The sequence below is a fragment of the Cyrtonyx montezumae genome, unplaced genomic scaffold, assembly GCF_038088225.1.
Source record: "Cyrtonyx montezumae isolate F1298 unplaced genomic scaffold, pur_monq_1.0 scaffold_3, whole genome shotgun sequence".
NCBI classification, from domain to species: domain Eukaryota; kingdom Metazoa; phylum Chordata; class Aves; order Galliformes; family Odontophoridae; genus Cyrtonyx; species Cyrtonyx montezumae.
In genome coordinates this window covers 46959716-47021578 of record NW_027072034.1, presented here as the reverse complement: position 1 = coordinate 47021578, position 61863 = coordinate 46959716, and the positions used below count along the sequence as shown (strand labels likewise).

Genomic DNA, 61863 nt, shown 5'->3' with positions numbered 1-61863 from the left:
CCCTTTATTCTGCTCCTTTACTGCTACTTCTCTCACTTGCTCCTTCAGCATTTCAAAGATTCCAAATACTCCTTTTTCTCCCTGTGGGCTTTATCGACTTTCTCCTATTGCCCTCAGGCAACATCATCTGCAATCTCCTATTTCTATATTAAAATAAGAAACCAAGCACTCTTCCCCCTCTCACATCTCCCACCGCCTTATTCCTTCCAGCAAGTTGTCAACACCTCAAACCCCAAATGGTAGAAATAAAAATGCAAGACACCTAACCATCTTCCCTGTTATGCTGGTAGGTATCTACAATGACTCTCTATCCTACCCTCCGTGTCTGTACACAAGACACTTTAAGAAGTTACAACCTTCCCCTTTCTTTTCTCCACCTATCAAGTCATTTGCTACCGCTGTACTTAAGGGAAATGTACTTGTATTTCCTCCCAGTTAGCTAGAATTTATGTAAATCTCTAGTCTTTCTCTGAAGTCACATCCTTACATTGTAGCATGACATTACTAATCTTTCTGAATTGCAGCCCACACTAATGACTTCAATTTGCCCATCCTGTTAAAGCTCTTCTTTCCCTTTCTAAACTTGTTCCAAATTTTGCATCATTCATAATGTCTCATTTCTGTATTTTCTCTGTACCACCCAATGTCAACTTGCCACTTCAGCAGAAAAACTAAGAAACAGATTACAGACTTCCAAAAAATTAACTTCTAAAGAATTCCCCAGTAAATTAGTTTTTTCCTACAAAAAAAAAACAAAACAACACTGAAGTCTGAATTGATCCCCTGCACTGCAAACATCATTGCTGTTCCACACCACGCAGCATTTTATCCAAGCATGTACTATGTGGAAAATTATTGAGCTGAATAATCAGTGAGAGACAGAAAGCTTTAACATGTTAGGCAGGAATTCTTTCCCCAGAGGGCATTAAGGCTCTGGCACAGTTGCCCAGAGAAGCTGTGGTGCCCCATCCCTGGAGGTGCTCAAGGCCAGGTTGGATGGGCCCTGGGCAGCCTGAGCTGGTGGGGGCAGCTCTGCCCACAGCAGGGGTTGGGGCTTGGGGTGGCTCTGAGGTCTCTTTTAACCCAAACCACTCTATGATTCTATGAAAAGATACTCTGTAAAAGGACCATTCTGTGTCTTTAGGTTTGTTACATAGCCATTAACTTTAGCACTGAATCTACATGCATTTAAAAACCCACACACCAGCAGTAATAGCGTACCTTTATTTTAACACGTGCACTGCATTGATGCAGTAGATACAAAGCCAGAAGTCTTCTCTTTGCACACATTATCATCAATCAAGTTTTTAAGTATCTAAGTCACATTTCTAGGTGGAAGCAGCATTTAGTGCAAAGAATAATTCAGAAAATCCTAATGTCAACTGCATCTCAGGAACTCTTTGCATACATAGTGCAGCAATGATAGCTACTCCTAACTGGCCTTAAAAAATGGAAAACCAAACAGCTGTTGCAGTTTGCTTTTGAAAATTCTAACACACAAAGCAGTTTATTTTCCTTCTCTTAACAAAACAAAACAAAAACAAAAAAAACCCAATCCTCTACTACAGCAACAAATAAATAAAAACTGACAGTGTGTATATACTTGCTCAGAATCAATTCAGCAACTAAAAAATAAAAGGTAATATTCAGTGTTTGCCGAACTGCTTTATACTACAACTATCACTTAAAAAATCCTACATTAGAAAGATTAAAAATAAAAAAATCCCCCAAATCTCTTTACTGTTATCAGTTGAAAGCACTGCTGACTCTCACCTACAAAAACCTAATTCAAGTCCCTTGGTCATGACAGGGGACTACAGAACACCCCTGCACACCCAGCATCTCTGTTCAGGAAATATCTCTGCTAAACACAGTGCTAGCCTTGGTACAGCAAGTCAGCAAGCATAGTAAGTCATCTTCCAGTTCACAAGTGCCTTAGCTAAAAAGCAATCCACACCTACTTGTTGTGACTGACTTCTAGACCTACCAAACTCACTCTGGAACAAACATGCAGTAAGCCCTGTCTTAGTGAATGCCTGTGTGCTTAATACCACCTACATGGTAATCACACTTAAGAATCAGTGAGAATATTCATGCTTGCCAAGTTAAGGGTACACGTAACTGCTAATAAGACATCTGCATTTGTTTGTACCTACACAATATACTGATCATGGTCCTGTATCATAAATGAAGAGTTACTACTAGGTCACAGGCAATAACAGGGGACGGATAAAATAGAGATAAAGCATTCAGCACTCATCTCTCCTCCTTTCTTTGGTGGTACTTCAGAATACACAGATTGTAGGCCAAGAACTGTGACCCATGTGTACCTAAGAATCAGCATTACCTATAATCACTTGAAACAATAAGAGGAGAACACTTCTTAGCTCTCCAAACTGAAAGCAGTTTAACAGTACAGCTGTAGATATGAAATAAAGGGCACATTTTTACAAGTTTTTCCAGTTTCATTCACATTCCACACGGGTCACTCCAATTTCATCAACAGTTTATGCATATGGGAAGCAGCAAAACTCCTCTTTATGTATTGTTTAAGAATACAGATCCTAGGAGTGTAATTTTTCTTCATGAACAGTATCGTTTTGGTTAAGTGGGGGAAAAGGAAAAAGATAACTCCCTCCAACAAAACTAAGAAAATATGAATACTAAGTGTTGCTTAGGATAAACATAGCTATGTTTTGGGATAGCGTACTTTTTATTCTATCTTGGCAATGTACAGAAATGCACAGAATGGTTATATCCTTCCTATCTCCTCTGAAGTGGAGTCTTTTGAACACTGAAAGCAAACTTTTAGTACATAAGAACATTCTTATAAAAATATAACTTTTATGACAACATGATAAACAATTTAAGAAAAATGTTTTCTCTCTCAGAACAAAACTACAACGCAACCTAATTTCCAGATTTTTAAATCGCAAGTGAATAAATCAGCAAGAGCCCCACACAATGTGGTCAGGCTAAAGAAATACAAGCTGAACTTATCCTACTGAAGTCTATCTATTTGCTCCAAAACTTTCAAGAAATACTGGTGCACATGAATCTAGATCACAACCATATTTCTTTTCCCTGTTAAGCAATCTTTCCTTCTTCAAGAACCTAGTGTTTCCCATAAGCCTGAGGAATGTATCACAAGAACCTTAATACACTTAATTTCTTGCATTGTAGTGAGATATCAGCCTTAAATTTCATGCTGATAGACTTCCAAGTACATCTATAAACTACTATTACATCCATATCAAAATCTAAATAATCAATTAGGGTGGCAGCTAAAGATGTCCATGAGGTGAAAGGTCAAGGACTCTTTTCTCCTGCAGAAGAGATGACAGCAATCTGATAAATGAAGGAAACTACAGTAAATAAGGTTTAAAAATAACTTTCTAGCTTTATTCCCTTTGCAATTAAGGATTTGGGGGTATTCTTTCAGAAGGTCCCATTCCACTCTCCCTCCCTTGTTTTTTTTTTATTGTTGTTATGCCTGTCTTCTCTAAAAGGAAACACCGCAGTATAAAATTTCAACTATCAAAGAAAAAAAGCCCTCCATCATTGAAAAGCATTACAGATTGAAGAAAATAATCTGGTAGAAAACAAACAAAAAACCAAGCTCCATGGACCACCTTCAGGGATGAAATGCTCAAGATGTCTTTTTTAATCAGTAAGTTTCTGAAGATCTACAAAAACTAAAAACGATCACATTCTAAAGGTTCAGTGCATTCAGCAGCTACATAGTTTTGCTGCTTACTCATCTTTAAGTTGACTTTCAAAAATAACACCCTAGCTCATCAAAATATACATTTTTCATTTGCTTTTAAATTAAAATAACAATAAAAAGAACATTTAAAGAATTCACAATCAATAGCGTGACTAAGTTTCAGGATCATCTACAGCATATAATTTAAAGTTTCCAGATGCCAATATGTGCCACGTGGCAGGCCTATATGCTTCATGTAGCATGTACATTTAGAATAAGCTTGATGTTCAGACTTCAGTTTGTTTCTTCCAAATAGTGTAGAACACCCACCTGGAGAAAATAAGCAGTCAAGGAAAAAAACAAAACTATATAGTACAAAAGTTAAAATGGAAATAGCTCTTTTCATTTATCTTTCAATTCTGAAAACTCACAGCTCATAGAGATGGGGCAGATAACTTCAAAAGCAAAATCTCTCTGGATTCTCTTTTTTAGTCAACAGTTCAAAAGAGAACACCAGTCCCACTGAAACTGAAGTCCTCTGCAAAGCCATTTTCTAATCCTTGCTGCAGATTTTCAGTATGTGCACTATGCACTGCAACCACTGAACAAACTACAGAAATACTTCATGAAGAGCAACTGAAACTCCAAGTCTCTGATCACCAAATTGGAATCCCCCCCTCACTCACCTTCTGGATAGCCAAGTAGGAAGCTCCAATAAGAACTTAACATCCAGATAAATAATCTATGAATTCCTATAACAGACATGACCACACAATAAATAACGAAATGCTCAGCAACTGAACACTGAGGTGCCCAAATATCTTACTAGGCAAACGTTATACTATCTACTACATCTCAAAGGCCCCAACAAGAGCTATGCTGAATGCTCACTTGAGTAGACACATCCTAATTTTGCCTAGGCTTTTTTGTGCAGTCTTCTGTGATGCTGGCCTCAGGTGTACAAACACTTCAAAAAGCAGAACTTCATATAACCAATCTAGGTTATAGTCAATCTAGAGCTAGAAGAAACTACAAACTATGAGCTGTGTCAGTAATCTCTGCTCCTCCCCTGCTGGGAGAAGGACCCAGCTTCAACACAGTCATGCAGTAGCTATGCCCAAGCCACGATTCTCTGAGGATGCTCCTGTCAGCAAGAACAACTGATCTCAAGAACATTCTTGCCATGCTGAGCACATGAGAGGTCAGAGTTATGTAATTCCAGCAGCTTTCAAATGAGCAGATGAGAGAGTGAGACATGGACATAGCCTTTTTTTTTTTTAAATTACAGGAACAGCAGGTGAGTAAGTCACAGATTTCTGGAATACAAAACTTAATATAACCTAAGTAAACTCATGTAAAGATACATGTTCTCCTGTTCACACAGTGAGATCACACACTCCAGATAGGAGCCAGCATGTTCAGTACAGGGTCATAGTAGAGACCTCATGGACACAAACCCTTTTAAAGTTCTTTTTTGTGTCAATAGATCCTTGAATTTCAAATGAGCCCCACAGCAACACTGGAAAACCAATATTTCAAGCAGCAATTACACACAACTATTCTGGAAGTAGGCAAAGAAAATATAACTATAAAATGTGACAAGCTTGCTTAGCATTTTGGCTGCATTCAGGTACACATACAACTTATTTTTTGTCAGATTATGAAAATAAATATTTGCATTAAGTTATAAGATTCATTCAACTGCTCAAGAGGTTTCAAGAATCTAAATGAACACTGTAAGTCATTTTCTGAAATAAGAATTAAAAACTGCAGGTTTTATATATTGTCACAACGCAAATTTCCACATCTCAGTCATCTATGAAGTACCTTGTAGGTATAATTTTCCAGCTGGATAAATACCACCTTCTAATTGGAAATCTAAGTTTCAAGAAAGATGATAAAAGTCCAAGGTACAGATAAAGGGATATCTGAAGTACAAAACCAAATTAAAAGTCAGAATTGAAAATATTTTTAATATGCATCTTTCTTTGGGCTAATCTGAAGTCATCAAGATAAATTATTCTTGCACCATCATGTTCTTAATTCAGTCAGAAAAAGTAAACTAAAAAAATCCTTCCTCATTTTTCTTTAAGTACTATTCACTTTCAAGCTCAGCTCTATCTATTTAAAGACCATTTTAAATAATATTTTTGTTAAAAATGTCGTGCCTGTATGCTTACTAGAAATATATTTATATGTATTATTCAAAAGAAAAAAAGCACCTTGCATACTATAGCCACGTCATTTTTCACTGCATAAATAATACACCTGACAATGCTTGAAAACATGAAGAAAAACATAGCCTAATCTTGAAAGGTGCTGATGATTTTCCCACCTGTGAATTTATGGCACCTTTAAAAAATAATTCCTGAAATTACATGCAAAATTGCAGGTTTTTCACAGTGAATGAATTATATTAATATATTTTTGAAGGTAGAACTGCCTTCTTGCATTCAAGTTCATTACCTCTAAGCCATCTAGGCTTGCTTGATTTATTAGTACACATTCTCTACATTTTCTCAGTCTTTAAGGATACAATTCCATATAGGAGGGAACACACACAATTTCTTTCGAAAACTCCACAGGACAATAAAGCCTACTAAGTTGTTCTTCATACAGAGTCAAGGCATCAGTCAGATTGATACAGTTTCCCTGAAGAAAAAAAGAAAAGTCTTGGTTATAATCAAGTAAAGAAGCAAAACTACAGATGAATATATATATATATATGTATTGACATTAATGAAAGGCTCCCGTATACTTTAAAACCAGACAGAAGCAATTCTTAACATTTAACATTTACTGAACAGCTTGCCTTCATTCTGCCTACAGCAAAAAGAATTTTTGTATTTTCAAGAAAGAATAAGTACAGAGGAATTATCTATCTTCTCATTAGAAGAAGTAACTATTACATTATGGCTTCCAGTTAGAACAGATCATTGAGTGTGGTTTAGCTGTAACATTTACACAATAACCATTTACTTTATGACTGCTTGAATATATCAGTAAATAGCATTACAATATCCAGATTTTCTCTATTACTTAACACTGCCTAGGTCTTAAAACATTAAATGCAGTATTAAAAAAAAAAAAAAAACAATCTGTTCATTTTGAATCAATTCTTCCATAAAACAATATGACAAAACAAATCACACAAGTTCCATGGCTGTAGGCCACAGTATTAAGCTGTTGTATGTACTTCTTACTTAGCTTTTTTCTTAAAAAACAAAAACACCTCCTAAGAAAAGTTAACCTATTAACAGACAAAGTAAGCAGGGCATCAATAACAAAGATCCCAAATAACCCAGATAGACTGTAACAAATTAAATTAAAGTCTGAGATGATGTTCTACATGCACTGATATGAAGTCTAGCAAGAACATGTTTAACTCTGTGTTCTTCATACTTGCACACACTACTTCCGATTTTTATTTAAAAAAGAAACAACAACAACAAAAACATGTACATAACAATCCACAATATCTGTTATATTGTACTAAAATGACATTTCACACTTGTCATTTGGCTATGAACTCTCCCTAGATGAGGCACTTATTACAGGTTTAAAACTGAAAGAAAACACACCTAAATCATTTGACTGGTTCAAAGAATCTCCAGGAGGATCTAAGCCATTCAGCAAGAAAAACTTCACTGTACAATTTTCAGTTACAACTGAAGAGAAAAAAGTTGACAGCTTCACTTCAGCTGTGAGTTTCTGTTATCTTCCTTTCTTCTCTCACCTTCACTCCTTTCTACACTTTCTTCTTTTCCATGTTCTAGGGACAACGTACAGCTCACACAGAAAGTATTCCCTCCTCTTTCCTCAGAGGTTCAAGGTAAATGTTTCACCTGGCTCTGAACATCTGTTCTTCTGGGCTTTTAGTTCCTGTGTTGAATCTGCTACTTTGGTCATTGAGACCCACTGAAAAGTGTGAACGGAACTACCATCCCCCAAAAAACAGAGTGCAGCTTCTTGCCTCTTCTACAAAACTAAGTGGACTACATGTGACTTTAACCAATGACTTAAGAGGCACATGAAAACACAAGTTATCTGAACAATAATTTATAATGAAATAGTTAAATACAGTCTGCACAGACTACACATGACTCAGTGTCTCAGGCATGAGGTGCTGAATAAAGACCTGCCCAGTGTGAATGAACTACTGCTGCAGCACAGCACAAAGATGAGACACTCTCCAATTCTGCTAAAGGGGAAGAAAGTGTTAGCAGTCCTTGACCTACAGTCACATTTGTGGACTTTCCCCTCCATCTCCCTCATGAGGAATCCGCAGCTCAACCAGCAGGCTCCAAATACTAAGTCTAACCATGCAGCACACTGCACACAAACAGCCATACATGAGTTCTACCTATTATGTTAACACTGATGTGGGTCAGAATGAGACATCTTCAGGAAACACGAGTCCCCATCCCTCCCAAATGGTTAGGTTCACCAGCTTATGGTATGAATGCCTGCTACCTTTGCTTAGTCACAAAGTCTACTTTCTTCCTCAGATTTCTTAGCTGTCAAAACAGAAGCACTAAATAGCATTTCATTTTTTCACCAGCCAGTGGTCAGTTGAGGTGACGTACTGTCACCACTGGTGAAACACACCACTCACTGCCTCGCTGTGCTCACAACCACTGGTTGGATGTATCAGCAAACAGTATCAGTAAAAAATACTGCCAGCTTCTTAATTCCAGAATGACCCTTTCTCTTCTTGACTGGACAAGCCAAAAGCCTTCCAGCAAAAGTACTCTGTAAGAAAGTACTGCTTCTGATCTTCTCTTTTTCTTGTGAAGTTCAGAGCATGTACAAAGAAAGCCCAAAGCAACGGATTCAGCCCATGGCACAGCAGTATTGCTCTCAACAACTTCTGGAAATGTTTGTGCCTTTTTTTTTTTTCTACTATAGAAAAAGATATCTTGCCTCCTCCTGCCCTCAATAACATGAGTAACTTGCATGAGGCTGAGAGAATGCATACAGTTCAGCTAAGAAGGAACTAGATTAATTAAAAGACTATAGGTCTCTCATAGGCACACCTAATTCAGTACTTCAGAACTGCTAATTCAGAATGAAGGACAAGTTCCATTAGGACTCCAGGAACAAAGGATTCATTCAACATTTTTCAAAATACCCACTTTACCTGTACTTCACATTTATAAGTCCCTCTGCTAATATGCTGCAAAGGGTGACTCCCAGAGAACAGTTTTTATTCAAGAAATCAGCACTTCACTTTTTAACTTCTGTTTCATAGTGCTCCCAGATGTTTAAAAATGGCCTTAAAATAATTAAGTGCACACAAACGTCATTGAAAGTTAATTCTCACAGAGTGAGGAACTCAGATGAGTTCAATGAATAGACGCACAGATGCTCTTAGAAACGGGGCAGAAGCTGAAACAACCTGAGCTCTTATGAAAACCAATATGCCTACTACACATCTTCCATCAACATCATTTTTTACATAATACATCAGGCAATAAACAGAAATAAAGCTTTTAATGCACACTCTGACTTTGGGATTTGAACATTTTTTTTCTACTTCTCAATACCGGTAGAAATTTTTTTCACTATGAGGTACTTATACATTTATGCTTCCAGAGGAAATGAAGAGATTTTATCTTAACAGTTCTTCCTGATATTTTTTCATCATGCTCAAATTTTCACAATTGGAAAAGGAAAACTTTGGATTAGAATAAATCTTATGCACTGCATCTTTTAAAAACCTGTATTCTCAAAAATTCTTCTGAGAGAACTCGCATAAAATATGGATTTAATTGCTATTTTGATTATATTCCATGGACAAACTCAGTGTACGTGGTTATTTTGCAAAGGAAGATGGCACACCTTATGCTTAATAATCATACTTGATTTCAGATGGTTTTAACAATCTCTGTAGTCTTCAGAAAACAGAAAGAGATGGGTAAAAAGTTAAGATACAGTACTAATGCAGCACAGCTGCACAAAGCACAACAGACTAGTGCAGCACTTGTTTAGTAACCTATTATTATCCAGGGCACTGCAGTAGTTACTTGGTTCAGCTGCCCTCTACCAAACATATAATTTTGTTTCAACATCAGACTGAATGCAGAAGAAAAAAATACCTAAAAAACAACCTGTGCGCATAATTTGAGTCATAAATAGAAAACACTGCTAGGTAATTTACAAAACGTACAAGTACTATGAAGGAAGTTTAACAGGATACACTATGAGATCTAAGGGTCTTATAGACAGTTTCCCAGTCTGCTGTTTCAGTATTTATCCTTCCTCCCTTTTTCAGCAACTGAAATCATTGCAAACAGCGTGACAAACACATTTCTGGAACAATGAAATGTGGCAATAAACAATTTTACTTTTCAAACCCACGGCTCTGCAGTCTACACATACCTAGATCTTACTTAAAGGCTACATACTTCAACCTCTCCTTCAGGACACACACAGCAGGTTTTTATAGCACCACAGTTACAATTTTTTTTTCTAATTATTCAGCTTTACTCAAGAAAATGCTGAAAATTAAGCCTACAAAATTTTTTATGAACTCACCTCAGTAATAAGGTATTAAAAAAAATTCACCATTATTCACACCTTTCTTTAAGACATGAATGGTTGTACTACGACTACTGTGCTAATAACGATGCATTTAAATAATCTCACATCACTGAAATATGACAAAGGGAACTATGTCTGGAATGCAATACAGGGATCAATGAGATAACACGTTAAGTCTTCCACATAACAAAAACAGTTGAATGGTAGAGCAACTCATTTCGTCTTCTAAACATCCACTATTTACTCAACTAGTACTGACCTGAGTGTTTAATAAAATTTAAACTTATGACTAAGCACTTTCTTTTTTGTTTAGGAGAAATGGCAAAATCAGATTTTTACCACTCTCGTGGCTTATTTTCAGAATACACAGAAACCTTACCAAATCCTCTTCCTGCAGTCCTGACTATTTCAAACAATTTGACAGAGAACAAATAGGGGAATGCTGATTTTTCTCTTTTTACCCTTAACAAGCATCCCTTTGACACAGAAAGGTAGTTTTAAACTTTCAGATTACCCAGTCTCATTACCTTGCTCATGACTGACAATTCTTGAACTACTTCGCTCTTTCTGAGTTCAGAGTCTGTTCAATGCTTGTAAACATTTTGACAGCTCATGCCCATTTCCAAACAACAATTACTCCTAGCACTCGCAAGACATAAATTCTGTGGAAGAATCATAGAATATGCTGAGTCGGAAGAGACCCTTAAGGATCACTGAGTCCAGTTCCTAAAAACTGCCCACCTGTTTTTTTTTTTCTCTGCCATTTTTTCCACACAATCCTATGCCAAACCAGGAACTGCACTCAATGACCCTGTGGGTCCCTTCTGTCTCAGGATGGAAATCTATGATTCCTGCGTACAATGCAAGCAACATCTCATGAGATGTGTCATGCACAGGATGTTAGTTTCTAGGTTTTTACAAAGTATGGCACAATGATTTCAGTAAGAAATACAGTGCTGGGCAGATGATAAAAATCAACTCCCTAAAATAAAAATAGTAAAAAATATGAAGATTTCTTAAATTAGTGCTGGTAGTTCCAGTTAATTTTGCCTCAACTACGAAGAGGATGTGTTCTTCAAGTAGTCTGGTTAAACTGAAGTCACTATATTTCCTCTGATTTTAGAAAGAGGACCAGTAATTTGGAAGAAGAAGGAAGGGACCCACTCCATACTTGCCCATTCCCTACGTATTGCTTTTACACAACTTACTCTACATGTCATAGCTACTGGATATTATCTGTCACAGTATACTAGAGAAGTTTAATTTTTGCTTTTAACAGTCTTCTGTTTTATTTTTTGATAACAAGGGAAGGAGTTGAACACAGCCAAAGTTTCTTTCCTTTGTTATCTCAGAGTGACTAACAAGCAAGGAGATGAACAGCATGGAAGTCCTGACATCAAACACAAGTCTGAGTTTTGGATGACATAAACAGCTTTTAAGAAAGTTAAGAAAGTAAGAGAAGCAAATCCAACTGCATGCATCTCCGCTGGCCAAACAATTGATTAATTTAAAACTAAGCTCTCAGTAACTCAAGGAAATGCCTGCCCCTGAAAAACTGCCTAGAAATCACAGAGACGCACAAACATCTTCCAGCCTTCTCCCACGTTGCAGACAAGGAGAACACTGCTCCATCTTTGGGAGTGACAATTAGAAAGCCCACACAACAGCCAGAAAAGGATTTCAACGTTGAAGCAACATCAGAGGTCTAGACACTTTGAGAGCATGGCCACGTTGTATGAGTAAGTGGTCAGGATGGGATGGCCTGGTGAATGGCCTCGTGTGTGGGAGAAATCTGATCCTCATACCAGTGGTTACTGCTGTTTACCAGAATTAAACCTGTGTGAGCAGTCTGAGAATGATTCCATCTCGCCTGGGTTAGGCTAGGAAGCAGTACATTCCTGCAGGGAGGTATTTTTAAAGGTTCCACTCCTTCAACAGGCTGAAAATGACAGCCTGTTCAACCTCAAAGGATTAGATCAGCAGAGTAAGAGCTTAGCACTGAAAAAGGGTTATTTCCATGGTCCCTCAATGAGAAGAGGAAGAAAACTAGGAAAAAAAATAGAACTGGTGGGTTGAGATAAAAAAATATTTACTAAGACAAAAAGAGAAAAACAGAAATAAAAACGATAAAAATGTTGGCTCTGCACCAAAAGTAATGCCTCCTATTTTTATGTTGACTCGTGATGACAGAGGCAGATGGTTGTATGGCAGTAGAGGTTGAACATTCCCACCAATACTCTGTTGAAGTTTTGTTGCCATGCAACAAATGGCAGCAAAGGCACGGTCAGACAAAACAGCATGTGACATGAAATTATGGATGAAGCAAAGGGGCATCACTGAATTCCTCCATGCAAAAAAAAAATGGCACCCACTGACAATTCATTGACACTGCGTATTCATGAAGACTGAACAGTGGATGTGAGCACAGTGAGGTGGTGAGTGGCTAAAGGTGACAGTTTCCCAAATCATGTAATTTCCAGTGATGAGATGTGGTGCCATCACTGCAAGCAAGAGTCAAAAAGGCAGTCTGTGGAATGGCATCATGTGAATTCTCCATCAAAGGAGAAGTTCAAGACACACCGCTCAGCTGGTAAAGTGATGTATTTTAGGATAGGAAAAGAGGAGACACTTCTGGATTTCCTGAAACCAGGACAACCCATTAACTACAACCTCTACATCATGATGCTGACAAAGCTGAAGGCTCCAACTTCCAGAGTCAGACTAGAGAAGAAAACAGCCTTTCTCGTGCAACAGTAACGCCAGATTTCACACCTGTTTAAAGACTATGGAGCACACTGCCAATCTTGGCTGGACTGGCCTATCACATCCACCATACAGTCCAGATTTAGTGCTTGTTGATTTCCATCTGTTCAGGATGATAAAAGATGGGACCGTACAGGGAACATTTTCCTAGCAACAATGCCATCGTAGCATCTGGGAACACTGGGTCACTTCTACTGGTGCAGATTTTTACGAAGATTTTTATGTGAGGCATGCAGGGTCCTGTTCATTGCTGGTGAAAAAACATAGTTAATGGCGTCGACTCCTGAAAAAAATAGTGTTTTGTAGCTGAGAATTTGCTCTCTCAGATAGTATTATTGCTCTCATTGTACTGTTGTGGTTTCCATGTAAACAAATAAGAGGCATTATTTTTGGAGCAATCTACAGCTATATCTGCAGTGCAATCACTTGTCACCCTCTGACCAACACACAGCAACAATATGATGACCTGCCAGCAAAGCAATGTCTCACTACCTGCCAGCCAAGACCCAGCAACCCCCAGGGAGCGGCCTCCCCTCAGACAACTCCCCACAGTTTTATGGCCTTCCCATGCTTCAAATTCAGGCCAGCTGTTCAGGCTGCTTCCTGCCCCTCTGTTGTTTCCTCATGAAGGCCACAGTGGCTATTCCCCACTGAGTGGCCTGGTCTGGCCCCAGGTAGACTCCCATCACTCAGCAACAACCAAACATCCACATGCTATTAACACTGTTTCAGCTGAAACCAGGATGTGTCTGCACATAAACATAATCTCAAGGCTGTGAGACCTGAAGGTAAAGGTCCTTGAAACTGACTTCTCTTTGTACACTGGAAACCCAAGTCCTACAAAGGCTCCAAGACTCTCAAGATAAATGATGTGGTTAAAAAAATAAGGACATGAATTGCAAGGCTACTATTTGTGCAAATAAGTTTTTGCTCTCAGCGATTATTATGATTGGTAGATATATAGGGCAATTACAAAGGCATTTTTTTCCAACATACTTAAGTACAGACTTACAGCAACAGAGAACAAGATCCATAAATAGTCTTTTCTATCTCACCAGAGCTGAAACAACCAAAAATGTCATTCCTGCATCCTAAAATTGGGCACATCTGTTCTTGCATCCCCTAGGAATACAAATAGTCTGAAAAGCCTTTTGCAGACAGGCTCTCTAAATGTTAATGAAGCATGGTCCAACGTTAGTTATCAGTCTCCACCTTGTGGAGAAAAGATCTTCTGCATTAGCATTTGGAGACTGCTTTGAGGATCAGTGGTATCCCAAGGGAACAATCAGGTAAGGTGTGTAAGAGCAGCACATAAAAGAAAGATACAACTAAAGGTTTTCAGTAATCTGTGTGCATAATTTTGCTGATGATACAAAGCTAGGAGGAATGGTTGGCACGCTGGAAGGCTGTGCTGCCATTCAGTGAGACCCGGACACGCTGGAGAGTTGGGCAGAAAGAAACTGGATAAGGTTTAACAAGAGCAAGTGTAGAATCTTGCACCTTGGGAGGAAAAACTGCATGCACCAATACAGGTTGGGGGGATGACCTGCTGGAGAGGAGCTCTGAGGAGAGGGACCTGGGTGTCCTGGTGGATGACAGACTGGCCATGAGCCAGCAGTGTGCCCTGGTGGCCAAGAAGGCCAATGAGATCTTGAGGTGCATTAAAAAGAGCGTGGCCAGCAGGTTGAGGTAGGTGATCCTCCCCCTCTACTCTGCCCTGGTAAGGCCTCACCTGGAGTTTTGGGCTCCTTGGTACAAAACAGTCCAGGATCTCCTCAAAGGAGTCCAGTGGAGGGCTAAAAAGATGATAAAGGGTGTGGAACACCTCCCTTACAAGGAGAGGCTAAGAGACCTGGGTCTGTTCAGCGTTGACAAAAGAAGACTCGGAGGAGATGTGATCTAAGTCTATAAATATCTAACGAGTGGGAGGCAAAGGGACAAGGCCGGACTCTTCTCAGCAGTGTATGGTGACAGGACAGGGGGAAATGGCCACAAACTGAAGCATCAGAAGTTCCACACAAATGTGCATTGGAACTTCTTCGCAGTGCAGTGACGGAGCACTGGCACAGGCTGCACAGAGAGAGGCGGTGGGATCTCCTCTGCAGACATTCAAGACCTGCCTGGATGCCTACCTGTGCGATTTACTCAACTTTTGTTGTTGGTAATGTATAGAACACCCTAGAAGTACAGTATTTGCATTAAGACCTGCAAGATTTAGTAAAAAAAAATCAAACTGGCCTGCCAATATTTTTTATAGAATCAATACTGCAGAAGCAGACATGATTCATAGCCAGCTGCAGCAATGGCACCATCTATTTTGTCACCTGCAGATGAAGAAAAACCATCACATCAATAATACAATGCAATTATGTAAAAAACAGATATTTCTAACCACTGAAATTTTTGATAAATTTGGGTTTTAAGTTAATTAAAAACATATGTAACTAGTTAGATATTAGTACCTTTTTCTAGTTAATGCATATGAAATTATCAAACATTAAAAAAATTCTGAAAGTTCAGAGCTACATCACAGTGCTACAACATGAAAATATAACTGAATGAGAACAGAAGGTTATGCCTGTCTTCTTTTAGTGCTGTACACAGACTGCAGTGAGACAAATCCAGACTCCACCTGCTGATAGTGTTCCTAAGCAATACCTGCAGTGGTTTGCTCCTTCTGGTAGTATAATATAAGTTCCTGTCAGAAGACAATTTTCAGATGCTAGTACAACACAATGCCAAGACAGGGGAAGCAACTGTAGCTACTGGCCAATAGCCAACGGGATGACACTTTTGCAGCATGTTCCATATGATGCATATCCTTTTCATAGTGAGGTTCAGGCTGTAGCAATTAAGTGGACATTCCCCAGGTCAGTTTTCTTGACATTATTTAACATGTTTATGCTTCAGAGAAAGAAAAACGCACCTCAAGAAAGCTGGTGTCCCCCCTCTCATAGCACACACAGTCTCAAGTTTTTTGTTTCATTTTCTAAAAAAGCTTCCTTAAAAGGAATGATTCCTTTGGCAAATAAAATACAGCCTATTACTTAAGATTTGCATCTCAGAAGTTGACAGCTGGAACAAAAATAACTTAAATAGCCAACATTAATACATTAAAAAAAATTGTCATTTAACAACTTATACATCAGCACACTCAAAAACTTGCACGTCCTCAGTGTGTGACTAAGATCAGCTACTCAAGTCAGCAGTGAGTGGTCACATCTGAACTTCAGTCAACTGTCCACCACCTGCCTACGCACACAGGCTGCAGCATGGCCGTCACACCAGTTTTTGCAATATTCTTTTCCCAGAGTCCTTATAGAAAACCTGAAAGACTCCACAGACATTTACATATCTACTATTAAAGTCCACTACATTCACTGTGTATGTTAATAGGTAGGAAAACTGAAACAAACGCTTCCTCTGTCTAAAAGATGTAGCCTCCCTTTCAATACCACAACTTGTAAGGAATATTTCTACTGTTAACCAAATAGAAAAGCCAGTAAGCTTCAGTGCAATATGACTGTGTTAGCTGTATCTTGCATTTCAACCACAGGATTATTTATCTTGTTCATACAACCGCTGCATTTCAAAGTAAAGCAGCACATTAAAGTTGCATTAAAAAAATATGTTGTCATTCTGGGAATCTTGAGTTTCTTTAAAACCTTGTCCAATTTAAGAGCAAACTCGTTCCTTCACACACCTCAGAAAGCTAGCTCTGATGGGAATAGTGTTCAAATGCATAATTTTAGAGGAGTTATTACAGAGTTCAGTGAAGTACTTCAAAATGCTGTACTTGGAAGCAACACACATCAGAAAACTACCTGAAGTATGGGGCACAACACAAAATACAGCTTCAGAGACAATTCACTCAACAGCCTGCTTGCTCTTTTTTTTTTTTTGTACAATTGCATAGAACTTTGTGGAATTCCAAGTTCAGAATTACAAAGAGGAAGTATCTTCAGATGAAAGCTTTACCACAGTTGCATTATACCTGAGGTAGTTATGCCATTGCAAGTATATCAATCTTAAATTATTTCTAAATGAAACTGGATGAGAAACTTGACACAAGAACAAAATCTTATGTGAACTCTATTGAGGCATTTCTTAAAATGCCGAACATTCTAACACATAGACTACAATGTTCAAACTCCATTTTCCAGAATGAAAAAACAATAATTTCCATTAGGAACAGACAATAAAAGCAAAAAGAGTATTTAGTCCCAGCTGACTAATTTTCTCATCCCACCATACCTATGTCAAATTCTTACATCTTTATGGATAACATTTTCATGTCTTACACTGTACTACTGAAGACATTAGCTTAAAAACCATGTCTGTCTTTGTAAAGTACACCTGTTCTGCCTTTCCAAGAACCACTTGCAGCTAAAATGTTATGCAGCATGTGTTGCTGATTATTGAAATTATGTTTAAGTTCAAAGACAAAAACTCTACAATTTCAGCTGAAAGTGTAAAGACAAGTCAGTTTGGAAAGCCCAAATTTCATGCAAAAATCCCAAATTACTATGAGAAAGCAGCTTGCTAATATTTTTTTAGCTTTTGTTTTATTATTTTTGTTAGGTTTTTTGGCTTTTTTTAGTTGTTTTTGTGTTGCTGGGTTTTTTTAAAGAAAAAAATGTATCTACAAAATATAGACTACAGTATCTATACAGCAATACCTCTTTACATCCAGACACCATACCTGTGTGAAATACTTTCCATCTTGCTTCAGGACTTTCATTGAGAGGTCAAGAATCAACCGCAGAAATTCCCATGTAGAATCTATACACAGAGTATGATCAATAAACAAATACTATTGGCTTTGATTAGTCAAGATTTGCAACATGTCTACCGTTCAGAAAGCAGCTATCTTTCAGCTTAAAAAAAAAAACAACAAAGAAAAAGGAATCAAAGCTTCTATATAACCCTACACAATGGCAACAGGGAAGTGAATACCTCTGGTTTTCTTTACTGTAACTTCCTATATGTTTTCTTTTGTTGTTCTTAACGTTTTCTTTACTTTGGGTAGAGACAGGATATGTGTCTGCGTGGGTATGAAAGCATACACTACTGGAATGTGAACTCACTAAATGCTTTTCTCAAGAGTTACTTGAGCTCACATTATTCTGGAATATGAGCAGTTTTGAACAAAGTTCTATGCATTTATTTTTTTTTTCTAACACTTAAAAGAAATTTGAAAGACGTACTGTCATTCTCTGCCTTTCAATAAAGCCCCTACTAAAGAAAGGTAAGAATCAAAGTATTTTTTATTAAAATTGTCAATTATTATGCAGTAGGGACTGAAACTGAGAAAATACTCAGAAGTTTAATTAAATAAATTAGAAGACTAACCTTCTTCTGGAGATGTGGAGATTGGAACAGCTGTCAGATCATTAATTACATAATCAAACATCCTTCCTTCTTTGGCATACCTCTTCAGTACAGGAATACAGTCTTCAATTAGAACCTAAAAGAATACTGTAATTAATCCTCAAAATACCCTAGAACTGTCCTGGAAAAGAGACAAACATGGATTCAAAGGAACTAAGCAGGGAAAAAAGTACAAAATTAAAAATGCATTTAACTTCAGGTTAAATTTTCAACTTCCTATGTCATTATAAAAAGAAGTTGCAATTGTAGGAATAATGAAGAGTGCAAGGCACCTCAGGACGCAATTTCTTAGCTCTGACTTCTAGGTGGCCACTGTTCTGCCAAATGATAACATTTCCAGTCACCCAACAAAGTAGTAAAATAAAGTGTTTGTATGAATGGCTACTGACTCACGTAAAGTAGCTTCTGACTTCTCAGTTAATTTTTACTGCGCTCTTTTTAACTCACACTTTCAAATTATTATTTATGAGAACATTAAGGAGAAGTAATGAAAACAGAAAAAGAAGATGTCAGATCGCACCAACAAAAGGTGTCGGATACAGCACAGAAGACTGCACACATAAACTAAGAGTGTAGTGGTAAGAGATTTTCTCTGACATTAAAAATAAAAAAATTGAAACAGCGTTTTTTAAAAAAACACAGATATTCTCAATAGTGAAGGACAACCTAACTTAAATACACATTTCCTCTCCAATCTTTATAATCACTTAGGGAATTACGTTTAACACTGCATCCTTACTACTATTTCCTCTTTATTTGTAAGCTATGGCAATAAACAATTCTCATATTTCACATTCCTTCTGGGTATACACAATCATTTTAAAAATAATTTGAAAGTGAAGAATTGAAATAATGCATACTTCCAACATAAATTCCTCTGACAGCCATCAACATCTAGAAATGTCATTAAAAAAGAAAAAAAAAATCTTCCCAAAATTAAGAAAAATCAGATGTCTCTCCTACCAAGACTTCCCACAGCTATCTCCCAGCCTCAATGTAACATTTGAAATATTACTTCCAATGAAGGTAGAACAAAAAATACCTGATAGCATTCTCCTTTCAGATTGTCTAAGACATCTCCGCATGTTTTACGCATGTATTTTTTACACCCGTCAATCACCATTTGGTCAATGTTTGAAGACAGTTAAGGCGTTCAGCATTCCAGAAAGAATACAGGTACTAGAATTTCATTTTCTTCAAGAACTTCTCAAAAAGGTGAAGTTTACAGACAAATAATAAGATGCAGTTATGTATCACGGTAGCCAGGCTGACAGATCGGTCCCCAGATTCGGACAGAGGGTCAAGAAGCACTTATTTTTGTTTTCAACCAGTATTTATGCCATCTTAGGTTACCATTACTGTCAAATCTTGAAACTAAAGCAATAGGATGGTTTATAAAAATTAAATTAAAAAAAAAAAAGAAACAGAGCTAGAAAAGATTAAGACTACATTTTTAGATCTATTATTTCTGATCTCTAGCAAGTTGAGCCCAAAACCCAGGATGATCAACATTTCAAATGACTAATAGTGGTTTGTATTACAAACTATTTCAAATAAAGAACACTGAAAATAGTGATTTATATCAGTATTTTTGTGACTGGACAAGAGTTGGTCTTTTTGCTATCAACACAGTTCACCAAGTCACGACATTACCATCGTATATCTGCTCTGCTTCTAGGAATTCCTTTTCATTGCATTCTTTAGAAAAACAAAATAACCCAAGAAGGCAGAATTCAGCCCAACCTTGAGATATGAAAGACTCATTTTCTGTTATCAGAGGAGGTACCAGTGTACAGAGAGGTGTTCCTTTCCAGCCGTGTAAAACGATACTCAACAGTTGTAGTATGGTTTGGGAAGTTGAAAGCACATACAACATTATAGATGCACAAATATGTAGTCCCTACCACTCTCCAGGCTCACAAGAAAGAAGTTCGAATTCGAACTATCTCCTCATGCAAATTAGAGTCTGGTAGTTGTACATACTGTTAAAACGTAGTGAAAATACAGACTGCACAACGTTGAGATGATCAGACATTTGTCAAAGGATATCTCTACCATAGTGACCATCTTTGGCTTCAGTTTGACTATCTCATATAGAATACCCCCATCGCCACCTCCAAGGATCAGCACTTCTTTGCCAGTGTAGTCTTCCTTTCCACTGCCCATTATGGCTCGAGTATATGCCAGATCACTTTCTGCCAGATCTGAACAGAAGGAAGAAAAAGAGTTGGAAAGAAACATCTTTAATTCTTCTCATTAATCCACAAGTGATATGATACAGGTCAATGTAAGAGTAGCTACAGAAAGTACCTGAGACACACTTCAGGTACCAGGAGGCTGGTGATTTACCAGAGCTAATGAAATCCTTCTCAGAATTCCATATAGGACTTCTGCAGTCCTCAGTGCAAACCCAACAATGGCTGCATCAACATTACCAAGTACTGCATGCCATGAGAAGTACATTTGCAGAGTAAAACAGACAGTACTCAGGACATGATGTCCACACTGGACAAACTTCAGTGGGTTTTTCCCTCATATTAATGTAGCAAAAGACAGTCAGGAGACTTTTGGAGGCACTCTCAGAACCCCAGCTAAAAAGATCAACCTAGATGCACCACTGTGGATTCCTGCACAGAAGAATAAGCATGACCATTAATATCTAACTGTTGGAGCACCCTGAAGCATGACTTTTACTTACTTGTTCACCAGTACCTTCAAAGTAGACAATAACTTCCCTATGCTGTAACAACAGATTTAAGCTACAAGAGCAAACCAATGATATGCTGTTATACAAAGCAAATCCTAATACTGTGTCTACCAATCAGCACTTAGTTTATAATTGCACAATAACAGAATGACAGAGCATTATTTTAAAATTCTGTGGAAGGTAAATAAACAATGGCATACTTCTCTTTCTATGAGACACGCTGTGACAATGTTCAAAGAAAACCTCATTTCCATATGAAACTCAGTTGAAAATTTCTGGCCAGGAGTACAGAATACTTAATTTGGTAATTCGGATACAATTCTAACTGAATTAAAGAATACTTTGCTGATGAATTCAGTATTAAAAATACTCACAGCTACCCTCTGCACAGAATTGTGTTAAGTTCCCTTGATAGCTGGTGACAGTTACATTGAATGGTTTAGAGATATTTCTGGTGATTTCAAAAGCTATATTCAAAAGCCATAATTACTCAGCCTCAAATTAGCTGTCCTAACCCTAGTCAGGAACATCCCTCATTTACCTCAGTCAATAAATTTAAACAATACAAAGAAACTTTACAAAGCATATTCCTCGACACCTAGTCTTCATAACAAATAACACTCTTATGTGCCTTAAAAGAACAGTAACCCATCTTCTCTCAGGTTCACTTTCAAAAACACAGAGAACAGCAGTCAGAGATTACTTCATAGAAAGAATCTCTCATAAAAGTTGGGTCACTCTTCTTATTAACTTGGAGTTCACCAGAACATTCTAGAGAAGAAAGAGGCAAAATAAGTTCAACAACACAGCAGCTAAATGGGATACAGCTGTTCTGGCTGATCTCACTGAGGAGATAATTCAACCATCATAGAGATGAGAGCAGCAGGACGACCACCCCCCCCCACACACACACAGAAGTTTCCACTTCTGAATACTCCTTGAGAATTCCACTGTTGTTTTGAAGACTGATAAAGTACTTTGTTTTACTGTCAAAGAGAAGCCTTCAAGAGGTTGCTCTCACAACAAGCATAAGTTCATAAGTTCATAAGTTCATAAGGTTGGAAAGGACCTATAAGATCATCTAGTCCAACCATCCTCCTATCACTATCTCTACCCAACTACTAAATTAAGTCCTTTAGCACCTCATCTAAACGCTTCTTGAACAGCGCTAGGGATGGTGCCTCAACCACCTCCCTAGGCAGGCCATTCCAGTGCCTGACCACTCTTTCAGAAAAGAAATGCTTCCTGAGGTCTAATCTAAATCTTCCCTGGCGCAACTTGTGGCCATTCCCTCTCGTCCTGTCATTACTTATCAGGGAGAAGAGGCCTACCCCCTCCTCACCACAACCCCCCTTCAGGAAGTGGTAGAGTGCAATAAGGTCTCCTCTGAGCCTCCTCTTCTCCAGACTAAACAATCCCAGCTCCCTCAGCCGCTCCTCATAAGACTTGTGCTCCAGGCCCCTCACCAGTTTTGTTGCCCTTCTCTGAACACGCTCCAGGGCCTCAATGTCCTTCTTGTAGTGAGGGGCCCAAAACTGAACACAGTACTCGAGGTGCGGCCGTACCAGAGCTGAGTACAGGGGGATGATCACCTCCCTGCTCCTGCTGGCTACACTATTTCTAATACAGGCCAGGATGCTGTTGGCCTTCTTAGCCACCTGGGCACACTGCCGGCTCATGTTGAGCCGAGCATCAACCAACACCCCCAGGTCCTTTTCCTCTCCACATTCTTCAAGCCATTCTGCCCCAAGCCTATAGCATTGCATGGGGTTATTGTGGCCAAGGTGCAGGACCCGGCACTTGGTCTTATTGAACCTCATCCCATTTTGCTCAGCCCAGCTGTTCAGCCTATCCAAATCCCTCTGAAGGGCCTCCCTACCCTCAGGCAGTTTGACACATCCTCCCAGCTTTGTGTCATCTGCAAACTTACTGAGGGTACACTCAATTCCCTCGTCTAGGTCATTAAGCAGTAAAAGATCAAATGAATGTAGGGACTGAATAAGCTATGGTAGAGAACACTTAACTTCAGTTCTCCTGTGGTACCTTCCACAGCATGAAAAAGTCTTCTGAAAGAGAAGGTACTTTGTTTGTAATCTAGCTTTTACTTCTGGTCACCCTTTCTGACTTAAATATTTTATATACAGAAACAGATGTATATGTACACACACATGTATACAAGACTTAGCTTCCAGTATCAGAACCACAACCCTTAGTAATCCATTAAAATTGATGTAGTAAGAGAGAAAACACTTCCTATAATTTCACCCTGAAGATCCGATCCTCCACTGAGACAATACTTACTAACGTCCCCACTGAGAATAAGAATATTCCCAAACTGTTTTGAATGCAGAATTTTAATGTTCTGAAAAGGTGAATCTTCATCATAAACAACTTCATCTATGTCGTACTCCACCAAGCGTCCATCGGCTGTGGGCCAGTATCTATCAATGACACCTCCTCTCAAAATGGCTGGCAATCTAGATAGAGAGAAGAGGGAAAAAGATCACCAAACATGTGAGAATGTTTATTTTATGTATTTCCTTTTAACAACCTCTGGTTTCTGCATAATAAATAAGTACTATTTACAAGAGTAAACAAGAAAATTTGCAAGATTTAATACTCAAGGGATTTAACAAACCCATCAGCCACATGTTAAACATACAAAATTTGCTAAGGTACCAATGAAATATCTGTGGTCATTCCTAAGTTCTCAAAGACAAAAGACTTAGGAAGCACAGCCTCTGCAGAAGAATCGGTTTGTGACCTGAAACTGGCACAAGACAAAATCAGAACGTGAACAAAAAATAAAACGAATGACAAAACCTCTTCTACTCTTTAGCTCAGCTGAGCAAGCCATTTCTTTGAGATCTGTGAGTCTCATCCTTCTAAAGTTGTACTAAGAGACACTGTAAACACACATGGAAACACAAAAGTGAACTACAACAGTGCTTCAAAGTGAGCCAGATCTGCAGTGTTTAAGCACAGACCCTGATATCCACATACGTAAAATCTCAGCTGCCTGTTTTATTTTTTAAATGTGTTTCAAAAGCGCCCAAACAGGCTGTTTCACGTTTAATCTTTTTCCTTTTAATTCCAATACAAGTATGATTGAAATCAGTATTAGACCTGAAGATACAAAGTACATTTGAAATGGTAGTGAATAATTAAAATGACTTAATTCCATTTTATGCAAATTGTGCAGGCATAGAGTTCATCAAATTTCTTGCACATACACTTTAGATAATTAAGTCTTTTTCAGGAGGAAGGGAAGGAGAAAATCAGACAGACAAGTCTCTTGCAAATTCACTAGTGATTTTCAGCGAACGCAGCAGTAGTTTGTACCCTCAGTAAACCACACGATGGCAGCACATGGTGAAAAAGCAAGAGCATTTACTCACAAGATCAAGGGAAAAGACAGAAAGAACAAGGAAGGAGGGGCAGTGGTGTGGCTCTCTACATTAGAGAATGCTTCGATGTTACTGAACTTGTTTGTGGCTGAAGATGATACTGTTGAATCACTATTGGTAAAGAAAGATGAGGGGATGGGCTGACAAGGCAGACATCCTGATGGGGGTCTGTTTTAGACCACCTAATCAGGATAAAGAGACGGATGAGGTATTCTACGAGTAGCTGGAAGAAACTGCATCATCACCAGCCCTTGTCCTCTTGGGGGACTTCAACTTTCCTGACATATGCTGGGAATACAACATAGCACAGAAGAAGCAGTCCAGGAGGTTTCTGGAATATATAGAGCATAACTTCCTCCTGCAGCTGGTGAGAGAGCCTAACAGAGGAGCTGCCCTGCTAGACCTTCTGCTCAAGAACAGAGGTCTGATAGGAGATGTGGAAGTAGGGGGCTGTCTGACAGTGACCATGAAATGGCAGAGTTCTCGATTCTTGGTGGAGTCAAGGAGGGGACAGCAAAACCGCTACCTTAGACTTCCAGAGGGTAGACTTTGAATTGTTCAAAGGACTAGTGGGAGGGGTTGGATTGGGGGTCCCTGGGATTCAGTCTTGGGAGAGCAAAGGGCTTCAGGACAACTAGTTTCTTTTCAAGAAGGAAGTCTTAAGTCTTAAAAGGCACAGGAGCAGATGGTCCTCCTGAGCCACAAAATGAGCCAGCTGGGAAGAAGACCTGTACAGATGAATGGGGAGCTTTTCTTGAGACTCCAGGAGAAAAAGAGAATCTACCTCCTGCTGAAGAAGGGATAGGTAACTCAGAAGAGTATGAAGTACAGTTAAGATGGGTATGAAGAAAATTAGAAAGGCAAAAGCCCAGCTTGAACTCAATCTGGCCACTAGGGTAAAAGGGAACAAGAAACTCTTTTACAAATATATCAACAATAAGAGGAGAACCAAGGAGAATCACCATTCATTACTGTATGAGGCTGGGAACATGACCACTGAGGATGAGGAAAATGCTGAGATTCTCAATGCCTTCTTTACGCCTGTCTTCAAAAGTCAGACCAGTTATCCTCAGGGTATTCCACTCTGACTCCTGGAAGTCTTGGCTGGGGAGCAGAATAAACCCCTCACTATTCAGGAAGAAACAGTCAGAGACCTACTACTCCACCTGGTCTGCCACAAGTCTATGGAACCTGATGAGATCCATCTGAGAGTGCTGAGGTGATAGCTGAGCTGCTTTCCAGCATCTGTCAGCCCTCCTGGTTGACTGGTGAGGTCCCAGAAGACCAGAGGCTTAGCAACATGACTCCCATCTACAAGAAGGGTTGTACGGAGGATCCAGAGAACTACAGGTCTGTTAGCCTGACTTCAGTGCCAGGGAAGCAGACTGTCTTGAGGGAGATCACATGGCATGCGTGGGACAACAACGTGGGATCAGACCTAGCCAGCATGGGTTCATGAATGGCAGGTCCTGCTTGATCAACTTGATCTCCTACTATCATCTAGTGACCCACCCGGAAGATGAGGAAAAAGCTGCTGATGTAGTCTACCTAGACTTCAGCAAAGCTTTTGACACTGTCTCCCACAGTATTCTACTGCAGAAGCTGGCAGCCCATGGCTTGGACAGGTACACTCTTGGCTGGAAAAGGAATTGGCTGGAGGGCTGGGTGCAGAGTGGTGGTGAATGGAGTTAAACCCAGCTGGTGACTGGTCAGGAGTGATGTTCCCCAGGGGTTGGTAGCAGGGTCTGGCCTCTTCAATATCTTTAGTGATGACCTGAATGAGGTCATTGAGTGCACCCTCCATAAGTTTGGAAATGACACCAAGTTGGCTGGAAGCGTGACCCTGCTTGGGGGTAGGAAGGCCCTACAGAAGGATCTGACAGGTTGGATAGCTGGGCTGAAGCCAATGGGATGAGGTTCAACATGACTAAATGCCAGGTCCTGCACTTTGGCCACAACAACCCCAAGCAACGCTACAGGCTTGGGGCAGAGCAGCTGGAAGACCACATAGAGGAAACAGACCTGGGGGGGGTACTGGTCAGTGCTCAGTTGAACATTAGCCTGCAGTGTGCCCAGGTGGCACAAAGGCAATGGCATCCTGGCTTGTATCAGAAACAGTGTTGCCAGCAGGAACAGGGAAGTAACTGTCCCTCTATACTCAGCACTAGTGAGGCAGCACCTTGAGTACTGCATTCAGTCCTGGGCTGCCCACTACAGGAAAAATATCAAAGGCCTGGAGCATGTCCACAGAAGGGCAATGAATTTGGTGAGGGAGCTGGAGCACAGGCCTTAGGAGAAATGGCTGAGAGAGCTGGGATTGTTCAGTCTGGAGAAGAGGAGGATCAGGGAGATATTATTGCTCTCTGTAACTACCTGAAGGGAGGCTGTAGTGAGCTGGGAGTTGGCCTCTTCTGTCTTGTAACTCATGATAGGACAAGAGGGAATGGCTTCAAGTTGCTCCAGAGGAAACTCAGATTGAATGTTAGGAAATAAATGTTAGGAAATACTTCTTCAAAAGAGCAGCCAGGCACTGGAATGGGCTGCCCAGGGAGGTGGTGGAATCACCAGCCCTAGAGGTATTCAAGGAACATTTAGACATTGTGTTGGGGACATGGTTTAGTGAGTACTATTAGCAGTAACTGGACAGTTGAACTAGATGATCTTGGAGGTCGGTCTTTCACAACCTTGGTGATTCTATGATTCTAAAAACCATTTTCAGCAGCACTAGTTCTATTAGAGCACACGTGATCCAGAAGGATGCAAAATATATTTTAAAAAGTTGAGGGGTGTGTAACAAGATCCAGTCCAGAATCACTGTCTGAAGAAATTCATCTTCCTACACTCACAAAACAAAACTAATCTAGATCACTTCAGAAAGACTTTTTCCTAACCTATATTTAAGTTTACATTATAGGGATTCTACAGACTCCCAGCAGAGTACTTTAGTACCACAGTATCCTCCAAGAGATAGCATTTCCTCAACACAAATATAAAGTGATCAGTATTTGTACACTATGCTCCAGCTTTGGCTTCACCAGGATGAGGTGAAGAAAAATACGCAATGTATCACTCTTCAAATCACTATCACTTTAATTGTGGTCTCTCATTACCTTCAGACTCTTTTCTACAACAGTACTGGACTGCAGTTGTTTTGTCATTTAGCAGTATTGAAGTATTAATGCCCTTGGCATTAGAGAATCTTGCTGATTTTACACTGCTCCTTTATTTTCCTTAAAATCACTTCCAGGTCTTTTAATCTATTCTCTAAGGTACCTGCTGCATCATCCAGCAAATTCACACCTGCAGCAAGAGCTCCCAATGCTTCAAGGTGTCGGTCACTATGAAGACATCGAAGTGAGGTGTGTCCTTTCCAGACCTCTGGGCAACAGCAGTATAAAATGTCTTCTCAGTAGCAGTCAAAAGTAACAGTTACTGTCCCTAAAGTTTGACACACACAATCTTGTATTTAAGTAAACCAACTCCATAGGATAAAGCTGGATAATCCTGCTCAGGCTACTGGAACCAAGCCATGGAAGATGGTGCTGGGAGAGGGCCTCCACCTTGTCTCTGGCCCATGTTCTTGCCTGAGCTAAGCTGCAGCTGTGCCTGCCCACTGCTGACCCATAGGCTGGTGCTCTGGTTCTGCCTGGTACCATCAGCAGGCCAGCCCAGCCCTGCTTGCCCCATTCAAGTGCTGGGGGACTGCACCTTGTTGATAAAGTTTATGCCCTGGCCTGTTGCCACCCTTGGCTCCCCAGCAATTCCACAGCAAAATGCTCTTTTTGTTTACATTTTCTCCCACCAATTCATGCAACTGTTACAGAAAAGAATAATTCTTGCCTAAATAACAATGAAGGCCAAGTTTAACATGAGAAAACTCAGTGTCTTCAATTATACAATAAAATAGTTACAAAATATTTGTGGGAAAACAAAAATTCATAGGCCAGGCTACTCAATCACAGCAGCATAGCAATGCGTAATTTATTGTCTTCAGTAATCAAGACAAATATGAAAGTACACATATGAACGTACCGTTTTACCCTTTTCAGATTGCCATGAAAAAATTCTTTCATTCTTTCTTCTACTTTGTTTAGAAGCTGAAAAGACAGCAACACAAGAGGTGGAATTTATAGGAGTGATCACTTGATATAAAACATCTTCTAAATTAGAGTACTTGGAAGGCAATAAGAAGCATCTGAGTAAAAGACTTTGCAACATAACATTAAAAGTCCATGAGTAATTAGCTGGTTGCCTTAGATTAATTAGTAGCAAGCAAACACAGTTAACAGCTGTCACTGCAGTTAACAGCCAGAACTCTCAGACCCAGCCTAAGGAGATAGCACAAGAATCCTGGAGGTTTCATTCCTCCCCCCCCTTCATTCCAATTCTGAATTTCATATTAGGGAAGAAAATTATTTTTCTCCCCGGGAAAGAAGTTTTAGAACAAAGGCTCCCCATCCTCCCACATTAGGGAATAAAAAGATACACAAGTAACACCATGCAGTGGGTTGAGCATTCCTTTTCTCTTTGCCCTGGGTACAGGAAGGGAACTGAACCCTACAATGAGGCTGCTACATTTTTGCATCTTCTGTAGCAAAAAATGTGAGGCCTAGGACAGGGAAGCATGTGTGAGCACTTGTACGCATGTGATTACAACAGGCACTACTATTCTTTGTGAGCACACATGTAGAACAAAGTCATTTAAAAATATTTCACCAAGATACACTTTAATAGACCTGAAGAAAAGAAGGGGCTGCCATGCAGTTTGTTAAGCAAAGAACATCCCTTCTACCTGATCAGTTTCCTCTCTTCCTTTTGTATGATCATTGTAGCTCTGCAGGTCCACCAACACTAATCCATGAGGGTGAATTCTCAAATTGGCAAAACTACAAAATAAAGAGAGCCAGAGATGATGACTTTATTAACAAAAATGAGTGAGGAAAGAAAGCCTGACATCCATAGTTAAATTCAGAATGGACATTTTCTTTTTCCAGCAGCTTGTCAGCTGTTGATAGTTCCAGCTCCGTTCCTTCTCCAGAAGTCACTCAGCAACAAATAGAAAGCTGCAAGTGCATGCCAATCACTACATAACTAATACAACCAGCAGGCAGCAAGTTAATGGAGAGGGCGTATAAAATCACAGCAGTCATTATATGAGGGGACATACACTGCCTACTCTCAGTTCCTTGAGCAAGGCCTGCTTGGATAGGTGGGGTTCCTTCATAATGTAATCAAGCCTACAGAACACAATGGGACATTTCCTCTCCTCACTTTTTGCCATATTTTTTTTAAAAAGTACAGTAATTTTTCAAAAAAAAAAACATGTTCACATTCAAGCCGAGTAAGAATTCACACACCAAAAACAAGCTTTCACACACAATAAACAAGAAATTGCAACAGCAAACCCTCACTGATGAATACAAATGCAAGAGTATACTGTATGTTGAGTTTGTTACAGGAGTCAAAAACAAGTCTTCAACGTGCTAAACACAGGGTAGACAAATGGAGGAAGACTGTCAGGAACTTGCAACAAACAGAAAATAAGTACTATGGAGAAAGACAAAAAACAGAAAGGGAGAAACAAAAGCTACACCCTTTTGTAACTGGGAGGGGAGAAAAAAAGAACAGTTACAAGGAAATTATAAGGGAAGTAAAGAGAAGGGAGGCAAACACTGAAGGAAAGAACAGAGGACCAGATGGGCATGATAAGAGTAGAGCAAGGAAAGATTCTTGAGGAATGAAGGTTAATTAGCACAACACTGAGAAACTCCAGGTAAAGCTACAGACACTCCTCTGAATTCCCCTTTATTTTCCTCATCCCCTCCTATCACCCCTCTCATGCTCAAAGAGAAAAACCAAGCCAATTTCTGTTGAAAAAAATTCACATTACTGCTCCCTTAACACCTTCCACATCAGCCTCACAGCAACTCCTTTCTTAAACTGTCAGGCTAAAATCTACAGCACTTCCTACATCCCAGTGGGAGCTTCAGGCAGCAAATGCACCCTATACTTGCAGCCAGATTAACATTCAATATTCTGTAGATGTGACCTGAAGGAGGTTAATTTTTGATAACTGTAAAGAGATCAAACAATGAAACCACCTAAGTGATGCATGGATAAAACGCACCCACTGGTACAACTGACTCTGGTTATCTGTAGTTGTGCTTCTTTCAGATAAACAGGGTGCCACGCTCCTCTTACAAAGACGACCTTGAGAAGTATCTGGTTTTCCTCCAGATTTCATGCATAGGTCTTGCTTATAGAAAAGATGTTTCTATACAGCACACACTTCCATGATTTCCCTCCAATATCTACACCTTTGACTCTAGAACTAGACACTTAGACACTAGAAAATGCCTGTACTACAATGGTTATTTAACTAAATCACTGAAAACCTACTAAGTATGTACACCCCTGACATAAGTACCAGGAAATTATGCCTGCATAGAGTAAATTATCACAGCTTGTCTTGATGAAAGGATGAAGAGAAAATAGCCAAGAAATAAACAGATATCTTGTTCTTTACATATCTTTTTTGTAACTTAAGGAAACCACGTGTAACATGGAAGTGCAGATGAAGCAAAGGATTGTCATTTAACTCCTCTACATAGAAAAATGGCACCCACCAACATTCATCAATACTTGCTGAACACTAATGGAGATCAAACAGTGGATGTGAGCACAGTGAGGTGATAGTGTGAGCAGTGCAATGGTGACAATGCTGAGCCACCATTCACTAAGTCCAACTAACTTTCACATCAGCAATAGGGTACTGACACCTCATGGGGACACCTCTCCCAAGGTAGACAAACTAGAACAGTGCAGTGGGCCAGTAAATCGCATTCTGAGGGTCCAACTGGTAATATCTGCTCTCAGTAAACATAAGAAACTGAAAAACCTTCAAAGAAATTGCTGAAAAGGACATCAAGGTTCTGGCTCATGAAAAACTTAACATGAACCAGCAGTGTACACTTGCAGCACAGAAGGCCAATGTTACCCCAGGCTCCATCAAACAAGGGCTGACCAGCAGGGTGAGAGAGGTGACTGTCTTGCTCTATTCCACCTCAGGCCCCTGCTAGAGTACTGTGGCCTAGAGTCTGAGGCCTTCAACAAAAAAAGATGCTGAGCTTTTGGTGAGGGTCCACAGGAAGGCCACAAAGATGATCCAAGGGCTGGAGCACCTCTCCTGTGAAGGGAAGGAACTGGGTTTTTCAGTCTGCAAAAGAGAAGGCTTCAGGGAGACCTCACTGATGTCTCCCAATATATAAAGGGAATTTATAAACGTGAGGGATAGGACAAGGGCGAATGGCTTTAAACTAAAGGAAGGGAGGTTTATATTAGATACCAGAGGGAAGGTTTTTTTTCTTTACTGAGAGTAGTGAGGTGTAGGAACAGGCTGCCCAGTGAATTTGTGGATGCCCCATCCCTGGAGGTGTTTGCAGCCAGGATGGATGGGGCCCTGGGCAGCCTGATCTTTGCTCTCACAGCTAGCTATTGCGCCTGCTGCAGGAAGTTTTGAACTTGATGATCCTTGAGGTCCCTTCCAACACAGAGTCATATAAAAGAATTGACTATGATATGAAGCTAATGCACATCCATGCTGGTTATCCACTTGTTAAAAATCACCTGCTGGAAATCCAGTGCAAAAAGTTCAAAAGCCTGTAAAGACTAAGACAAAAGTTAAACAGTGCAAGTAGGCATTCAGAAAAGTTATCAGATCAGCAACACTACAGTGGTATTGGCAGACCAAGGCTGAACCCACAGACTTAATAGGTGAAACCAGCAGACAGCAAAGGCTACTTTTGCTTCTTGTTCTCTTCGCTTCTCTAATGACCACAATATCTGAATGAAGGTTTTCAGCAGCAGCTCTTAAGACAACAGGAGAGGACAGGGTGTTATAGGATACTAGAACTGCATTACTGTTATTCTCTCTCTGAAATTACAGCAAAGATTACTTTACAATCTGAATGACAAAACAGCTCCAAAAAATAAGTTTTTAATCACAATAATCCCCTCCCTGTCTCACAGAAAAATTCCTGGTTTTCAATGCTTGCAAGTACTTTCATAAAATTAATGAGAAACAAAAATCAAAAATAAGGAAGGACCCTCTCTTTCCCATTAGGGCACAATCTGTGTATGAAAAGCAGCCCTTGCTATAACAAGGTCATAGCATCCCACCTGCACATCTTCTACAGCAGTACCCAGGCTTTTTGCACTTGCAAGCAAATGGATTGTGATTACAGGAAGATTGTGACTGAGCCTTCAGGATACCAGATCTTGACTGATTTTATTTTTTAGAACAACAAGGAACATCAGATGTTAAGAAAAAATTGTTTGAAATCTTTCCTGCCTCAGCTACCCGATTGAGGAGTAAGAAGAATCCTGCATATTCAACTTTCTTCCTACAGATAAAAGCTGGACACACAGACAGGTATTTACAGCAGCCCTCTCTTCACTGCATCAGTGCTTTTACCTACTGAAACACTAACTTTAAGCCCTGACATAACACTAAAGTACACGAAGAATACCTTGTCAAGGAAATTGCCACCTGTCAGATTACCCACAGGGGTAGGAAACAAGAACTTGTTTATAATAGGAAATCCCAAAAAAATATCATCAACAACAAAAATAGTCTCTTGTATGTTATTGTCTTGATAATATCTTCTTTTAAATGCTCCTTAATTAAGAAAGTACTTTAGGGACATTAAGGAATTAAGTAACTGGTCTTTCACTGTAGACTGTTTCTGTTCTCTTTTACAAAGGAAGGAAATTAAAACAATGAAAGCTACCATAGTACTGAAGTGCTGCTGATTCCTAGCAGTTGCTTCCAACTGCTCTTCTATTTTCACACCCCACGAAAGGAAATGAATAAAACAATATTTTCATGTGGCACTGAGTTGAGGAATGTCCATCCTGCTCCTTTAAGATGTAGTGACTGGCACAGCAGCTAGCTAAACAATATGTTGGAAATAAGAAGTAGAAACACCTAACTCCCCCTTCATGGTGTTAACATATTCATTGTCATCATCACCTCAGTGACAAACAAAGCTTCAACTGGTTAAATCTCCCACTGTTGTGGCAATGAACTCAAATGTCACTAGGATTACCTTTCAGGGAAAAAAAATAACAGAACAGAGAAGCTTAAGATGGATGCATGAATAGGGGAAACTCACTGCCTTTGTAAGATTCTTGTAGAAACAGTGGATCAGGATTACAGTTTTGTGAGTTTTTAAAAGAGCTTTCAGATACAACTTGACAAAAGAGGGATCAGGGAAGTGTTTTAGTCTTCCTCACCCACAACATGTACTCAGGGACAAGAAACATCCTAGTAGCTGCACATATACTCAGAATAGTCACAAGTGTCACAAGTAGTGACACTATCAAAATAGTTTCAACTTCAACGATCTTCTTACCCTGATTTTATTAAAAAAATCTTAAGATGTAATAGGCCTCATGACTGTGTACAAAGTGCCATACACATTCAGCAAAAGTGCCTTTTAGACTGGAAAATTTTTCTTAAATCAGAGCCATGCTTCAATGAAGGACACTTAAATGAAAGCATGCTACTTACAGAGCTCCCCCAAAAAAATGGATAGCGTTTCTGCAAGTGATCTGAAAAGGCATTTCAGGAAAACAAAACTGCTGAGATCCTAAAACTCAGAACTGTTGCTAGCACATGCTACCACTTCCCAGGGCAGCACTTCCTCAACAGGGCCAGCCAAGAACAGAAAAGCACAAGAATTCACACCACCGCAGACAATGACTTGACTGACTAAAGTGAGCAATTTCCTGAACAATTCAAGAGCGTGAATGGGTATAACACTCTGTTTTGACAACCTGATTAGTAAAGTGTTATCAAGTTACCTTCCCTCAATTAGTTTGCTATGCTGTGTCCCTCCAGTCAAGGGGGAATTTTAAAGGTAACAGACCAGGCAGGATTGACTTCAGCCTGCTAAACTACAAAGAATGAGGACCTATAGCTTTGGTAATGTCAACAGAAAAACATGGCATAAACTGCAAATAAGCTCCAATTCATTTAACAGCAGCAGCCCTTTACAGAGCTGTTCACGCTGTATCTTCATCAGAGACAAAGTTTTATCAATAGCAGTACCCACAACCAAACAGCCTGTGACAGGGCATCCTACAGGCTATTGGGGTTATCAGCACAGACACTGGATTGTAGGCACTCCTTAAAGTATTACTTCACAATATCAAACATTTGCTCTTCTTGGGGTTAGTACCAGCCTGTTACATTAGCTGCATATTTGACATGCTCAGTCATCTCTGGATATTAGAAAAATGCATCTGCATGCACACTCTCACATCACTTCCTCACACAGCACAGTCATGCATCTTTCATGACTGAGCAAGCTAGACAGCTCCCTGTCACTTGCTGTGGAAATTCTGTACTCCTTACAGGAAGTCATACATGAGAACTGCAGCTTCAGGCATGTTACCCACCCACAGTCACAATTTTTGTTCTGCTTTACCACTGTATACTGCTTCACTTCCAGAAGCCTACAGTCCCAAGCCACTCTCACACTAGCTGTATCAGACAGCATTTTACTATTTTAGTTCATTTTGCTTAGCATTAAAAACATGCAGTATTTTAAACACCTCCAAAAAGCAGACAAAATTGCCAGCATTAAAATAAAGCCCATGTGGTTGCTATCAAATCCTTTGCATGTTTAACCAGTTCAGCTTGCCATTCATGAAAAGTTTGATTAGATTGTGCTTTGTTTTTGACCTGTCCAGACTCCTGTTGTTTAAGTGAAACAAATCAGCTTAGGTTAACTGAAAAAATATCGAAGTGTAAATGGAAATATCCTGTTTAAGGCTGCATTAGAGGAAGCTTACACAATTTCTGTGAGGGATCCAAAATACCACATGACTCAAGGAAACAAAACTCCTGAGGACCCAAAACTTACAGAAAGTTCTCCTGCTGTACCCAAGCCAGTCAATATGGCTGGCAAAGCACAGAAAATTGCATTTCACTCACACTATTACATAATTAGTTGAACAGCTGAAGAGAATTTCCAGGGAAAAATAATCTGAACTCCATTGTGTACTAGACTGCAGTTAATATTGAAAAAGAAAGCAATTAACCCTTTAGTGCAATGCCATTTATAAGTCAATAAGAAAAGATTCACTTGAAACATGAACAGTCTCCTCTTAATATTTAGCTCTTCCATAGTGATGGTGTTCCCTCTTCAGTTTTACTATGTTTAGGATGATCTCTTGAACTGTTCCTCTTAGTGCAGCAATTTCCAGACCTGTGCCATATCAGAACTTTCATTTGAGCATTTATTTAATAATCACAGGGTTAAGTAGCTTCCCTTGCTAGTGCAACCTTGAGCTTACAATATTTGTACACATTTTAGCATTAACATCACCACAGCTGTTTATACATAAATGAACATCAAAAAACTTTGACAATTAGCCACATAGGGATAGGGAACAGGGAGAAGGGGCAAGTGTTACATTTACTGCTAAAACCAAACGTGCTGAATGAAGAGCGGTAGAGCAAGTCAGCCCATACAAATCAAGAACATGGATGTCTAAAAGACTGCACTGCTGCCCAGCTCTTTTACACAGCACAGTAAACAATACCAAGATATCTACAACCAAGATCCAACATAACAGACCAACACTTCTTAACCTACAAGAAGGCCACTACATCCATCTCCCTATCTTCCTGTCCTCACAATAGCAGGAATTCTGACAACTATCCTCTAATGAAAATACTAGAAGTTGCATTTGACAGCACAATTGAAAACTGAATGACTGAACATGTATTGCTGCTGGCTGAATTGCTATCCACAGAGTTTGAGAGACATGTGGGCTTATAAAAATCTCAAAGTTTAACAAGAACCCTGACCTGGGTTGGAATAACCTCAGGCACCAGCATGTACTGGAAGACAAACAACAACTCCATGAAGGACTCAGGAGTCCTAATGAACAACTAACTTGAGTATACCCTTGCTACAAGAAAGGGTAACAGTATCCTTGGCTGCAGTAGGTAAAACACGACCAGCAGTTCAAGAGAGAAGCTCTCTATTCCACTGTGACTGGTGAGGCAACACCTGGAGTGCTGGATCTAGTTCTTGGACTCCTCAGCAGAAAACAAAATTACTGGAAAGAGTCAGCGAAGAGACACAAAGATGAAACTAGAGCCCCTCTCCCACCAGGAGATGTTGAGGGAGTTGGGGCTGCCCTGTCCAACAAAGAGGAGGCTTAGAGAGATCTCAATGTCTATAAATACCTGAAGGGAGGATGCAGTGAAGATGAAGCACTGCCCCTCCCAGTGGTGCCCAGCGTCAGGAAAGGAGACAATGTGCACAAACTGGAACACTGTGTTCCTTCTGAACACAGGCAAGCAATTCTACACTATACAGGTACTAGAGTACTGGCACAGGCTGCCATGAAAGGCAGACCTACTTGGACATCTACAGAAACCACCTGGAAATGGTCCTGGGTACCCTGCACAAAGCAAAGGTTGGATCAAACCACTGCTCTGGTAACAACATTAGAAGATGACAGTGTTCTCAACAATATTCTGCATCAATTTATAGTCATGCCACAAACAAAACTGGTAAGCCTGCTCTACTCATACCCTGTAACACTAATAAAGGAAGAAAAAAATATTTTTAACGGTAGACAGATGGGAAATAAAATCCACTCACCTGCCATTTTTTTTGATGTAGGTTGCTAAATAACCATGATCTTCCCAGTTATGAACTGTTTCTGTCATTCCCTGCTCCTGAAAAATGGGCTGTAGAGCTTTAAGAACGGCATTACAATCAGCTGCAAGAAAGAACAGGGAAATAATCAGCAAAGATTTTCCAGTTAATTCAGTTTTTGTTTTCTTCATATAAACACTGAATAGTTTTCACTGGCAACACGATATGCTACCATTCCTTTGAATGCTGCCTGAACAATTGCTTTCAAGTTTATATTTGATCACAAAAAGATGGAAGAAAATCACAAAACAAACTGTCACCTAATAAAGTTTGGGAAATAGGTATTTTCTAGTCCACAGAGATATCAACAAAGCTCCTTTAAAACAGTCTTTACCCCTGTGCATAAAAGGTCTTTATCTACAATTGTCAGACTGAGAACTTCCCCTATACCTATTATTGCTGGTCAACTGTTGTACCATAAAACTAATTACATGAATAAGACTTGGATTGTCTTATTTACTAAAGAAGCCCAACAACCACCACCCACAATCCCACAAATAAAGAGCAGCACTTAAAAGTAGTTTACTTCCCCTGGCTTAAGGCACTGAAAACAAGACAGGGCAAGCTCCCCAATCTAAATAGTGATCATTTTCTCTTACACTCTTTTAACCAACAGAAAAAGCAAAGGGGAAAGTCTTAAATTTGCAATGCACTACGTAGCTGACTCTAAGCACATAGTAGCATTAAATAAATGCTAATATGAATCAAAATAGAAGCAAAAATGCATCTGCTTCCACCCTGACACGTGGGAAAACAATGTTTCTTTGCTGGAAAGCAACTGATAGTTTCTGAATGTGTGTTTGCTCGGGAACAGCATGATGAATAAGACAAGAAATTCCAGAACTTACTGGATATTCAATGCTTGCTATATTTAAAGTTTTTCTGAGATCATTTCCTTGAAAGTGTACTTAGCTTACATCAGTGACTCAGAAAAGTTACAGACCAAAAAAAAAAACACGAAGAACATCATTCCACCATCTCCACAACTCACAGCAGCTAAATAACTGATTGAAGGAATTGGTACTGTGAGCCATTCACACAGACGAATAGTCAGGCTACTCTGACAGATGCCCATCCATATCACAAGCAGATTAAAAACCCAAGGAGAAATGTTATTTCTTCTAACATCTAAGACAGTGTAGACTCACACATAGCCTTCAAGATGCTACAGGGAAAAAAAACAATTCACTTGGAGATAACTAAAGTTTTCTTCAAAAAGCAAGCTGATGCTTTATACATACAGGTATTTCTTCAGATAGAAGATGCTGATGTTAGAAGCAACAAGTTTGGTGTATGCATGAGATCTTTTTCTGAAGTTCTTTTTTTAAATATAGAAACTTGTTATACAAGTACTTTAAGCACTCAAGCATCCATATAACAAGTTGAAACTCATCAGTTGTCTGGAATTGACTACAGAAGTCTATCAAACTGGTAAAGTTACATCTACCTGAACTGAAACCAAGCTACTGAGACTGTCACACCAGTAATCATGTCAGTAAGAAGCCACTGACAGCCCACTGAGGTGAGTATAATCGTTTTGTTTCACATGCACTGAAAACTAAGCCATGCAAATATCACAAGGAACTAAAATTACTGAGAAATCAACTGGCTTAGCTACTTGCAGACTGCTTATAACTCACTGCTTCCAGCCCTGACACTGTTCTACCTAGCCCCAATTAAAGAGCTATTCTAAGACAATTTTGTTTTATTCACAGCCGTCAACTGCATACACATAAGCAGCCCCAAAAGTACTGTCCCCTATTTAGTTTCACAAAAACTACAACAGATACAAAGAGCACAACAGCACTGTTTGATGGATCAAATTCACAGCTTCAAAATACTACTTTCAACAGTCATGAACAAGAGCCTGCATGCTATGCTCATAACAATCCACACTGGCAAAGGTGACCTACTGTCCCTACTGCACCACTCACCACTTCAGTGTACTCACATTCACCTGCCGGTCTCCATAAACATTTGGCAAGCATCAATGAGTGTCGATGGGTACCATTTTTTCCTGCATGGTGAAATTCAAAGACACACCTTCGGCCCAACCACGTTTGTGTCAGACACCATTGTGTCACACTGCCCCTCTGCTGCCATCTGTCAAAGCCATTAAATGTACAGGGATATTGTTGAGAAGGTTCAACACCTATTGCCATGCCACCAACATCCTCTTCTGACATCGTGGGTGTGAGGTAAATAACTCCCAAGGATGGTACTTCACAACAAAATAGTATAGATGATAGTATATTTTGGGTAGTTCTATATAGATGGGATACAAATAATACAAAAGAGAAGGTGGCTCACCTTCAAGATGTCAAGGCTCGCAGGGGACTCCACATAGGAGGGATCTCTGAGAAGAGATCCTTCCCTGGTGGTGGTCAGCCCTTAAATGGGGTTTGGGAAAGGTGGAGCCAGGCTCCACCCCTTCCAATCACACAGGTATATCACCTTCACCTGTGGCCCCTTGGCTGACTTGGTGCTCACCTCAGGTGACCAATCAGTGGTTCAGGCCATGATTCAGCAGTTCCCATACACTGGGCCAACAAAAAAAGTGAGGCATTACTTTTGGAGCAGCCCAAGTACCTTGGAAACAACTGTCACCTCCAAAAACCACCAGCAATAGCTTCCAGCACATTCCTAATGTGGACATTTCAGGCAAATGAATAAAACTACACCAAGTAAGTCACACAGTTTGTCTTACCTTGCATAAGCAAACAGCAGAACAAACTGGAAGCCCAATTACTGTGACTTATTTGCCTCCTATGAAGACCATGCTTCTGTTTTTTCCTCAGACAGGCAGAAACAGAGGTTAATAAAAAGCATCTGTAATTTCCCTCCGCAATACATTTAGAGCAAGCCAATTCCCTAATACCTTGCCAAGAATAGTTATGGGAAGTAGAAACACTCTGCTTCTTACTTCTTATTGGGCCTGACCTTTAATTCATATTCTGAGATATTTACCTTCCATTTTTCATGTCCTACTCATTAACTCCCCATTAATTATTAATTAGAATTAACAGAAAACAAGTACCACTGGAGAGCAGTGAATAATTTAACTGCTGGCACAACTGTAACCCTGTCAGTCCACAAGCAGCCCCTCTCACTGAGGGAGCATCTACAAGGTCTGCTATCCGTGAAGCTTTTTCTTCCCTACCCTGCTGTGAAACTCCCATATTTGGGCTTTACATGCAGCATCAGCCAGGTACCACCATGATGAGGGTGCAACAAGCACAAAGCTTCCCTGCCAAGTTACTGTGGTTATTGCAATAACAGATGAGACAGTCAACATATTTCATGGACATAACCACAAAAGAAGTGGAAACATAATTAGAGCCACAGTTCTTAAATTGGTTCTAGTTTTTGCAGCTTTCCACTGGAAAGGAAAGAGAGGTTCCCCCCTTCTCCTCTTCTAGTTCACCATTTGTTTTGCTTTCCCTAGTCCTTTATCATTTGCAAAACCCACAACTCCTTAAGGTTGGTCTGGCATGACACAGTAACTTCAATAATGCAAGCCATACCCCTCCAGGCCAACAAATGAGCATGAAACCCCACACAGAGCTAGTACATAACCGACTCCCAGACCACTTCATTTCCATAGCTCCTGCAAGACACTGAATATTCTAGAGAACCCCTAGAAGAACTAGAATGCTCATACCACATCCACTTTTGAACCATCCCAAGAATTCCTGTTGGGTGTGCTTTGGCAGAGACTGCAGGATAAGTCATCACATTCTTCTGTTCCATGAAGATACTAATCCCTCACAAGCTGCTCCTCATTCTACAGCAGATTTCTTTGCTAAGCAGCCAGGCAAAACTTCTTATTATGTGATTAACTTCATGAAGTTAAAACATACCTTTTTCATCAGGTCTCCTTTTGGTTATGCCACAAAAGGTTTGCCTCGGAGGGCTAATTAATTAATTCAAAGTTGGGAGACTCCTTTTAAGGCATCAGTGGTTGCTTTAAGGCATCACAAAGCTTTAAGAATCTCAAGACCTCCCTCCTAAATCCACTTGCCACTACTTCACTCCAAACTTAGATATGCTTTAACAAGTGTTAAGTGAAAAAAGGACAATGGTGATAAAACCACAAGGAAGAAATTGAATTAACATTCTGCTGCAGATTCCAAGTAGGCCATCTTCTTGCATGTGTGTACTCTATTCAGGAAACAAAGGAAGCAAATTCAAGTTTCCGAGTATGAAATCCTGTTTTAAATATTTGATATTCACCAGAAGGAATGAGAAGATCCAGTATTTCAACTCCACAGAATGAAAACAAGAACACTGCATAGATGATCTGTGAGAGACGCAGTTCCCAAGAGTTAGTGCCCAATCAGATCAAGTCAGACTGTTTCAGCAACCCAGTACACTTCAAGAAGATATTTCAGAACAGTCATAGACATTCCTATGGAGTTTCAGCAGACAAGAATTGACAGTCATCTCCAAACGGGAGGGCAGCTCAAAGGCCACATGTACTCTAGGCATCCAAGCTGTTCTCATTCCAGTTTCAACCAGATCCCCTAGTACTGATCTCAGTGATCTGCTACTGAACTAGCTTAAAAAAAAAGTAAATCTGTTTTAAGATCTCTTCATACCAGAGGACTTAGTCTTGGCAAGTTATGGGAACAGATTAGATTTAGTTTGAGAATATTTACCTCATAACCATGATTCTGAACCCTTTCCGGTAGGGAACAAGAACATAAGTGAAACAATTTAACACATTAAAGCACTCTCATATGCTTTTGTATTTTTCCCTTGGTAGCTACACTCTAACTAGAGAATTGAAGAGAAATCAAGCGAAGTGTTTAATTAAAAATGCACTGAAGATTAACATATTTTGTGTTTTATATGTAAGACAGGAACCCCAATGGCTGGCACCTCATCACTGCTCAGAACCATGGAAATTCATCATTTCATCTATTAATTACATCATTTTTTTGCTGCACATGTCTAAAGTTCATATGTAGACACTGTCTGACAACTCCAGTTCTACAAAAACATCACTGGCAAAGCAAGTGAACAGAAGCAAGGTGGGAGAGTGACGAATGCAGTAGCATTGAGAGAAGTTTTCAGCTTTTAGCCTGGTCAGGTCCCAGTGCCAGCTGAAGAGGACAGCAGCAGGGGGCTGCAGTGCCTATATTTCAAGAAGGTCCTTGTTTTAGGGCCCTAGACTAAAACAAACCTTGTCAGAGTGACAACTCTTCCCTTATTTCTCATCCTCAGCCTCACACTATTAGGGCTCCTCTACCCTCAGTATGAGAATAGAGAGCAGTATGTTACTTGCAGACAACTAGTTATTATTTAGTCACCATCCTTTGGTGTGGCATTTTTTCTTAAAATGTTTTCATACTAATGAAATATACTACCCAGAGAAAACAACCTCGTTACAGCACAAAATATCAGTTGCCTGAATTATTCCTTTTTAACATAAAGAATGAGGACATGAACCCACACTTCACTCGAGAAGGACCTCCTCTCCAAACACACTAAAAATCCACTGTCTTCAGTCCTCCCCACGACAAAGAAGCTGGGTTTTGCTTATGAGTTCAACAGGTACAAATGAAAAGCAATGTGCTTCATCAACGAGCATGTGTCTCAGTACTGTGTTTGGGAGTCCACAATCAGAGACACCTGCATAGGAAAGCCTTTTGTTTCACACTTGCCAGCTTTATGAGAGCAGAGAACACCAGGAAGCAGAAAGACAGACTAAAATCTTCCTCAATTAATCTGCACCTGTGGAATCAACCACGTCATGAGGATTTATGTACAAGTCAACAAATCACACATGGTACAGGATGAGGTTTAGTAAAGGCAATTAGTTGTAGTCATCTGTTATTCACTCTTCCACAGGAGAAGCATCAGTTTCAGATTTCTTTATGCACTTAATTTCATTATTCTGCATTACAGCAGGTTAAGAATAGAAGGCAGCTTTTTCCTGATGAGTTTTCATGGATCCTGTGCCCCACAATGCAACCCTGAGTGCTTCACACTATATATAGTGACTACAGGCAAGTCAAGCTATACAGTGCTAAAAGGCAATGCATTAACTTACCAGTACCACTATTTAAGGACCATAGTTGATATAAATCAAGTGCATCCAAGTGTCCCTTTGAGAATTATTCATGAAGTCTACCAGAAACAAAGAAGAGCTCTCAAAGGACTGAAAGCTCATAGCAGAATTCACCCCTTATACTCCCCCACAAAATATCACCCCATCAGTTCAGGTTGCCAAGAGAAATACATGCAAAACACTCCCATGAGATTGTAAACCTCTCTGTGAGACATGAGAAGTTCTTAAATGCTGTTGGTTGATTTCCTCAGATCACATTCTTTTTCCTTTTTGCTTCACTGAACATATTCCTCCTGCAATAATCATTCTCCTATCCACTAGTAGAAGTTAAAAGCAACCTCTCTTCCCTTGCCACATACACTCCACAGCCCCTGAACACCTTCTCCCTAAAGCATTCAATTAGGGACTCAGTTCTAGATGTTCTGTTGACTGATGCCAACCTAAGACTGTACGGCCAACAAACAGAGCACTCCCATTTTTACTCATTGCTATATTCTTGCCTCTTCCTTTACACCAGCAGTGCCATCTCATGCTTCAGACATATTTTAAGAGGTGATGCTAATGTAAAAAGGAGCAAGCAGGAAAGGTAAAGAAGTGCTTAAGCCAGAAATGTAACCACAAACCCTTGGGGCAAGGCTGTATTTCAACTGAGGTCTGACTTGTCTACCAAAAACCAAATCCACAGTTCTGCATGCATCCTTCTGTGACACAGCCAGTCCAGGTAGTTACCTGAGAACTGAATATAAGAATCTCAGTTAAATGAATCCAAAGCTCTAGGATGTGGAATCATTGAATTCAAGTACACTGAAGAGTTGCAATAATTCCAGAGAACTCATGTGCACATTATAGCATCTTATTATTATTTAAAAAAAATGCAATCTTTTAGCTTGTAACCAAATCAGATTTAAAATATTCTTACATTCTTCTGTCAGTAGCTGCTTATGGAGCAACTGCTTGTACAAAATAACTTGCAAGTGACCCACCTGGCTACAAGCAAATTTTATTTGGGACAGTCAAAGGTCAGAACTCCACAAGAAGCTCTTGTCAGTGGCATACTGTAATGAGAGGGAGGTGGGAGAAAATGTCTACATATCGCACTATCAGTTCTTCCACAACAATCTGGTCAGAGCACTGAAAGAATGCTCTAATGTGAAGCTGAACTGGCATGCTAACTGAATTCATTTTCTTGCTTCAATAGGCAAGTACCTGGATACGTGAGGTTACTAGCTGCACAAGCAAATCTCTTCAAGCACAAAGAGTCAGCTGCCTCAAGATACATATTGAAAGAACAAAAATAAGACACCTGCTACTAATTTAGAGATGTCTCGCACTTATGACTGATTTAAGATTAGCTGTAGACATTAGGTATCTTTTTTACTTTTTCTTTTCATAAAAAAGGTTGCATATTAATTCCCACTAGTCAGGCCACGGAAGTACTTCCAAGTAACATAACTGGGGCATTCAGGAGAAGATCAGAGCCTCAATGAAGGTGTTTTGCTTTCCAAAGGCACTCAGTGGTAGGGAAGGATAAGTCCTACTGACCAGCTGAGGACGCAGCTGTGTCAGGGATTCTTACAAATACAGCCACACACTTGAGTGGAGTTTGTTTTACTAAACCATGCAGAACCACTGAGAGGCTTAAAACATATCACTTACATGAAGCTGTTCAGCTTTGTTGAACTTTCTGTGAATATATTTACACCTCTGAAACTTTGCCACCCATCCCTACCCACTTGAAGTGATATAAAACTTCTAAAGTCAAAAGTAGCACCAGGTAAAAGAGGGTAAACCCAGCCTTTGCATTATGCCATGCTCCTGTGGCTATCTCTAGGAGAATTTATTCATGCTCCACAAAAGCATCCCAGGAAATGCATATCCATACATAAACTCAGGCACAGCAGACACTGGTCTACAGGACAGCTTATTTATTATGGTCATCATAAAGAACACTGAGAAGGTAAAAGTAACATCTTGCTTAAACAATGGCTGACTACAGAAGAGCCTGCAAAGTCAAGGCAAAAATATTTGTAGCATGTCTGAATCTGAAACTACCTGAGGGGAAAGAATGAAGACAAAGAATAACTGCTTTACAGAACCTCCCTTGATCATCTTTGCATAAGCATTTTCTGTCATCGGAGATGATAATCAAGAGTTACTCAGCAAGTCAGGCATTGCAAACAAACTTCCCCTGGCTTATTTACTACACCAGCACAGGATTCCTGCTTGCAGATTCAGTAACACCGAAAAGCTCACCGCTGATGATTCCTGACCACAATATACTAATGAAGTGTAAAGAGAACACACAGATGGCTCTTCCCTTGTTCAATACTGGCAAAACTGCTAATAGCCCTCACTGCTGGGAACATTTAAGGGAATGTTTTAAACTGTTGAACTACTGTTTTTCACCTAAGTAAAGCAAATCCTCCAAGAACACTCTGCTAACTTACACTCACACTTAAGACACCAAATTCTGATAGCCCAGACAACCCTGAACCAAAACCTACTTCAGCACTGCCCCTACAGAAACAGACAAAAGTAGCTAAGAACTGCTGGGTCACTACATTTTCTGCAGGCACACAAGAGATAACATGCAGATTTCAAAAGTGTTAAAGACACTCTCCAGTTCACCACTTCAGTATTGATAATTTCTTCCTATACTTTCTCAAATTATAGACTTCAAAAGTTGTTTCACTAAACCTGGAATCTAATCACAGCTAAGTGATTGTTAATTTAATTGCAGATCTTCTGGATTCTGAGTAACAGTTCATCAGGACCCCTGCTACTCTGTGGTAGCTATGGAAGAAACATTTACAGACCTTAAAAGCAGCTTCTGACATTTGGAAAGTTTCATTGCTCTGTTAAACATTTTTACTAGTTTAATTATTTATTCTCTCTCATTACTTTATTCTGTAAGACTATGCTTTCTACACTTTGCAGAAATTCACTGTTGTTCAGTAGAGAAGAAACATCCGTGCATGAGAAATTAAGCACTTAAGTCTCACAACCTACACTCTTCCAAGACTTGCTGCTTGGTCAAGCTGAATTCTGCATACGAAGGCTGTTCCTCATTAAACATCCTGTAACTCTATCCCAGAGTGCTAACATGCAGCTCAAACCTTACTATCCAGATGTATGGTTTCAACACAACAGCTCCACTAGCTTTATTTGTCTCTTCCAGTATCATGTAAACTGAAGTCCATCAACTGGCATACAAAGATTGTTTGCATTTTAAACAATATTATCACTTGTTGAAAGCTCTAGCTCTTCCATCTAAAAAATTATCAAAAAAAAGAAGCATACTTGATAAGAGAACTTCTACAGGCTCAATACCTGCTCTCCATTATCAATCTCCTGCAACCTGATCATCTTCCAGAAATGCAAGGTGACTAGAAACTTTTCTAGTTTCAAGAGTAAGAATTACAAGAATTGGAAAAAAACTTCATAGCATGGCTGCTACACATAACACACTTGCTATTTAAAAGGCAAAGAGGCTTACCTCAAATAGAAATACTCATGTCAAAAGCAGCCATCATTTCCTGTATGAATTTGTTCCATGGCCTCAAAGCAAGCCCTCAGGGAGAACACCTCTCATTTTGCATCCTTCACATTTGCATGGGAGAGGAGAGATGCTTCATGCCCCAGCAAGCAGCCGTTAAATTCTATCACCTGGGAGATTCAGGTAACTACTTTCATAGTTCCTCTCATAGAGCATTTTGCTCTTCAGCACTGGAAACCAACAAAAGCAGGGAATGAGTTCACAGCAATCCATGTTGCTAAAAACAGACGCTTGTTAAGGCCTCCTGACAGGGCAGCCTCACACTGCAAGGCAGGGCAGGCCCATCCCTGGTCCTAGCCTGTCAGAACAAGAAGCTGCAGGCCTGCAGGGCACTGCTTGGAGCAGCACAACACAGGCTCATTCCTGACCTGCGGCTGAAAGCTGACTGCAAACACACCTTTAGCCAAGGTCAATAGCACATCTGCAACCATGAGCTATAAAGTCTTCATTCACGTAAAGACACCATCAGCAAGAAGTCAGCAAGTTCTTGTAACATAAACCAACACAAAGAGATAAGCATACCTGCATGTTATCACAGCAGCCAGATGTTCTAGCACTTCAGATGACCCTACTCTTGACAGAACTGGTTAAGATGGGCAAAGAGATGCTGCTTCCCTCACAAGTGTGCTCAAACACACTGCATTCCAGCTAACTGCAGCCAGACCCTGATCACAGAAGCAGGCATATGCCCCATTAAGAGAAACAAAGCCCTGGCATCTCTAGTACAAAAACACACTACAAATAAAATTAAAAGTAGCTACATATATAGTCAAGCACTCATAAAAGTTGTTGATAAGCCTTCTGTATGTAATCTTAGAAACTGCAAACGTTTACATTAGTTTAACCCTTTCTTCTTCACACACAAGGCTCTCAAGCATCCGCAGGAAAAAACTCTGCAAGAGTTCCCAACCTACCACCTCTTCCTGCCTTCTTCTCCTATTTCAATACTTCTTGTGTTCAAACACAACAACATGACCAATTTTTATACTTTAAGAATGTCAAATACGGGAGTTCATCCCAGCTGTAAATATACTGGAGTACATCAAACAGCTCTAAAATAAATAACAGAGGGTGTGAGAATAGCTTAAACCCTCGTATCCCTAAGCATATACAGAAGTGTCACCCAAGTGCATTTCTTAATGGTCAAGAAGCACATCTCAAGTCTGTAAGTTGTAGTACAGCCAGCAGTTAACAGCACATTCTTACATTATAAGGGATGCCTCAGCCAGGACAGGTTCATGTATTTTCATGTAACCTGTAAAGCAGTTAGTGCCTCCTCCACATCCTCCTTAAAAAAAAAAATCCCTCAGAGCTATAATACACACACAACTCCTTTTTGTAAATGGAAATCAAAGAACACTGACTTTGTAAGTCAAATCCGATACACACAGCACAGGTTAAGGTATGAGGAAAATAAGGTCAAAGAACTTTTCAGTATACATGCCACATCCAATGACAATTCCAACATGAAGTGCTGCAGCTATTACTTTTTATTCATGTGCACTTCTACTGACAACATACTTACATTCCTCACTTTTTTCTTCCCCATGTGCAATTTCAGAACTGAGCCATGGACAGGAACAAAACCACTGCCAGAGGGCCTCAAAAAGGAAGCTCAGCTTGCAAGAGGTCATATTCTCCTCTTTCCACCTCCATGAAAACACTTGCTCTGTTTTTCTTCACACACATACACATTCACTTACCCTCTTCCTTAGAAACCAAAGTGCTGCCTTAACAGCACTACAGCCCTAGAATTCCCACAGCAGTTTCATAAGAACTTCTTTCATTAAATAGCATGAGCTCAAATAATCTGCTTCCCCTCACACCAGCACACACCTACGTCCTGCACTGAATTTCGCCAGCATATCTGTGCATCTGTGAACTGTGTAATTCCCCCAATAATCCCTAACAGTAACACATTTCAAGTTATTTTTCCAATGAGTTTTTACCTTTTCAAAGCAACTTTCTGAAGCGATAACCAAGAACAAGCGTGAATGGAGTCTCAAGCTCACAAACTAACAGATTGCTAAGAATGCCAAGGGCCCAGAAGTCAGAAGCATGACTAAAGTCTCCTCTGCTCCAATTACAGAAGGAAAATCAACTGCTCCTTTTTCACAAATAAGGGTTTCATTAAAACACTCCTCTTATATTTTAGGATAAGGACCACCACACTGTCTGCAGATGCTGTCTGCTCATCAGCTCAAGACACAGCTAGGCAAGATACTTCTGCTCTGCAGTTCCTCCTTCAAACACCTCAAGGAGACCATCACAAAGTCAGGTTGCATTATCCAAAGATTCAGACCTGCTTCTAACAGCCTACTAAACTTCCATGAAGATTCGCAATTAGAGATGTTTTTGTTGAGACAAAAGAAAAAAAAGGCCCTTTTCTTCTGATTCTTCTAGTTTTGTACTACATTAATAGAAGTTTGTAGTTTTATCTCAACCTCTCAGGAAATTAGGACACAAGTACATTCAACCCAAGCAACCCAATTCCCAAGGGGTTACTCATCCTTCTCCTACACTTCCCCCAGTCCTATCTGAAACCAACAAGAAAAATGCCATCTTTTTCTTTCTAGACTTCCCTAGAAAGGTATTTTCATTACTGGTTATCACTCAATATCCCCAACAACTACCAATCTTACAGACACTGAAAGCGCCTACTACTCCAACTATTCACACAAGATACTTACCGAACACATTTTTATTCTGAAGTATAGCAGATAAACAGCTGTCCAATATCTGGAGAGAACTGAACTGCCTGAAGAAGGAAGATCTTGTAAAGGATTTTGGCATATGACAAACAAAAAAGACAGAAGAGATCACCATCAGAACCTATATAATCTTGCAGCATGAGCAGCTGCTAACAGAATAAGAGTACAGGGACACCAACAATTAGATCAGGGTGCTCAGAGCCCTATCCAGCATGAATCCTTCCAGGAAAGAGGCACCCACCATCTCTTTAAGCAACCAGTGCCTCACTGTCCTAATTCTAAAAACCATCTTCCTCACATCCAGCCTAGATCTCCTATCTTCTAGTCCTATCACCACAGACCCTGCTGAGAAGTCTGTCCCCTTCCTTCTCACAGTTTCCTTTTAGATGCTGAAAGACCACTATCAGATCACCTCACAGCCTTCTCTTCTCCATGCTGAACAGCCCCAGCTTTTTCAGCCTGTCCTCAAAGGAGAGGTGTTCCACCCCTTGGATCATTTTTGTGGCCTTCCTCTGGACACACTCCAACAGGTCTGTATCTCTCCTGCATCAAGGACTCCACATCTGGATGCAGTACTCCAGGTGAAGCCTCACCAGTGCACAACAGAGAGGAAATATTACCTCCCTCACCTTGCTGGTCACACTTCTCTTGATGCAGCCCAGGATACAACCGTTTTCAGGGATGCAACAGCACATTAGTAGCTCACATCCACCAAGCCCTTTTCAGCAGGACTGTGTAAGCATTCATGAAATCCTACCTGAAATCTTACATAGAGCTGTGTCCTGGAGACCCTCTCACCAGGATTCAACCATAGACTCCCTCCTTTACTCCCTACATCTTTTCCAGTGTCAGGGCCCTCAGAAAGCTGAGGAATAAAACAAGTTACACACAACAGAGCACATAAGGAAAGATTCCCAAACAGCATTCATAATGCAGAAAGAGTACCTCATCTTTACATTAAGTCTAATCTTTATACTAGACATTATCAGAGAAAGCATTCTTATTCCTTTCAGGAAATACTGACTTCAGGAATACTGACTAGAAACCATGTTAAACACACTGACAAGCATACTCAAACAACTTCAATCAACATATATAACTCTTGTATACACTGAAGAAATAGACATCATGACCATGTACATTTTCTACCAGATTCATTATAAAATATAAACTTCCTATTGAAGAATACTTACTCTCATAGCCTGAAGTCTTGAGTTCCTACAAGCTATGAACAAGATGCACCAAAAGTCAATCTGAGGACAGGTAACATTTTGAGGTGTAAAGAGTGTGCATTTACCAAGATCACAGATTCTGCAATAGTTCAGCTGAAGTGTAATGATAACATAAGCCTCAGAAAAGCAAAGGAAAAAAAAAGGGTGCATGGGTTTTTGAAGTGATAACAGAACATTTCCAAGTTTTATTGTCCACACAACTTAGGCACAAAAAATAAAATCAGTCGGTGATCCAGAATTCAGCACTGAAGTTGAACTCCTTCAACACTACCAACAAGTTTACCTTCATGACTCTTTCCTTTCAGACAATTCCTTAAGACTCTGGGCCACAAGCATGAGAGGAAAACATCAAATGAATACAGGACAATTGACTTCAGAGATGCTGTAGTGGTATAATGGCAATAGGACCAGTGCAGTGAGAAGGTGTTACAAAGAAGGAAGAAATCTCACCCACCTCCAATGATCTAGGTTCAAAGGGAAAATTCCACAAAAGAGAGATCTCCAACAAGAGATCCATCCTCAGTGGCAGCCAGCCTTTAAATGAGGCCTAAGAGGGCCTGAGCCTGGCTCCACCCCTTCTGGTCACACAGGTGAACTGCCTTTACCTGTGCTCCCAAGGCTGACTGGATCTTTTATTGAGGTGCTCAAGGTGATCAGACTGTGACTCAGCAGTTGCCATACAGCTGTTATGCATGAAGAAGTTCTTCACCTCTCATTCAAGGTGTCTACTGTGCTTAAACAAGGCCAAGGGAGGAAAAAGATTCTTCCTTTGGGCCATACAGCAAGCTTCTGCAGTTGGTCCATCCTCCATTCCCACTCAGGTACATCCACCTTAACTGGATAAAAATGCAACTACTGTCTTCAAAGAAGAAAGGAAACAGATCTGAAAACAGACAATGCTTTCTACTAAGTTTTAGACCACTATGACAGGGTCTATTTAATTAACATTGCAGTTTTAATATCACAGAGCAGGGACATTTATATCTAGTTTATTTTCTACACGCCTAGTCCTGCTCCTTCCCCTGCTACTTCTGACTGCTGTGCAGATGCCAGCACTGACGCTATGAAGTTCAGGAAAACAAAAAGGCAAAAAGGTCATTGAGTCAAGGGCAGGAGGTTCCATGAAAGTGAGTTTTAGAGGTACTCGTGTTCCTGGTTCTATCAAGATCAAGCAAGGGCAAGATGCAAAGACAACGGTGGGCCTATGCACTGGAACTTTTCCAGTGTCAGGTTACTGACACCCTGACTATATCAGAGTATTCCAAAACCAAACTGCTCTGATAACAACTCACAGATTTCATAGAATGGCTTGGGTGAAAGGGATCTCAAAGTTCATCTAGTTTCAAATCCTGTGCCGTGGGCAGGGTCGCCAACCACTAGAGCAGGCTGCCCACAGCCACATGCAGCCTTGCCTTGAGTGTTTCCAGAGATGGGTCATCTACAATCTATGAGCCAGTGCATCACCACCTTGAGATAAAAAAATTACTCCTAACATCTAACCTAAAACGTCCCTGTCTTAGTTCAAAGCCATTCCCCCTTGTCCTATCGCTATCAACCCACATAAACAGTCATTCCCCCTCCATTAGCTTCTCCACTTTTCCAGCTCTTGGCTTCTCACTCAAACACATGTACAGCAAAATCACCAAGGGCACAGCTTGCAACAAAGCCCTCGGGAGGAGGAAACCTCCCTCCTCCCTCAAGATACCGATACATCTCTCGTGTAGATGCGGCTAACCGCCTTGTCTGCCGCCTCCCTGCAGGAACGAAGAGGAAGGGCGGTGTGCAGCAGCGCTCCGGCACCCATCTCAGCTCTCCCCCACATTTCACCCATTTTACCCGCAGAAAAAACGTGGTGGCTTTCCTCCGCACGCCAGCTCGAACGTGCCCTCTACAGATAGCTCCGAAAAAGCCGGAGATCACACCTCAAGCTACGTTTTATTACCAATCCCTTCCCCCTACGCCTTCGTGAAGGGTCCGGCGGGGCCTGCTTCGCCTCGCCGCCTCCACTCCGTCCAGCGGGCCCTATGCGGAGAGCAGGCAGGCCGGGGGGTGGGGGAGGGCACCTGTGCCGCACGCGGCCCCGCCGCAACAGCAGCAGGAGGAGGAGGAGGCCGCGCTGAGTAGGGCCCACTGCCAGACAGGGCCGCAGGAGCGGGAGCACGCCGAAGAAGGGGCCCGACCCCACGAGGATGGAGGGAAAGCTGAAGCCCTAGAGCGCCGTTACCTGTGGCGCCGAGCATGAAGTCCAGGGTGCTGTGCCGCGCTGCTGCTGCCATAGTGAGGTAGAGCCCTGTGCCATGCCTGGAGGAGGCGGCGGCGGTGAGGACAGTGCGGCGGGCAGCCTATATGTGCGCGGGGCTGCGGCGGCGCCGCGGGGGTGGGAGCTTGCCGGGCCGGGCGGGGCCGCGATGGCGGCGGGGAGGGGCCCTCGGCTCAGGGATGGGTCAGGGGGAAGGGTGGCGTGGGGAAAAGGCGGGAGATGGCGGCTGCATTTAGAAGCCCGGCTTGGAGAAAAGGCGGGAGATGGCGGCGGAGGGTGCTCCCTCAGGCGGCTCTCGCTCGCACCGTGCGGCTGAAGGAAAATAAGCCGAAGCAGCCCCCGTTTTCTTTAAGATTCGGTTCCCTGCAATGAAATTCCTGGACGGTCTCCTAGCGCCGGGGCCGTGGTTCAACTTCTGGCTCACCCCTGCCCTGGCAGAGCAGAATTGTTGCTTCCTTCCCAAGGCTTCGCTAGCGCTCGAGAATCTTTAAAACCTTTTATTTAAGGTCTTCTTAATGAACGATAACTAAAACTGCTTGCGGAAGCCACAAATGATAGGAGCCATATGTACTTACAAACCCAAAAACATCCCACCCAGAAGCAGCTAGCAATAGGATCGATGATTAATGTTGTCAGTCACTACAGATGCTACAGCTCTTGGCTGCTTTCTTGCAGGAATCTGCAGGAATGCGATCTAATGCGAACAACACAACAGTATCAATGATTTCATGGGGTTCCACAGCTTAAAGAATAAAAAAAATTACAAGAATTACAAAGGGTTTACAAGTAATCGCTATTATGTAAGCTGGTGTATCGCAATCATTATTTTTGTGAGTTGCAGTAACGTTTTTTTGCTGCAATCTTACTTATCTGTGTTTTGAACACTGCAGTTCCACACATCCGGAGCAAAGCAAAAACATTCCCTGGAGATAAGTATCAAAAGAGGCATAGATGTCTGCAAGTTTGCGGTAATTTCATTTTTTGTCAGCTGATGTTGATTTGACTCTGCCAATCCATGAGAGACTTGTTAAATAATAATAATAATAATAATTACCCAGAGTATGGGGCTCTGCAGATTCCTATTAAACATATTTGATCCAGTCCTGCTTGTTACAGGGGACTGCATAGTCCCGATTCCCCAAATGTAAGAAATTCTGTGTGCACACTGCCTTTTTACCAAGAATTCTGCATTTTCTTAGTGCTATGCCTTGAGAAAACAAACAAACAAAAAAACCCGACCCAGTGCTTCCTTGCTGCCTTCTCTGGTCTCTCTACTATTTTTTTTTTCAGGCATGCAGCTGAGGACAGTCTGGAAAATTCCCATACTTTATGATCTCTGATGTCTCTCACCTTCGTTTGCAGCAATGGCAGTTGTTTCAATTATTACATACAGAAGCTTACTGTCTTTGACTTCAGCGCAACAAGGAAATTACCAATGCCTTTTGTTTAGCTGAAGCAATTACATTATCTTTCCATTGTGGAATAGTCAGAAGAAAGTAATGGTGATGTTGTCACCTAAGTATACCTTCAAGTATTTGCTCATACGTTCCAGGAGCCTAGCTCAATTATGCCCTTATATACACATGAACAACTTCACCAGGTTTACAGGGGAAAAAATAGAGCAGATTTTTTTTTGGCGTTAATTTTGCTTTTTAAGGCCGACCATTCTAGACTAGTACTGGAAGATGGGTGGAGCATTATCTTTCTAATTAAATTTGCTATGGAAAAAAAGAAACAGAACAAAGGATCATTTTACCATATTCTTTTTTGTATGGTTTGGAATTTTATGGATCAGCACTGGACTTAGTCTGAAGAGCTGAAAAGGCTAAATTAATTATTTCAGAGAACGATATCAAATCTTTCTTAGACTTCAGTGTAAAGGACAATAATTAGGCATAAACAACTTTCACAGCTGCTCATCAAGTTAGGTGGAGATGGGAAAGCTGGCAAAACAGCGTGAACAGATTTTTAAAAGGAATATGGGTGGAAAAGGTTCACCTTGGAAATATGGATACGACCATAGGAAAGCATTCAACAAGAGGAAGAAATCTGCAGTATTGACCTGTAGGATTGAAAGTAGACGGTAAATTATATGTGGTGTTACAGAGCAGAAACATCAGAAAACCCACAGATGCCTCCAAGCAATGGATCCCATCACTTGAGGAAGAAACAAACAGATTTTTCTCTTCCGTTCCTTTGGCATGGCTACACTTTGCCTGCTACATAACTAGGTCATGCCTAGGATATTTTGAGGAATCTTCCTATTAGAAAATTAGTCTCAAGGGGAATTTAAAGAAGAGCAATTAAAATAATTAAAGAAATTGAGGGATTGATTTACGAGACATGATCAAAAGAGCTGGAATATTAAAACATGTTTCACCAATACTGTACAGTTCGGATGACATCACAGTGTTAAGATTAGCACAGGCTATATGGAAAAAGTTTATTCAGTATGGGATTACATGCATATTTTGGAGCCAATAGAGGCTGCTAAAGTAGATGCAACAAGTAAAAAAGTAAAAAACATGTTTGTGCACCGCTATTTGCTCAGTTATGGAATGCTTTGTTCTGAAGTGCAGTGACAGAAGCCCTACTCTCTGCAGGGAGATTTGACAGATTATGTAAGACACACAGGCTGAAGGGAACAATCTCACACTGGCAAAAAGTCTGGATAGAGGCCTCTAATTGTGTTCAACAACCTGTAGTAGAAGTGCATTTTAGCCTGCATCAATGTACAGATTCATAGCCAGCCAAAATACCAAACATTTCAAGTATCTGTGTTTTTCAGGCAGAATGTAACAGTGTTTTTAATCACAGACTCACAGTTCATCCTCTCCAGCTACATCCATCTATGTTAATTGATCTGTAAATATTTCACCTAAAGCTGCCACAGCCTGAAGTTCACCTCAAGAATTAAAGTTAAAAACAACATATTCCTCATAGACAGCAAAGAAATATCCTATAAGAAGACCTTTATCCTTGTGTAATTTTAGGTAGTTCACAGACTTAAGTTTAAGACCACCTATGTATCTCACAGCTTTGTCACCTGCAAATAAAGTGGTCATCTTGCAATGCTTAATGAAGCCCTGAAGTCAGGCATGCTTGTTTAATGGGTGCATACACACAGAATCTTTCATGTCTGATTCTCATATTCAAAATATTGTTAATTTATGCCAAACAGAGGCATTCGTATGGTACAATTAAATAAACAGTGCAGTGTGGTAACAGCCTATGCTGAAATGACTGTTGGAAGATAGTAAGAAAATGAGCAAAGCAGAGACTAGAAACAAAAAAGGCTTAGAGTTTGATGCAGATGCCTGGAAGTTGTTTCATCCCTTTCACTGACTGTACTGGGTCAGATTTTTATCCCAGAATGTTAACAATGACAAAAACAGAGAGAAACAAACCAACAGACAAAAAACTCTACCACCACAACTCAAATTCTTTAATATTTGCTTGTAATTGATAGAGGTTGTAGTCAATTTGTACGGGAGGGAAGATGCAAACTAGACAGATACTTTCTTTTAGCAAGGCACAATGGGGGGAAAAAGGGTCTTGTGAGTTTCTGACTTATTAGAAAATAACCTGAGGTAAGGACATGGTACCACATTTATGACCGACGAGGAAGTTCACCTCTTAGAAAAACAGTGTATCTTATGAAGACATGTCAATGGCTCAGAAAACTAGAGCTTAGTATTCTAATGAACTTACTTCTTTCATTTCTGCTTCTATGTTTGAGCATGTTACTGTTTACTAAAACAAAATTTATCTCCTCTTTCTTGGATGCTTACGATCAAATATGTAGACTTGCTAGGGCATTGCTCTAAACTGTAAAGGAAAAGAAAAAGATAGGACTCAGTCTCAAATTAAATTTTAGCTACTGCAGAGTCTGTATTTTATTGGAAACCATTAAAAAATATCTAACTTGACAAACAAGCACATTGAATCAAGCAAGGAAACACATTCATGCAGATTACAGAGATGAGTGAAGATTTAATTTTTTTTAAGGTCTGCAAACAAGGACCCTGCAGAGTCAAATTATATCACAGGATGTAAGGCACCTCACAGAACAAGAGAACAATTTCAGGAAGTTTTAGGAAACTCTGATAAGAGGTAATTGCTTAAGTAAATGCTATCATAAATTACAGCAGCAATTATACTCTGCTTTTTGAAAGCCCTCTCCTGGATACTGGCCAGAGAGCTGTATTTGAACCCTTGTGATGGGATTTCCTTTGATCCAAACAGGTAAGTGGTCTTCTGGAGTGAGATTGCTTACCTGCTTACTGTGGAAGTGAGACTTGAGATCCAATGTCCCCAAACCTGTGCAACCTGGGCTAGGGAGCTGCTTTGGCAGGGGGGTCGGACTCGATCTCTAGAGGTCCCTTCCAACCCCTACGATTCTGTGATTCTTTGAAAAATCCTGACCATCCTGTGCAACCTTCTCCTTTGGGAACACCCTACTTTTGGTAGCACATTCACCAATTGAATTTTAAGCCTGACGTACTCACAAATTCTTTTGATAACACCAAGAAACATCCATGGAAACCACTGAGAGACCATTCCTTCACCACCTCACCAATATTCTTGCTGGTGGGTCCTACCTTAGCCTAGGGTCCTGCCTCTCACCCACATGTCTTGGTTTTATGGTTTTTTTTTTGTTGTTGTTGTTGTTTTTTATTCTCCTAAATCCCGAATTATAAAGGTCTGACACAGTTCCTTTCCATGTTTCTCTACAGATATTTGACCATGGAATAAAATTCCCCCAAATCCCGACTAGTATATCTTCTCTTCCCACACCACATGCAGAAAAAGATTAGATGAACATTGCTTTCCTAACTCCAACACAATCTTGCCCCTGAACCCATCACATGGCAGGGCAGAATGGGGTCAAGCTTTTCCTTAACATCTTGGTCATCTCTCAGAACTGCTATATATCATGTAAGCATTCCCTTTTGTTCTTTGAAAATAGCCCCTGAGAGAAACCTTTTTATAACTTCTATCAGATGATATCCCTCACTCCCTGAGTACCCAGTCATCATCTGATCCCATGCTCAGCTCATCAAGTGATCCCAATCCCACATCAGATGATCATTATCTGGGACAGCAAAAAAAGGTCTTTCTGGGCTTGTCCACTTTTTCTCCTGCATGTCACATAGTCCAGATACAGCTCTTCATAAATCAGGAGCACTTGCCAATGCTGATCTTCCTTTATGGCCTAAATCATAACATTTCATACCTGCATCAGCTAGTTGAAATATCTTAACCTCTTCCAGCTGGTGACTTGCGTACCCAGCTACAGGATAGGACCTGAGGTTCACAGGCAAAAAGAACACAACAGGAAAAAACTGATTCATTATATGTAAAGCATAGCCCTGGCAAGCCCAGGGGAGGTCAGATAACCAGTGCTGGGGATGGCTCAGGGTGCTACAGCTGCAGCTTCAGGGTAGCCCACTCAAAGTTTCCATCTATGAATAGTCAGTTTTTCTACAGTTCTTTCTGTTCTGTTCTGCTTCTATTCCAGTTTGTATTTCCTAGCAATTACAAAATGAGTAATGCTGTTTTCCCAACCCAGCCAAGTCACATCTTGTCTACCATCTATGATTTTATCATTTCCCATTTTACGCAGGTGGTTTCAGTGACAGGCTAGACCCTGGACAGCAAAGAACCACTCTGAGCAGGCAGATTTGCTATCTTTCATCATAGACTCAGTATCCAGTAGACAGTGATCTCCTTTATTTTGATCCAGATCAGCACTTACAGCTGAAATGACATAAAAGTGAAATGAGACCAGTGAAATCTTAAAAAAAAACCCAAGCAAAAAAAATAATAAGGTCAGGGAGAGCAAGTTTTTTGACAGCCTGTATTCCTTTAAAAACTATGAAAATAAGGGGAATTTGTAGCCTGAGCTTTGCATAACATGAAGGAAATGCTATTCTTTCTGATCAAAGTGTTTATAGGGAAGGAAGTCCTGCACACAGAAGAATGGATGACAAATTGATTAAAATAGGAATTATTAGTTCATCCACAGCTAGCAGTGGTAAAATGCTTGAAAATTAAAAAACAAAACAAACAAACAAACAAACAAACAAAAACTGTAAAAAACAGACAGCGGAAAAGATGTTTCACCTGCAACAGAGACCACAAATACTTAGTTTACTTCATATGTGTTGTGAAATACTGTTTCATATAAAGTTGTTCTCTAGTTCTTTTCTGAGTAATGATGCCTCAGTGTACAGTCTGAGAAGTGTCGGTGAATAATAATGTGGGCTTTTTTTTAATCTTATGTGTATCTATGCTTTGGACTCCTTATTTTAAAGGCTGTTGCCATCAAAGCCAAAGACAGATTTACTGCTGACGTCCAGGGTGACAGAATTTTGATCTTTGCCTAGTGCCCTACAGACAGGACTAGACTTAGTTCTGTTACTTGGCCATTGGACATCCTAGGCAGAAGTATATGTAACTACATTTAAAAGAAAATACAGTCAAATAAAGAAAGAAAGAAAAACTCAACAAGGGAGAATGACAAAAATGCTCAAGTACATGCTGATAAATCATACTGGCTACACTGACATGATGCACATACTGTCTTAGCTGTATGAGGGATGTCAGTGCATGTTCACGTGATGGAGTTTCGGTTGTTAGCAGAAGCTTTGCCATCCTGCCTGTCACGTTTCTGTTTTCAAGTACCATGCTAATTCCAAGTGAAAAGATGGTCACTTCCTCAAAAGGATCTCCAGGCTAAATAAAGCTGCCAGTCTAAAGGGCCGAAACGGTGGTGCAGGAAGGCTGATCCACAGTAGACTCTCCCGTGAGCCTTGTCAATGAGCTCATAATTGCAGAGATTTTCAGATGTCTACAGTGCAGATGTCTGTGTTGGACCTGGTTGTCGCAACAGCCTTAACAGTCAGCAGAGCCATTTTCAAGATGCAATTCATCTCAGCCTACTGAAGATGTCTAAAACACATCAAATTGTGGTTTGCTTCTTTCTGTTGACTCTGAACAGTTCAGGTGAATGCCTGTCTGGCATTCCACATCCAGACAGTGCTCTGCACAGATTAAATTGATTTCCTTCTATTCAGAGATGCTCTCAACACAAAGTCAGCACTGTCATGTGAGGGACTGCAGCAATAACTCTTCAGAAGTTTTCTCCTTAGCAGAAAGTTGTGCACAAACTTCTCCATTTCATAAGGAACAGCTCATGTTAGGAAAAAGAGATGATTTTTCCATGGGAAAAACAATACGACAAGATAATACTGATCCACTCAGCAGGCCATGATCTGTCTCTTGGCTGCTAGACCATATCTGAGTTTATTAAAGGCATCATGGAAAGAAGTTGGAAGGACTTTGTGGTTACTCACAGGCAGGTCCTCTAAGATGTTGCCAGGTAGCATCTAATTATAAATGGGTTTTTAAATGCAATGTAATTAAATCAAAAGATAGAGTCAGCAATATGATCGAAAGTGAATGATGTATATCTCACCTAAATAGTTTCACAATTAGAGTTACAATGAAGAGACCAGATTTGGAGAAACGGACGAAAGTTAATCTTCTGAAATGTAAGCTACAAGATACTAAGCCTATCGATAAGGTAAAAGATTAATGTAGAAGGTCTTTCTTTAGTCCAATATTAAAACTTCATCAGAACCCCTTAAAGTAATAGTTTGGACTAATTACAGAAAAATGACTTTTGGAATTAGCATGAAAATATTCAGCCTAGAGCAGCATCCACGGCCTTGCAACCTGAAAGCTGTCAAATAACTTGTACTTGATTGTGGAGTTTGTACCACAGTGTTGCTAGCTCAGGCATTTAATAAAACATTTCAGGGGACACTTCAAGAGAAGGATCCTGTCTTCTAAAGAGAGCGGCAGGCTGGGTCAGGAGATCAGTGCTTAAGCTTTAAACTGCTACAGACTATCCTGCCTTGGGTAAATTACAGTGTGTCTGAAATGTGGTGGAAACTACTTTCATCCTCTACAGGTTTGTAAACCCATGAGGACACAAAGTGCTTCAGCAGTGAATTCTTTAAAAATACAGTTTTAACAGCAATTTCACTTGGGATGGCTGTATTTTATATTCCACCTGAATTTTCCTTAACACTTCTTTATTGCTTGCCTTACATTATCTGATCAGTACCTCAGACATTCTTTATTATATTCTCCTGTCAGCCACTAGGTTAAAAAATCCCTTTTTGTTGTTGTTTTTTTTAATCTCTTCTTCATAACTCTGACGGTTAACTTTGAACTGACAGAACTTCTGATGAGCACAGAATGGTATGCATAGCTGTTGTTAAGGATTAACAAGTTTGCTTTGAGGTTTTTTACTGCAACGCCTGTCTAATGAATACTGTGCCATTGATGTTAGCCTGGAGTACAAGAAAATCACAAAGTTAACCAGACTGGAATACTTTCTGTATTCAAAGTTCAAGTGCAACATGTTTCATTCATTTATTTTGTCCATGAGCAGAAAATCTGCTTAGAATTTCTGATGTGGAAACGTCTTAGTTTCTCAGTTGTGCTTGACAAAGGGTTGCTTTTATGACCTAAAGCTCGTGGCGGGTATCAGAAAGAAATGAGTTTGGTGTGGCTCATGTGCTTTCTGTGTTTTGCTGGAATTGTTATGGTGCCGGGTTTCAGTTGTAAGACGAAAAGAATGTTCTTGGTTCACACCTGTGGGGTATTAGAAATTGCGGTTACTTTTGTCTTCTGATCCAGGCAGTGATAGAGCGGCACTGAGTTTGTACTCAGATGAATTCAAGCAGCAAGCTTCTCTGTTC

The 61863-nt window shown here is 40.3% G+C and overlaps 1 protein-coding gene across 2 annotated transcripts; it reads right to left on the bottom strand.

Moving 5' to 3' along the window:
• Positions 1 to 3375: 3375 nt before the first annotated feature.
• On the bottom strand, positions 3376 to 53188 carry SMS (spermine synthase). Of its 2 annotated transcripts, none has more exons than XM_065741468.1 (11): positions 53054 to 53188; positions 37201 to 37321; positions 29310 to 29403; positions 28550 to 28614; positions 23412 to 23587; positions 20453 to 20607; positions 19446 to 19535; positions 18365 to 18479; positions 17715 to 17794; positions 6243 to 6358; positions 3376 to 4036 (listed from the first exon to the last, which is right to left on the bottom strand). In XM_065741468.1, the coding sequence occupies exons 1-11, from the start codon at positions 53103 to 53105 to the stop codon at positions 3994 to 3996; spliced, it is 1107 nt and encodes a 368-aa protein (XP_065597540.1). In that variant the 5' UTR covers positions 53106 to 53188; the 3' UTR covers positions 3376 to 3993. The 2 variants fall into 2 exon arrangements, with proteins under 2 accessions (XP_065597540.1, XP_065597542.1); XM_065741470.1 differs by lacking the exon at positions 53054 to 53188 and adding an exon at positions 52752 to 52771.
• Positions 53189 to 61863: the final 8675 nt, after the last annotated feature.

What these genes read in the sequence shown, in the direction of transcription:
- SMS (XM_065741468.1), bottom strand. Translation starts at nt 53,105, where the DNA reads ATGGCAGCAGCAGCGCGGCACAGCACCCTGGACTTCATGCTCGGCGCC. An exon ending in CTTCATGCTCGGCGCCACAG is followed by an intron (nt 37,322 to 53,053) that starts GTAACGGCGCTC and finishes TCTTTCTTGCAG; the next exon opens with CTGATTGTAATGCCGTTCTT. An exon ending in ATGGAAAGTATTTCACACAG is followed by an intron (nt 6,359 to 17,714) that starts GTATGGTGTCTG and finishes TTTTTTCTTCAG; the next exon opens with GGAAACTGTATCAATCTGAC.